General features: G+C 49.0%; 1 pseudogene; it reads left to right on the top strand.

Annotated features, from left to right (window-relative positions):
- The first annotated feature begins 6,950 nt into the window (after positions 1–6,950).
- Positions 6,951–59,793, top strand: LOC127033515 (bromo adjacent homology domain-containing 1 protein-like; annotated as a pseudogene).
- Positions 59,794–72,089: the final 12,296 nt, after the last annotated feature.

A 72,089-nucleotide genomic window follows, 5' to 3' on the forward strand; every position in this document is an offset into this window, starting at 1 on the left:
ACCAAGCCTGAAGACATCGAAGATGGAGTTTCACGAAGGATGTCACAGAAGTACAGGTATGTGAGGCTAAAGACAGGTTTGGACTGTCATCTGGAGGCTCCGACAAAGTTGAGTGATGAGATCCTCCTTAGCTGGAAATCTGTTCTGCAGTACGTATGCTTTGACATTGATAGAGTCCAGGGTCACCTCCATGAAGTTTACAGTCTGTGTGGGAACTAAATGGATTTGTCCATGTTTACTCAAAGCTCCAAGGAATGTACGAAATTGAGATTTCCTTGTGCATAAGCAATCATCTAGATAGGGAAAAACTGCAAATCATGGTGGCAGAGATGGGCTGCCACTACCAACAGCATCTTTGTGAACATTCTTGGGATTGTGGAGAGCCCAAAGGGAACACATGGTATTGGTAGTGGCCTTGACCCACAGGGAATCTCAGGAATCTCCTGTGTGTAGACTGGATGTCTATATAGAAATAAGTGTTCTTTAAGTAAAGAGTTATAAACCAACTGCCCTGGTCTAGTGAGGGAGTTATGGAGGCCAAGGTGATCATACTGAACTTCAAGCTGCAGATGCAGACATCCAACCATCTGAGATCCAAAATGGGTCTCCATTCTCCTTTCTTCTTGGAGACAAGGAAGTATTTCAAATAAAATTGTGCTGAGGAGCTACTGGTTCTATGGCTCCCAGGTGGAACAGGTGGTTTACTTCTTGCCTGAGCATTCTCTTGTGAGAGGAACCCCTGAAGGGCGACACAGAGGGGAGGTTTGGGGAGGGAAAGGAGAGGAACTCAGTGGTGTAATTAGTGGTGATTACTTCCAGGACCCATTTATGTCATTATCAGGAGACAGGGTAGGGAAAAGCAAGTTAAGCATCCCCCAAACTGAGTTAAAGAGTCCCAAACAAATAGATGTGGCAGGGGGACTGAACTCGATGATCTCTCCAGGTCCCTTCCAGCCCTAGAATCTATGACTCTATGAAATTATTGTACCAACTCTTCCCCAAATCCCAAATAGGCATTGATATATATAAGACGTTTGGTTGTACTAACTAGAAATACTGTGACTGAGCACTTTTAATCTTGAAGTTTTATGAATGTGATTATTATTAAAAAAAAATCTACGTCCAAAGTCTACCTCTGACTCACTTATTGATATAAACAGACCAGTGTATATGATTAATGAAGAAAAAACAAAATTCAGCTAGGAAACAGATTGGTCTGCCATGCATGAGACTTGAGCTGGATTCCTCTGCAGGTCTCCAGGCTGACAGGGAGACTGGAAATGCTGCTTTGAGAGCTGTACTCTACCACAGTGGAAAGGAATTTCTCCTATTACTCAGCAGCCACATTTCTTGCATTGTTCACAGTGGCTCCAGTCCAAGTAAGAGTTACGTCAAAGGCTTTATTCAGCTTAAGCTGCGGCTTGGACTGAAATTTAACAAGCCTGTTTCAACAAAGGCAATGAAGATTTATGGATCATAAGCCCCTTTGGGATTTATTATTAACTGACATAACTTCCCTCTTGGTATTTTCCTCCCTTGTCTGGGCATATGGATCAGAGAGCAACAAATACGGCTTTCAAAAGTCAGACTCGTACATTTATCAGTCCATAATCATAGTGGTTTAAACTTCTTATTAACCAAACAACACACTAATTTCAGTTCTACCAATCTTCATACTGTGGATAAAAAGACTATTTTCTATTAACTTGATAGTTAGTTTTTATCAGAGATCCTGAGGCAGCTCATAAAGCCATTCATGGGTTTGGAGGTACTGATATTCATAAACTGATCATAGACACACAAGTAGCAGAAAATACATTAAGGCCCTGATCCAACTCTCACTGAAGTCAATGAGTTTTCCAATGACAACAGTAGAAGCAGCACTCTCCTGTAACTACGTAAATCTAACTTTATATAATGCTTAAAGTTCAATATTTGTGAAATTAAATAACTTAAATGAATAGGATCATAATAGATTGTATCAAAGAGGAAGAGTTTGCAGAGGAACTTAGGAAAATGAAAATGGGGAAAGCACCTAGGCTGGATGAAGTATCGGAGGACATTTAAGTTATTGGGAAACTAAACTATGTTACAGGTCTGTTCAATGACATACCTAAAGAAGAGAAAATCTTGCATGAATGGCATAAAACCTTCGTGGTCCACATTCTTAAACATAAAGGAGATACTACAGTGTGGCATTTATTGCCCAATTAAGATGACATCAGCTCCTATGAAAGCACAGGAAAATGTAGAACTGATAAATGAAATTGTTTTTAATTGTTCACTTTATTAATGTAACTTCTGTTCACGATTCACACTACACTGGCCTACATTGTAACTTCTGTTCACTGTTTGCCATTTTGTAATTCAAACCCCATTTTAAAACACTCACTCCATTTTGTAAAAGCTTCCTCCAACCTTCATTTTTGCAAACCCTGCTGTGATCTTATTAGTTTAGTTTAGATGTGTGACTGAGGTATGTATGGATGATGGAATCAACCTCCAGCCCCAGCCTGTCCTGATGAAATAAGGTTCAGGTCCCACCGGCTGAAGAGGCAGACAAGAGCCCACTCTAAAAATAAAAAAGGTACAATAGAAGAAAGATCAAAGCCAGGTCCAAGGTTGAAAGTCACACTTGTAATTGATGGGTGATCAGTCACCAAACCAGAGGTAGCCTGACACAGCAAGACCTATAGATTCTGGATTCAAACTAAAGCCTACAAAAAGGATGGGTGACATGGGAGACTTTGAAGGGTAACATTCTGCTGCCAACATGGAAGGGCATCATGCCTGCCCAACAGAGACCCAGTTCGTTCTTGTGCCTGGCTTTCCTGGCCAGTTAGCCGCCACGAGCTACAAACCCAAGCTGCAAAATCAAGCCACAAACTCAAGCTATGTCTAGGACTGATAACTATGCAGGAGCTGCAGAATATCAGATGGATGTGAGTGTGCGTGTGTGTGTGAATGTGTATGTCTGTGTGTGTGCATGTAGAGGTATTAGGTATAATGTGTGTGTGTAAGGATTAACATATTAGTTATTGGTCATAAATCAGATTGTTATCATAATAAATGTGACATCATTGTCTTATGTGATGGAGTAGAAACTGTCTGTCTGGGCAGTGAGAGAGCCGGGGAGGACTTTAGGAGAGGGACAGGATCTAAGCTTGTAACCTGAGCCTGGCGTGGGGGAGGTGTGTCAGCACCTTTTGCCTGGGAAACCGGACAAAAGAAGGAAAAGGGAGGGACCGGAGAGAGGGGAGTTAGTTCAGTTTCGGGTTTGGGCTGGTATTTGGAATTCAGGGAATCCCTAGCTGAGGACTAAGGTTCCTGAACTCCCAAAAGAACCAGATTTAGGGCTAATGGTTGGGCCCACAAGTTCTGCTGTAACCTGAATTCCTGTTGTCCAATACACCTTCTATTTTATTGCCAGACTCAGAGTCACTGTGAGTCCCAGGAAGAGGGGTGCAGGGCGGACGCCCTACACTCTGTGACAGAGGCACCCCAGAGGAACGTGGCACTGTGTGACGGAGAGGCGCCGCAGAGGGATGGGGCAGCGTGTACAGGAGAGACACGCCAGAGGGACGCGGTAGTATGTGATGGAGAGGCGCCCGAGAGGGACAGGGCAGTGTGTGCAGGAAAGGTGCCTGAGATGGAAGGGGCAATTTCTGCAGGAGAGACGCCACAGAGGGCCAGGGCAGTGTATGAAGGAGAGGGGCCAAGAGGGACAGATCAGTTTGTGACGAAGAGATGCGCCAGAGAGATGGGGCAGTTTATGATGGAGAGGCGCCCCAGAGGGACAGGGCAGTTTGTGCAGGAGAGGCGCCCTAGAGGGACGGGGCAGTGTGGGACGGAGAGGCACCCCAGAGGGACGGGGCAGTGTGGGATGGACAGGCGCCCCAGAGGGATGGGGCAGTGTGGGACGGAGAGGCACCCCAAAGGGACGGGGCAGTGTGTGACAGAGAGGCACCTCAGAGGGATGGGGCAGTGTGTGACGGAGAGGCGCCCCAGAGGGACAGGGCAGTGTGTGACGGAGAGGCGCCCCAGAGGGACAGGGCAGTGTGTGAAGGAGAGGCACGCCGGACGGATGGGGCAGTGTGTGAAAGCGAGGCGCCTAGAGGGACGGGGCAGTTTGAGAGGTAGAGGTGTCTCAGAAGGACAGGGCAGTTTGTGACAGAGAGGTGCCCCAGAGGGACAGGGCAATTTGTGCAGGACAGACTGCACCGAAGGACGGGGCAGTGTATGAAGGAGAGACGGCAAGAGGGACGGAGCAGTTTGTGACATAGAGGCGCCCCAGAGGGACAGGGCAGTGTGTGACGGAGAGGTGCCCCAGAGGGATGGTGCAGTGTGTGACGGAGAGGTGCCCCAGAGGGTCGGGGCAGTATGTGACAGAGAGGTGCCCCAGAGGGATGGTGCAGTGTCTGCAGGAGAGGCGCCCCAGAGGGATGGGACAGTTTGTGACGGAGAGGCGCCCCAGAGGGATGGGACAGTTTGTGCAAGAGAGATGCGCCAAAGGGATGGGGCAGTTTGTGCAGGAGAGATGCACCAGAGGGACAGGATAGTTTGTGCAAAAGAGACGCGCCAGAGGGACGGGACAATGTATGAGGGAGAGGCGCCAAGACGGACAGAGCAGTTTGTGATGTAGAGGCAGGCCAGAGGGACGGGACAGTGTGTGACCGAGAGGCACGCCAGACGGACAGGGCAGTTTGTGAGAGGCAGGCACAGGAGAGGGATGGGGTGTTTTGTGCAGGAGAGGGACCTCAGAGGGACAGCGCAGTGTGTGACGGAGAGGCAAACCGGAGGGACAGGGCAGTGTGTGAAAGAGAGGCACCCCAGGAGGACGGGGCAGTTTGTGATGGAGATGCACCCCAGGAGGACGGGGTAGATTGTGACGGAGGGGCGTACCAGAGGGACGGGGTAGTGTGTGACGGACAGGCACCCCAGAGGGATGGGGCAGTTAGTGACGCAGAGGCGTCCCAGAGGGAAAGGGCAGTTTGTGCAGGAGAGGCGTCTCAGAGGGACGGGGCAATGTGTGCAAGAGAGGCGTCTCAGATGGACGGGGCAGTATGTGCCGGACAGGCGCCCCAGAGGGAAGGGGCAGTGTGTGCCGGACAGGCGCCCCAGAGGTACGGGGCAGTGTGTGATGGAGAGGAGCCCGAGAGGCACAGGGCAGCATGTGCCAGACAGGCGCCCCAGAGGGATAGGTCAGTGTGTGCAGGAAAGGCGCGCCAAAGGGACGAGGCAGTTTGTGATGGAGAGGCGCGCCAAAGGGACAAGGCAGTGTGTGACGGAGAGGTGCGCCAGAGGATGGGGCAGTTTGTGACGGACAGGCGCCCCAGAGGGATAGGTCAGTGTGTGCAGGAAAGGCGCGCCAAAGGGACGAGGCAGTTTGTGATGGAGAGGCGCGCCAAAGGGACAAGGCAGTGTGTGACGGAGAGGTGCGCCAGAGGATGGGGCAGTTTGCGACGGACAGGCGCCTCAGAGGGATGGGGCAGTGTGTGCCAGACAGGCGCCCCAGAGGGACGGGTCAGTGTGTGCAGGAGAGGCGCGCCAAAGGGACGAGGCAGTTTGTGATGGAGAGGCGCGCCAAAGGGACGAGGCAGTGTGTGACAGATAGGCGCCCCAGGAGGATGGGGCAGTTTGTGATGGAGAGGCATCCCAGGAGGACGGGGTAGATTGTGACGGAGGGGCGTACCAGAGGGACGGGGTAGTGTGTGATGGACAGGCGTACCAGAGGGATGGGGTAGTGTTTGACAGACAGGCACCCCAGAGGGATGGGGCAGTTAGTGACGCAGAGGCGTCCCAGAGGGAAAGGGCAGTTTGTGCAGGAGAGGCGCCCCAGAGGGATGGGGGACTGGTTGCAGGAGATGCGCCCCAGAGGGACAGGGCAGTTTGTGCAGGAGAGGAGCGCCAGAGTGACGGGGCAGTGTGTGCAGGAGAGATGCCCCAGAGGGACGGAGCAGTTTGTGACGAAGAGACGCCCCAGAGGGATGGGGCAGTTTGTGACGGAGAGGCGCCTCCGAGGGATGCGGCAGTTTCTGCAGGAGAGGCGCCTCTGAGGGACGGGCAGTTTGTGCAGGAGAGACGCACCAGAGGGAGAGGGCAGTGTGAGATGGAGAAGCGCCGAAGAAGGACTGAGCAGTGTATGAGGGAGAGGCGCCAAGAGAGACGAAGCAGTTTGTGACATAGAGGCACCCCAGAGGGACAGGGCAGTTTGTGATGGAGAGTCACCTGAGAGGGACGGGGCAGTGTGTGCATGAGATGCGTACCAGAGGTATGGGGCAGATTGTGATGGAGAGGTGCATCAGAGGGACGGGAAAGTATCTGATGGAGAGGTGCCCCAGGGGGACGGGGCAGTGTGTCAAGGACAAGTGCCTCAGAGGGATGGGGCAGTGTGTGCTGGAGACGCGCCCCAGAGGGACGGGGCAGTTTGTGCAGGAGAGGCACCCCAGAGTGATGGGGCAGTTTGTGACGCAGAGGCACCCCAGAGGGACGGGACAGATTGTGATGGAGAGACGCCCCAGAGGTACGGGGCAGTTTGTGACGCAGAGGCGAGCCGGAGGTCGGGGCAGTGTGTGACGGAGAGGCGCCGCAGAGGGACGGGGCAGATTGTGACGGAGAGGCGCGCCAAAGGGATGTGGTAGATTGTGTTGAAGAGGTGCACCAGAGGGATGGGGCAGTTTGTGCCGGAGAGGCGTGCCAGAGGGATGGGGCAGTTTGTGCAGCAGAAGCGCCCCAGAGGGATGGGGCAGTGTTTGCAGGAGAGACGTCCCAGAGGGAAGGGACAGGTTGTGACGGAGAGATGCCGCAAAAGGATGGGGCAGTGTGTGAAAGCGAGGCGCCAGGAGGGACAGGGCAGTGTGTGCCAGAGAGGCGCCCAAGAGGGACAGGGCAGTGTGTGCCGGAGAGGCACCCAGAGGGATGGGGCAGTGTGTGATGGAGAGGCGCCACAGATGGACAGGGCAGTGTGTGATGGACAGGTGCCCCAGAAGAACGGGGCAGTTTATGACGCAGAGGTGCGTCAGAGGGACGAGGCAGTTTGTGATTCAGAGGCTCCGCAGAGGGATGGGGCAGATTGTGATGGAGAGGCGCCCCAGAGGGACGGGGCACGATGTGACGCAGAGGCGCCCCAGAGGGACGCAGCAGTAAGCAACGGAGAGGCGCCCAAGAGGCACGCGGCAGTTTGTGACGGAGAGGTGCCACAGAGGGACCGGGCAGATTGTGACCGAGAGGCGCGCCAGAGGGACGGGACAGTGTGTGACTGATAGTCGCGCCAGAGGGAGGAGACAGTGTGAGCAGGAGAGACGCATCAGAGGGATGAGGCAGTTTGTGCAGGAGAGGAGCCCCAGAGGGACGGGACAGTTTGTGACCGAGAGGCACCAGAGGGACGAGGCAGATTTTGATGGAGAAGCGCGCCAGAGTGACGGGGCAGTTTGTGATGCAGAGGCGCCCCAGACGGATGGGGCAGTTTGTGACTATATGAAGGAAGCCACCTTGAAATGTGTGATTCGCTGAAGACTTTGGTTGTGTCTACACTGCAAAAAAAAATGTGTCTTAGCTATTCTCAGAGCCTGGGTCAACTGATTCTAGCTCGCTGAAATTGCACTATGAAGCTTAAAACTACAGTGGGCTGCAGCCCATGCTCTGAAACTCTGCAAGGCAGAAGGGTCTCAGAGCTCGTGTGGGGATATCTACCCTGTTATTTGTAGCCCCACAGCGTGAACCCTGGGAGCTCAAGTCAGCTGACTCAGGCTCTGAGCTGATGCTGCGTAGGGGTTTTTTTGCTGTGTGGTTGTACCCTTAAGAATATGTGCTGAAGATTTTGAGACTTTGTAAACCAACTCTGAAAAGTGGGCAAGAAAGTTTTGGGCAAGCGGGACTTACAGTGACCGTCAGTAAGAGTGTGGCTTTGAGAACTTGTGGGAGGAGTAAGAGAGCTTAGAAGAGTGAAATAATGTAAATACCACGGATCAACACTTGCCGATAACTGTGTCATTCTGAGTGATGCTCGGCTTCATACCAAATTGCTTGGTTCAAGTGGTGTGAGCTGACCCCAATATTGAACTGAAGTCAACCCATCCTACAGTACAGAAGAGAGACTTGGCCCGCTACAAGAAAAGAAAGCAGTATGCTCTCCACTACGGAAATGAAGATGCTGAGATGATGAAATGGTTCAACACTCTGTGACAGGACATGAAATGAGCTTGTGAGGTACCTAATGCAGACTGTCTCCATTGCAGACAAGTTGAGGGAGGCTGGGCCACAATGGTATGGACATGTTCAGGGGAGACCTGAGAGTTATATTGGAAGGATTGCTCTTGGAATGATCGGGAATGGGAAATGACCAAACGAGAGGCCAAAGGCTTGGTACATGGACCAGATATCAGTGGACATAAGCATGAGTCCTGGCAGAAGGTTATAACGCTCACCGACCTCGAACAGGGAAGTGGCACGAAAGAAGAGGAAGAAACAACGTTAACAGACAATGAAGCAAACTATAAAATTATTTAAAAATAGGACAGACAGAGGAAAAACATTATTTTTTCCCACTTTTTTGCCTTTATGTCATCTGCTTAGACATATAATAAATACTTGTTTCTGCTTGAAGTGTTTAGTAATCCTTTGATCACGATATAAATCCAAATACATGAGATCATAACTAACAACAACAACAAAAATTTTAAATGCTACATAAGGTAAGTTATGCCTGATGGGGAGGAAAATAGAGAATATACAATACACATGGTGGAAATTGTGTATGATATGAATTACAGGTATTTACAGCTTATATTTTATATACTTCTCTACCCCAATATAACACAATCTGATATAACATGAATTCGGACATGCCATGGTAAAGCAGTGCTCTGAGAGGAAGGGGGGTGCAGGGCTGCGCGCTCCAGTGGATCAAAGCAAGTTCAATATAACACAGTTTCATCTATAGTGTGGTAAGATTTTTTGGCTCCCGAAGACAGCGTTACATTGAGGTAGAGATGTATCTTAAAAATTTGACATTTCTGATTTACAGTCTTTTTTAAGGTATTTCCACTGCTATTCTACTGAAAAATACTTGCAAAGTACTTCATTTTTTTAAGATCCTATCTAAAGAATGAGCATTTCAATTAAATTTCTCTGAAGGTTTAAGCTGTTACCAGAAACCACAGATAAAAATAAAGCTTTATGTAGTACAGTTGGGCATAGTACATATATAACCAACAAAACAGACATCCAGATTTATGGTGATGATATTTATATAAACTAGAACTTACCTATACAGTAGCATAGCAGTACTGCCAGTAGCACTGAGACTTTTATAGCACAGAGTGCAGCATGTTTCCAGCTGCAGCACTCTGAACACTTCTTCAATTTAAAAGCACTTCTTGATCGTCTATTTCTAGGTACTGACTGAGTGGGCGGGGCAGAAACAGAGCCAGATTCCATTGTGTAACCCGGTGTTGCAGTACTGAACAGAATAAGAAATACCTGTGGGAGAAAAAGACTATATTAAAACACAATAATAAACAAACAAATGGAACAGGCAGAGACATTTTTGGTTCTCCTTAAACATGTTTGCCTTTTTTTTTAATATCTTACATTTTTTTCAACCTACAAAGATTCTTGAAACCAATACATTGCACAATACTTGCACAGAAAAAACAGCATATTTTTTAAAGTAGAAGTGAAAATATTTGTGATACACACTCTGTCCACAGTGGGACCACAACCACACAAACTACAGTAATGTAGGCAGTGTAGCTAGCAGATCTTTTGCCAAATTCTCAGATAAGTGTGGACAGGCCTTCTTTCATCTGAATCCAATGTTATAAAACTATGTCACATACTCCAGGGATCAATGTTTTCCAGATACCACACCTCTATCACAATTGTTTCTTAGTCTAAATACAGAGTGTGACAGATATTGAAACCCCGTGCAGTATCTTTGGATACTTCTATGTTAAAATTATGTAGAGTTTCATGTATGACTGGGTTCTGCTCCACTAGTGAGAATTACCAGAGTTCCTCCAGGAACTAAAAACAGTGGGGGGTGATTATCTTGGAGATTGTCAGTAACTCCAGAGAAGCACCACCTGGGGTCATGAAATATATTGGCTCAAGCTGGGATTTCCAGAGAGCGGGAGATAAAGAAAGGGCTTTCAGTATAAAAGGATTACCTTGAACAGACCCAGGGCCTTCTTGCTGATCTAGGAAATGAACAGTACCTTCTGTCCAATGGGGCTCCCATATCCTTTCAAAAGAGTGGGAATGCTTTGGCTTAAGAGGGCCCCATAAGACTGATGAGTGACCCCTGAAATATTTGTTGTTTTCTCTGCAATGCTTTTACCTTAAGAACAAATGTGCTTGCTTAGAAAGAGTTGTGTAGTAACTTGGAATTGCTGGCAATATACTGGTCATAGCCCTTGGAGAAAAAGCAATGACAGACACCAGTCTTTACCATAGCGTAAGGCATGTGGCTGTGCCCTTCCAAAAACCCTAGCTAGACGGGAGTGAGACAAGGGTCTTTGCCCAGAGACCAGTAACAGCTGGAGATCTAAGACTTGACTGGGCACTCCAGGAGCAGACCAGGGACAAGGGGGATAATGGTACAGTGACCCTGAAACTGTGATACAGGGAAAACAGCAGCATCTCAAATATAATTGCATGGCAACTTTTCGCAAATGTAGGCAGTTTGGTTTTTGATGTACCCTAATGAATCATTTCCTAATCCTCAGTTTATGTTTGTGGCCATCACCCTACTAAGGTGTGATCACGGACACAGGAGCTGGTTTAATTTGGGAGATTGGGTAGGTAAAAAATTGTTTTGCAAACCTGCCCAAAAAGGTTGTAAGCAGAATTAGAGGGAAAAAAATAAAGCAACGTTTGGGACTCTCTCAATGAATCAATCACCATGCTAACACTGAGTACATTTTTTCACTGAAATTTCTGGGCAGAATACCACTCTACATGAGCTCTGAGGTAACATGTTCAAATGAGGCTTCAACAAGCTCGTAAATCATCACCAACCGGGTTAAGAAGGAGCACTGTGCAGAATTTTGTTGTTGCCAGAAACACCAACAGCAAGACAGAACTATATAGGTGTGTGCATTCCAGAGGAGGAAACAGAGCGTGGTCAAATCATAAAATTATTTATCATAATTATGTTATAATATAATTATTATTCGATAAGATACACTGGAGTTATATCAGGAATGAATCTGTTTTACTTCCTGGGAGAAATAAGGACACTTGATAACCAGGAAAATTTGTGCTTTGAGAAGGATTTGCACTGTGGACCTTGGCATCAGCTGCCCTTCTTTGAAATATTTCCCCCAAGAACAGGGCCGGCTCTACCATTTTTGCCACTCCAAGCAAAAACAAAAACACTTGGACTGCCGCTGCCCGAACTGCCTAAGTGCCCCCCAAAACCCCCAAACAAACGTTCGGACTGCGGCCGCCCGAACTGCTGAAACAGGGAGAAAAACCCACACTCAGACTGCCACCGCCCAAATTGCCGAAACAGGGAAAAAAACCCACACAAATGCTCGGACTGCTGCCACCCGAATTGCCAAAGCAGAAAAAAAATAAAAAAGCCGTCCAGACTCTGCCGCCCCAAGAATGGATGGAATGCCGCCCCTTAGCATGTGCTGCTCCAGGCACGTGCTTCCTCTGCTTGTGCCTGGAGCTAGCCTGGCCTGAGAAGATTCCTGCTAATATACAGCATAAGGAACTTCACTTGTAAACAATATTAAAGCTATTGGTAATGATGACAGATCTGGGAACACCAAAGAAGCCCACCTCATAGCATTTAACTTCAGAAAGGGGAACTACACAAAAATGAGGAAGCTAGTTAAACAGAAATTAAAAGGCCCAATCCCAAAAGTGAAATGCCTGCAAGCTGCATGGAACTTTTTTAAAAACACTATAATAAAGCCTCAAATTAACTGTATATTCCAAATAAAAAAAAACATAGTAAGAGGGCCAAAAAAGTGCTATCATGATTAAACAACAAAGTAAAAGAAACGGTCACAGGCGAAAAAGGTATCATTTGAAAACTGGAAGTTAAAACCTACTGAGGGAAATAGAAAGGAGCATAAATTCTGGCAAGTCAAGTATAAAAGTATAATTAGGCAAGACAAAAGAGAATTTGAAGAGCAACTAGCCAAAGACTCAAAAACTAACGGCAAATTTTTTTTTGTACGTCAGAAGCAGGAAGCCTGCTAAACATTCAGTGGAGCCATTAGTCCATTGAGGGGCTAAAGGAGCACTCAAGGAAGATAAACCTATTGCGGAGAAACTAAACAAATTCTTTGCATCATTCTTCATACTTGAGCCATTCTTTTTAGATAACAAGTCTAAGGAACTGTCTTAGATTGAGGTGTCATTACAGGAGGTTTTGGAACAAACTGATAAATTAAACAGTAAGAGAGTCACCAGGACTAGATGGGATTCACCCAAGAGTTCTGAAGGAATTCAAACGTGAAATAGCAGAACTACTAACTATGGTATGTAACCCGTCATTTAAATCAGCTTCTGTACCAGATGACTGGAGGATATCTAACGTGATGCCAAATTTTTAAAAATTCTCCAGAGAAGACTCTGGCAATGACAGGCTGGTAAGCCTAACTTCGGTATCAAGCAAACTGGTTGAAACTCTAGTAAAGAACAGAATTATCAGACATATAGATGAACACAATTTGTTGGAGAAGAATCGACACTTTTTTTTTTGTAAAAGGATATCATGACACACCAATCTATTAAAATTCTTTAAAGGGGTCAACAAATGTGGACAAGAGTGATCCAGTGGATACAATGTACCTGGACTTTCAGAAAGTCTTTGACAAGGTCCCTGATCAAAGGCTCTTAAACAAACTAAGCAGTCATCAATCCGTAACTAGTTAAAAGGTAGGAAACAAAGGGTAGGAATAAATTGCCAGTTTTCAGAATAGAGAGAGGTAAATAGTGGGGTCCCCCAGCGGTCTGTACTGCGACCAGCGCTGTTCAACATATTCATAATTGACCTGGAAAAAGGGGTAAACAGTGAGGTGGGAAAATTTGCATATGATACAAAACTATTCAAGATAGTTAAGTCTAAAGCAGACTGCAAAGAGTTACAAAGGGATCTCACAAAACTGAGTGACTGGCAACAAAATTCCATTTGTCAACACTGAATTTCATCTGCCAAGTAATGCACGTTGGAAACATAATCTCAGCAGTACATACAAAATGACCACTCAGGAAAGAGACCTTGACGTAACTGGGGATCGTTCTCTGAAAACATCCGCTCGATGTGCAATGGCAGTGAAAAATCTAATGTTAGGAATCATTAGGAAAGGGATAGATAGTAAGACAGAAAATCATAATGACTCTATATAAATTTAGCTATACCCACATCTTGAGTATTGTGTGCAGATCTGGTCACCCAATCTTACTTAGAATTGGGAAAGTTATAGAGAAGGACAACAAAAATGATTAGGGGTATGGAACAACATCCATATGAGGAGAGATTAAAAAGACTGGAACTTTTCAGCTTGGAAAAGAGACAGCTAAGGGGAGATATGATCGAGGTCTATAAAACCATGACTGGCATGGAGAAAGTAAATAAGGAAGTGTTATTTACTCCTTCATGTAACATAAGAACTAGGGGTCACCCAATGAAATGAATAGGCAGCAGGTTTAAAACAAACTAAAGAAAATATTTCTTCACACAACACACAGTCAACCTGTGCAACCCATTGACAGGTGATGTTGTGAAGCCCAAAACTAAAACAGGGCTCAGAAAAAAAAACTAGATAAGTTCACGGAGGATAGGTCCATAATGGGCTATTCACCAGGATGGTCAGGGATGTAACACCATGCTGTGAATGTCCTTAGCGTCTGTTTGCCAGAAGCTGGGAGTGCACGACAGGAGATGGATCACTTGACGATTGCCCTGTGCTGTTGTTTCCCTCTGGGGTACCTGGGCTTTGGCCACTGCCAGAAGACAGGATACTGGGCTGGATGGACCATCAGTCTGACCCAGTCTGGCTGTTTTTTGTGCTGAATGACAAAAGTGGCAACAAAAATTTTATGTTAATGTATGCCACTTTGGGTGGCGAAAGCACGCTCAAGAGCATTATACTAAAAATGCTGTTTTTAAAACAAACTTCCATGCAAAACATGAAGTTGGTTTGGCTGGACTGATCTGCCATTTTAAGCATTCTTCTGATGTGGTTTCTAGGCTCCAAAAGCTGCAAATGGAAATGGGTCTTAACAAGCTTTCAAACTGGGACTCCATATATTCTATCCAAAAAAAAGCCTGGAAGAGAACAATCAGGCTCTGATCACTTTCTTCTCAGAAAAAGTGAAAGCTGAGGTGCTGGTGTTGGTACAGCAGAGCCTAGCAGAGACTCTGATCCAAATACTTAAACCCTTCGAGGAGTTGCTCTCACAGATCAACTGGAGAGATGCATGGGTATCGGTGGTGGTGCCAGCTGTCAAGGCTCTGACAATCTACCTCAGGCATCAAGGCAACAAAGGAAAATTCTGTCTTTTCTATTTGAAAGTTCAGCACTGTGGAGTCTGAGGTAGCACACATTGTGGCTTCTCACTTTAAGCTCTTCCCCTTTCTTCTCTAAATCACATCAATACAATGCCAGAGTTGCCACATACACAGGCTGGCTGAAGAATGCCAGGCAAAAAATACCAAAAGAGGTGAAATAAAGACAAAAGGAACAACCGTTGGTGAAGGAAATTTGTTTGGATCTCTCTATTTCCAATGAGTGGAGTTACTACGTAAATGTCATTGCAGTCTCTTCGGGGGTGTTATCACAAAATGTTAATTATTGAAAGTCTAACACTATCAGACTTCCACATCTTGTGCACCTGTTTCTTGGGTCTCAACCCTTGCTAACTAGTGTTTCCCATGAGATGCTCAGAAGGATGCTATGGGTGACAACAAATCCATGCTGTTTCCAGATAGTGTGGAAAGCCTTGTGCCCGCAGAATATAATTTGCCCACAATTGATTTTATCCACCTGCCTACACTTTTATAGCATGTTCATCAGAAAGGTATCTGAGCAATTAATTTCTAAAGACTAAACTGCATATGCGGTACTTGACCAGGCATTGACAAAAAAGCACATTACAGTCTGTCTCATCTCACAGAATGCTTATATCATCTATAATTGCAGATCTTCATTTAAAAAAATGATCATCTTACAAGCACTTACTTGATTTGCATGCAAGTGACAATTTTAATTTTTATTAAAACTTTTAGACTGCAGAATTCTAATAAAAAAATTGGCATTTCTCAGAGAAATGCTATCCAGTGTTTAATTCAATGAATCAATTAGCTTTTTTGAAGTAAAAACTCCTCTATTTTTATTATGATGTAAAATACATTTCTATTAAAAAAATTAGCTGATATTTGATCATTTTAGGGGCTCAAATTTTTAGTATCCTGCAATTCCAAAACACAGATTTGTCACAGCTCTACTGTACTTAAAACAGTTTATTTTATAAAAACAAACTCTTGCGGGCAAAGACTGAGTTGGCAGCTGAGAAGTAGGAGGGTGTTCCTGCTTATTTCATCAATAGCAGCCACTTTTTTTTACTTTCTTTCACTGAATGACTGAAAGAAAAAATAAATGTCATCAAAATCCTCAGAGATGCTGAATCTGCAGATATGAACATATGAATAAAAATAAAATAAAAAAATTGAACCTATGGCATCTCGCAGCACCACGTGATTGGCTGCACCTGCTGACATTTCTAGACAGTTTTTTGTCCAAAGAATACTGGAGTGGTTACACTCCCAACAATATCCCAAGATATTCTTTGTGCTGCCATTTACTCTGTGGAAAACAAAACTGAGGGAACCTCAGCTAAACTTATTAATTTGGAAGCCAGGATGGAAAAAAATGTGATGAAAAAGTGCAGGAGTTGGACAGCAAGATCAAATTAATTGAAAATTGCATCTTCTGAACTACGGGAACAGATTACAAAACCATTCAAGGACGTTATGGTGCAGACCATCAACAGGAATACTTAACAAGCCAAGTAAGATCCAGAAAAGTAAGTGGTAGGTGTTCATCAAAGGGAAGGTGATTCAGAACTGCTTTCTTTTTATGAAAATCTTGTCCCGAAAACTCTTACGCTAGATACTGAAGAAAATCCTATCCACTTTATAAAACCCTACTTCATTCACAGAAGTACAATATTACTCATGTATGCATTACAATATTAGGACGAAACATTTTAATTAGGGCTGTTAATTAATCACAGTTAACTCATGTGATTAACTCAACAAAATTAATCATGATTAAAAAAATTAAACATGATAAATCACATTGTTAAACAATAGAATATGAATTGAAATTTATTAAATATTTAAGATGTTTTTCTACATTTTCAAATATATTGATTTCTACTGCAACACTGAATACGAAGTGTATGGTGCTCACTTTATATTATTTTGTATGCACTGTAAAAGAAATAGTATTTTTCAATTCACCTAAAACAAGTATTGTAGTGCAATCTCTTTATCATGAAAGTTGAACATACAAATGTAGAATTATGTACAAAAAAAAACTGCATTCAAACATTACAGCCTACAAGTCTATTAAGTCCTAGTCCTTCTTCAGCCAATCGCTAAGAGAAACAAGTTTGTTTACATGTACGGGAGATACTACTGCCTGCTTCTTATTTACAATGTCACCTAAAAGTGAGAACAAGCATTCGTGCGGCACTTTTGTAACTGGTGTTGTGAGGTATTTACGTGCCAGATATGCTAAACATTTGTATGCTCCCTCATGTTCTGGCCACCATTCCAGACGATATGCTTCAATACTGATGGTTCTCGTTAAAAAAAATAATGCATTAATTAAATTTCTGACTGAACTCCTTGAGGAGAATTAGATGTCTCCTCTTCTGTTTTACCCGCATTCTGCCATATATTTCATGTTATAGCAGACTTGGATGATGATCGAGCATATATTTGTTTTAAGAATAAGCAAAGAAACAGATTGACAGAACCAGAAAAGTACCCAGAAGTCACCTAGTCCAGGACAGACCCAACAAAGAAAGTAATAGAACGCCACTAGCCGTCACCTTCAGCCCCCAACTAAAACCTCTTCAGCACACCTTCAAGGATCTACAACCTATCCTGAAAGACGATCCCTCACTCTCACAGATCTTGTGAGACAGGCCAGTCCTCGCTTACAGACAGCCCCCAAACCTGAAGCAAATACTCACCAGCAACCACACAACAAAAACACTAATCAAGGAACCTATCCTTGCAACAAAGCCCATTGCCCACTCTGTCCACATATCTATTCAAGGGACACCATCATAGGACCTAATCACATCAGACATAGCATCAGGGTCCCATTCACCTGAACATCTACCAGTGTGATATATGCCATCATGTGCCAGGAATTTCTCTCTGTCATGTACGTTGGCCAAACCGAACAGTCTCTATGCAAAAGAATAAATGGACACAAATCAGATATCAAGAATTATAACATTAAAAAACCAGTCGGAGAACACTTCAACCTCCCTGGTCACTCACTCAATTACAGACCTAAAAGTTGCAATTCTTCAAAAAACAGACTCCAACAAGTAACTGCAGAATTGGAATTAATTTGCAAACTGGACACCATTAAATTAGGTTTGAATAAAGACTGGGAGTGGATGGGTCATTACACGAACTAAAAACTATTTCCCCAAGCTAATTTTTCCCCTACTGTTACTCACACCTTCTTGTCAACTGTTTGAAATGAGCCATCCTGATTATCAAGACAAAAGTATTTTTTCCTCCTGCTGATAATAGCCCACCTTAATTGATTAATCTCGTTAGAGGTGGTATGGCAACCCTCATTTTTAACGTTCTCTGTGTATATATCTATCTTCCTACTGTATTTTCCACTTCATGCATCTGATGAAGTGGATTTTAGCCAATGAAAGCTTATGCCCAAATAAATGTTAGTCTCTAAGGTGCCATAAGCACGCCTTGTTCTTTTCACAGCAGATTTGACAAAATGCATAGAAGGTATCAATGTGAGATTTGGCATCTGACTCAGATGATGAAAATGAACAAGTGCCAGTCCACTCTGCTTTGGATTGTTATCGAGCAGAATCCATTATGAGCCTGGACGCATGCCCTCTGGAATGGTGGTTGAAGCACGAAGGGACAAATATCAGAGGGGTAGCCTTGTTAGTCTGGATCTGTAAAAGCAGCAAAGAATCCTGTGGCACCTTATAGACTAACAGACGTTCTGGAGCATGAGCTTTCGTGGGTGAATACCCACTTCCTCAGATGCATGTAGTGGAAATTTCCAGGGGCAGGTATATATATGCTAGCAAGCAAGCTAGAGATAACGAGGTCAGTTCAATCAGGGAGGATGAGGCCCTGTTCTAGCAGTTGAGGTGTGAAAACCAAGAGAGGAGAAACTGGTTCTGTAGTTGGCAAGCCATTCACAGTCTTTGTTCAATCCTAAGCTGCTGGTGTCAAATTTGCAGATGAACTGAAGCTCAGTAGTTTCTCTTTGAAGTCTGGTCCTGAAGTTTTTTTGCTGCAGGATGGCCACCTTAAGGTCTGCTATACTGTGGCCAGGGAGGTTGAAGTGCTCTCCTACAGGTTTTTGTATATTGCCATTCCTAATGTCTGATTTGTGTACATTTATCCTTTTCCGTAGAAGGGACAAATGAATCTTTAGCACATCTGGCAGGTAAATGTCTTGTGATGCCGGCTACAACAGTGCCACGTGAAAGCCTGTTCTCACTTTCAGGTGACACTGTAAACAATAAGTGGGCAGTATTATCTCCTGCAAATTGTAACCATACTTGTTTGTCTGAGCAGTTGGCTGAACAAGAAGTAGGACTGAATGGACCTGTAGGCTCTAAAGTTTTACATTGTTTTATTTCTGAATGCTGCTATTTTTTGTATATAATTCTACATTTGTAAGTTCATCTTTCATGATAAAGAGATTGCACTACAGTACTTGTATTATGTGAATTGAAAAATACTATTTTTACTTTTACAGTGCAAATAGTTGTAATAAAAATATGCAGTGAGCACTGTACACTTTGTATTCTGTGCTGCAATTGAAATCAATATACTTGATAATGTGAAAAATGTAAAAAGATGTAAAAATCCAAAAATATTTAAAGAAATGGTATTCTATTATTCTTTAACAGCCCAATTAATTGCTTTACAGCCCTAATTTTAATGCTATCTAATTTGAAGGACTGCAGCAGAATTCTGCTTGCTGTATGTACTATGAAGAAAACAGAATTTAAAAGGCCAAACTGCTATTTTCCCAAGATCTTGGGCCAGCGACATGGGCTAAGAGAAGGCCCTAGTCTAATAAAATAAAACAAAATAAAATAAGAAAGAAAGAATGTTGTGAGCAAAGAAACTAAAGCCTCTGCTTCCTATCAGGCAAAACTCAAAACCACTTTTGATGGGAAATAGTAGATATTCTGGGATCAGATAACAGCAGCAAGATTATTTAACACTATCCAAGACTCTGCTCACAGCAAAGACTATGACAAAGAAGAAAATAATAAAGACAGTAAAGGATTTCACTGTGTATGATATCAACCCACCCTTTGTTGTCAGAAATAATTTCTTCCTTCCCTATTCTTTCATACAATGCATACCTGTAACACTGTAGGTCTATATGCTGTGGCTCTTTCTACTCTAGCAATAAAACCCTTGGTAAATTAAAATGCTATAACATTATCAGCTGCAGAAGCATAGTTTTGATAATTTGCAGGGCCGGCTCCAGGCACCAGCTCAGCAAGCAGGTGCTTGGGGCGGCATGTCAGGGTTTTCTGCGGCGGGTCCCTCGGGCCCTCTCGGAGGGAAGGACCTGCCGCCGAATTGCCGCTGAAGAAGAAAGTGGTGCTGCGGAGCTTCTGCCAATTGCAGCCCCCGCCCCCCCTCGGGGCGGCAAAAACTCTGGAGCCGGCCCTGATAATTCATCAGTTATTCCCTTCAAACCAACCAACCAAAACAAACGGAGCAAATCCTGACATTAATTTGTTTTGGATAATGCTATTTATTTACTAGAAGCGCTCATGAGCTTTTATGTCATACTTCAAGTTTTACAAAATGAATTTTTCTTCTTTTATTGGGTTGTGCTGATTTTGTTTCCCACCTTGCTATAAAAAGAAAGACTGAAAAGGCAGTGGATACTACCACTCTCTATAATTTCTATATTCGAGGGATCATTATCTAATCCTTACTAAATATCTGAATGCCTACTACTGCTATACAATGGAATTTTGTGTCTTCTTAATTATTCTCTTACTCGTTATATTTTTTAAATGGCCACCATTCATTTTATTATTAATATATTGCCACATATTAGCATGAGATTCTATACTGCATTATATGTCTGTGTTTATCAGAAATCCAAGACACTCAGAAACTGAGTTACTCTGTATGTGCTTCATCATTCCCAGTCTCCCCCAGCTATGCTCTTTGTCCAATCTCAGTGTCTCTCTCTCTCTCTCTCACACACACACACACACCCTCCCACCCGCCCACACTCCATAGTTCTTTTCTCGGTTTCTTTGCCAGGCCAGTCCTAGTTTTCACTCCTCACCCTGATTCCCTGTCTGATGTCCCTCACCTCCTTCCTCTGCCCATAACGTCCCACTCTCCTTGCCCAAACAATCTCTCCTTCAGGTTTTTCATTCGATCTTTGTTTCCACCCATCCACAGTGTCCCAGTTGCAGGTTCATTTCCCAACCCTTTCCAATCTGCTGGCTACCAGTCTCCTTCCCAAGATAGTCCCAGTCTCCTCTTGCAACTTTCAGTCCCAGTTTCCTTCTTTCTCTGCTAAAAGCCTTGGCTCCTTGTTTGGGTCCAGTTCTTTTCTTCTACACATTCTATTTATCAGACTTCCTTTTCCATGCTGCCTGAGTAGCAGCAGTGAGTGGCATTGGGAACACAGCAGAGACAGGTACCTAGTTCTGGTGCCCAGATCTGGACTCAGCACAGCATCGAACAGTTGGGAACTGCAGGGAACAAAAGGACTTGTAGGTAAAGTCCTGCTCAGCCCCAGTGTAGACCACGCTCAGTGCAAGTTGAAACTTCAGGGAATTAAGCTGAAAAGCTCAAGCGAGACCCAACTGAGCATGTAAAAACTGAGATTTTTCAGTTTATAACTTGGCCATATTTGTGTGGATTTTGACAGGGATGACAAGACTATGCTCCTCCCCCCATGAAATTTTAAGTCCTACTCCAAATATGGCACCGTTAAGGTGTCTCAAAGAAAAGGTTGCTAGCATTTTTTAATATGGACAAAACAAAATATTTTCCCTACTCTCATTCTTGGAAATGGCTGAATCACTTTGGTTGAAATTACTGCCCCCCACAAAAAAAATCTGCCTGAGGTATACACCCAGCATGTTAGAGTTCATAAAATCATAGAGAGATGAAAGGAGGTACTGGTGTAATGGAAGGTTTGGTTTTAAAGAGAATCCTTTATATAAAAAGGCCAGGAATCCCTGCTGCACGTTATTGACCGGTCACCTTACAGTTTCAACATTTAGTAACTGCCATGTTTTACACTACCAATATTGACAGAAGACAGAAATAGCAAAACAACAAATATTCTATTAAATATAAAACTGCATCCAACTTTAGACAACATATCTCTAGAAATCCACCTCCAAAATCAAAATGAGAACTTCTCCAAAATGATGGAGGCTAAAACCCCTTTCCACATACATTGCTTTGTCACATCCATATACACAAAAGCAGCCTACACACTACTGAGCTCTTCACAGGAGTGAGTTCTATGTCATTCACTGATCAGTTATCATCAACCTGTGCCCATAGAGACAGAAGAATGGTTATCTAGCTACAATTGACTTGCTCATTTTTGGTCTTTAAAGGACAGTTATGGAAACATTACAGGACATCTAAGTTAGGTAAAAAAAGCTGAGTGTGCGCATAAGCTAAAATAATTGCTGGAGATGAAACAAATCACTATATAGAAAAAGAGATAAAGGCAGAGACCTAATCCAGATAAAGTTGTTAATATAGTTGAAATTGAGCCTGAGAATTATACTCTACAGCAGATCTTAACTAAAAAAAGGAAAAATCAATGACAAATAAGACTCGTTCATCACCTCAAGAGTTCCAACCAAGTGAGACTATTAGAGAAACTACAGTAGGGTTGTGTTGGTTACAATGTGGGATTTTCACATTTCAGCTCCTATTTAAGGGTTCAGTAACTGAATGTTCAAACACTGACAGATGTTAAGATTAGCAACATTTAAAAGATGTGACAAGAGTACTTTGCAAAAATATTCCACCCAGTCTGGGAAGGGCATCCTAGTTTAAAACATATATCCTCCCTTTTACACACATGGTGAAAAACAGATGTCTGTTCTTCTCCGGTGCCAACCCCGGGCAACAAAAGCATGCATCAAGAACAACACAAATATACCGCAGATTCATAGCCTGTCCCGAAAAGGCTGAATATCGTAGCAGTGAGCTCTTCCCCAACAAGAAAAATCACCAATCAGGCAGCATACAATTAATCAGTTTAGTCTTTACCAACAACAATAGGTATCATTACATGTGATCAAATTCACTATGGAAGGCTACAGGATAATTTAACAGGCTAAAGCTGGGAAAGATTTTGTTTTCTAGTCTATTTAAAATTGTATCTGATTTAGATTAGGAGCTAATGATCAACTGTCACAGAATTAACTATGGTGCAGATAGATATATAGATAGATAGACAGACAGACAGATAGATGATTATATTACTAACTCAACAGGGAGCCATACCACAAGTATATGAAAATAAATTCTATTCTTTACTGGATAATCTAAAGTAATGTTTGTCTCCTAAGCCACATTTTTCTTTCTTTCTTTCTTTCTCTACTCCATTCAATTGCTCTACTTGTCTAGCATTATCCCCCTTCTCTTGTACAAACTTCCAATGATTGATGCAAGAGCCTTTTCCTCTGCAGTTCCTATCAACTGAAACATTTTTCTGGAACTTCTCCACCTCTTCAATTTGTCTTCTCATTTAAAATTTCAATTGAAAGCCATTTTCTCTTTGTCTGGCATTTTATTTTCATACCACAGAGAGCAGATCCAGCTCTCTCCTTCACGATTACAGAGAGCCCATTTGTAATACAAGTGTTGTAGATCTGCTGTACAAGAGAGGGTTGGGTGGAAGGAAGATACAAAACCTGCAAGATGGGCTAGGATCTAAGACCTGCCCATAGCACAGATCCTCCCAACAGGCATTCTGAAGCTAGCAACACAGATATACACAGATGCTGAAACTAGGAGTGTCACCACACCCACTGGGTTGAAGTAGTAATAAAAATTCAAACGCATTGTTTCTGTCTTCAGTACCCTATTATAAAAATTGTATCAACACTACTGCAGATATACAGCACCTCTGGGGAGTAGAGGCTTGGGGCTATTTCTGCATATCTGCCCAGCTCACAGTCTAGCTATTTCCATCCAGTGTCTGTGGTCTAGATTTGCACAGACATATTACTTAGAGTAATTCTCTAGAGCCTTCAAGAAACCACATGTAGACACTCATCAAAATAATTCCATACGGTAGTATAACAATTAGATGATATTTCCCCCTTAAAGACGATAATTAAAATGTACGGCATGAAAAAGAACTAGAATGTCAAAGATCAGACCATGTCGTAAGATTGATAGGGTCACATTCTGCACTCCATTTTTTAATCTCTGAATCAGGATGCTAAAGCTGTTACTCTCCACTGTGACCAATTATGGCTTAAACCTAGTGGAGAATCAGGGCCTCACAGTCTTAAAGCCTTTTAGAATCACATAGAATAAAAATTCATGAAAAATTGAAGAGGAGTCAAAAAATTCTTACAAATTCCATAAGTATAATAGGTAAATATAAATGTCCCCATGACAAGTGAGTGGGTTCCATAGAGTTTTGCACTATTAGAACTACTGAAAATTAGTTATACCAGCACATTGCTTGTCTTAAGATTCATAGGATCATAGAAAGATCAGGGTCTGAAGAGACCTCAGGAGTCATCTAGTCCAATCCCCTGCTCAAAGCAGGACCAACCCCAACTAAATCATCCCAGCCAGGACTTTGTCAAGCCAGGCCTTAAAAGCCTCTAAGGAAGGAGATTCCACCACCTCCCTAGGTAATCCATTCCAGTGCTTCACCACCCTCCTAGTGAACAGTTTTTCCTAATATCCAATCTTGACCTCCCCCACTGCAACTTGAGACCATTACTCCTTGTTCTGTCATCTGCCACCACTGAGAACAGCTGAGCTCCATCCTCTTTGGAGCTCCCCTTCAGGTAGCTGAAAGCAGCTATCAAATCCCCCTTCACTCTTCTCTTCTGCAGACTAAATAAACCCAGTTCCCTCAGCCTCTCCTCGTAAGTCATGTGCTCCAGCCTCCTAATCATTTTCCTTGCTTTCTACTGGACTCTCTCCAGTTTGACCACATCCTTTCTGTAGTGGGAGGCCCAAAACTAGACACAGTACTCCATATGTGCCTCACCAGTGCCAAATAGAGGGGAACAATCACTTCCCTCGATCTGCTGGCAGTGCTCCTACTAATGCAGCCCAATATGCCATTAGCCTTCTTGGCAGCAAGGGCCCACTGCTGACTCATATCCAGCTTCTCGTCCGCTGTAATCCCCAGGTCTTTTTCTGCAGAACTGCCGCTTACCCAGTCACATCGCAGCCTGTAGTGGTGCATGGGATTCTTCTGTGCTAAGTGCAGGACTTTGCACTTGTCCTTGTTGAACCTCCTCAGATTTCTTTTGGTCCAATCTTCCAATTTATCTAGGTTACTCTGTATCCTGTATCTACCCTCCAGCGTATCTATCTCTCTCCCTACATTAGTGTCATCTGCAAACTTGCGGAGGATGCAATCCACGCCATCCTCCAGATCATTAATGAAGATGTTGAACAAAACTTGCCCCAGGACCGACCCCTGGGGCACTACAGTGACCAGGTGTCCGGTTTTCAACTGGAACACCCGGTCAAAAAGGTACCCTGGTGGCTCCAGTCAGCACCACCGAACCGGCCATTAAAAGTCCAGTCAGCGGTGCTGGGGCACTAAGACAGGCTAGTCCCAGCCTGTCCTGGCATCACACTGTGCCCCAGAAGCAGCCAGCAGGTGTGGCTCCTAGGCGGGGGGCCAAGGGGCTCTGCATGCTGCCCCCACCCTGAGCACCAGTGAGAGCTGGGGGGGGCAGTGCCTGTGGGTGGGAGCAGCACGGGGAGCTTCCTGGCCTCCCGGGCTATGACTCGGACCTGCTGGCTGCTTCTGGGGTGCATGTAGTGTGGTGCCACAACAGGCTGGCAGCCTGCCTTAGTCTCGCTGTGCCACTGACCGGGAGCCACCCAAGGTAAGCTCGTGCCCCAACCACAAGCCCCTGCCCCAGCCCTGAGCCCCACCTCAAAACCAAAGAACTCTCCTGCATCCCAAACTCCTCATCCCCGTCACCACCCCAGAGCTCTCACCCACCCTGCACCTCAGCCCAGAGCCCCATCCCACAACCTGAATCCCTCATCCCCAGCCCTACCCCAGAGCCCTCACCCCTCCTGTACTTCAACCCCCTGCCTCAAACCATTGCCCCTTCTGCATTCCAAATCTCTCAGCCGCACCCTCCAGCCTAGAGCCCCCTCCTGCACCTCAAGCCCCTCATTCCCTGCCTCACCTCAGAGTCTGCATCTCCAGCCAGAGCCCTCACCCTCTCGCACTCCAACTCCAAGCCTCTTCCTGCACCCATAACCCCTCATTTCTGGCCCTATGCCAGAGCCCATACCCCCAGTTAGAGCCTTCACCCCTATACACACCCCAACCCCCTACCCCAGACCAGTGAAAGTGAGCAAGGGTAGGGCAGGGTGAGCCACCAAGGGAGGAGGAATGTAGTGAGCGGGGGATGAGGCCTTGGGGAAGGGATGGGGCTGGGGTGTTTGGGTTTTGTGCAACTAGAAAGTTGGCAACCCTATTGTACACTCTGCTCGATACCAGCTGCCAACTAGCCATCGAGCCATTGATCACTACCCACCGAGCCCGATGATCTAGCCAGCTTTCTGTCCACCTTATAGTCCATTCATCTAGCCCATACTACTTTAACTTGCTGGCAAGAATATGGTGGGAGACCGTATCAGAAGCTTTGCTAAAGGTTCATTCATTCCCACCCGCCAAAGTGACATTATGTTTCAAATGCTCAGCTGTTTACAACTACATGTATTATAGTGTGCACTCCACACTTAAGCAACTGTGGTCTGTATGTGCAGATGGGAGGTGGGGGAGAGAGGACAGAGGGATGTGTTTTTTCCACCCTCTATGATCAAAATGCATTCCAGGGGGTATTTGAGGAAGAGGTAGAAGGGGGGTGGGAGGCATTGGGGGCCAGGGGGGGTTGGGGAGGAGGTAGAAGGGGGGTGGGAGGCATTGGGGGGCAGGAGTATTTGGGGGTGGGGGCACTTGGGGGGCCGGGGGGAATTTGGGGGCAGGGTAGAAGGGGAGTGGGAAGCATTAGGGGGCCGGGGAGTATTTGGATGGGCAGAAGGTAGAAGGGGGTGGAAGGCATTAGGGGCCTGGGGGGTATTTGAGGGCAGGCTACAAGGGCGTGGGGGCACTTGGGGGGCCGGAGGATATTGGGGGGAAGAAGGGGGTGGGGGCACTTGGGAGGCCAGGGTGTACTTGGGGGCAGAGTAGAAGGGGGTGGAAGGCATTGGGGGGCTGGAGGGGATGTGGAGGTGGGGTAGAAGGAGGGTGGGGTCACTTGGGGAGCCGGGGGGTATATGGGAGCGGGCTAGAAGGGGGGTGAGAGGCATTGGGGGGTCGGGGGTTATTTGGGGGCAGGGTAGAAGGGAGTGGGGCCACTTGGAGGCCAGGGGGTATTTGGGGGCATGGGTAAAAGGGCTGTGGGAGGGATTGGGGAGCTGGGGGGTTTTTAGAGGTGGAGGGTAGAAGGTGGGTGGGAGGCACTGGGGAGCCAGAGGGTATTTGGGGGCAGGGTAGAAGGAGGGTGGGAGGTATTTGGGGGGTGGCAGTAGAAGGGGGAGGAAGATATTTGAGGGCAGGGGGTAGAATGGGAAGGGAGGTATTTGCAGGGGGTGGGCCGGGGTTGTTTGCAGGTGAGGTGTAGATGGGGGGGTGGGAGGTATTTGGGGAGTGGAGGTAGAAGGGGGAGGGAGATATTTGAGGGCAGGGGGTAGAATGGGAAGGGAGGTATTTGCAGGGGGGTGGGCCGGGGTTGTTTGCAGGTGAGGTGTAGAAGGGGGGGTGGGAGGTATTTGGGGAGTGGGGGTAGAAGGGGGAGGGAGATATTTGAGGGTAGGGGGTAGAATGGGAAGGGAGGTATTTGCGGGGGGGGTGGGCCGGGGGTGTTTGCGGGTGAGGTGTAGAAGGGGGGGGTGGGAGGCATTTGGGGAGTAGGGGTAGAAGGGGGAGGGAGGTATTTGCGGGGGGGCGGAGGTGTTTGGGGGTGTGGTGTAGAAGGGGGGGTGGGAGGTATTTGGTGAGTGGGCATAGAAGGGGGAGGGAGATATTTGAGAACAAGGGGTAGAAGGGGGAGGGAGGTATTTGCGGGGGGGGCGGGGGTGTTTGGTGGTGGGGTGTAGAAGAGGGGGGTTGGGCGGCATTTGGGTGGTGGGGATAGAAGGAGGAGGTGGGAGGCATTTGGGGAGGGGGCAGGGACTATTGAGGGGGCGGCCTGTAGAAGAAGGAGGCATTGGGGGGCAGGGCCAAACGAGATAGTGGGAGATATTTGGGGAGGGAGCGGGGCTAGAAGGGGGGAGTTCGGAGGAGGGGATTGGGGCAGCTCTGGGCCCCCGTCGCGCCGCCTTTACCCGCTGAGGGCCGCGCCACGTGCTGCTCAGGAGCCGCCTCGCGAACGCCTCAGAACCACGTGACACTCCCCCGGAAGCACCGCCCCTCCCGACACAGCCAATAGGAAGGGAGGTATTTGCGGGGGCGGGGGATGGGCCGGGGGTGTTTGCGGGTGAGGTGTAGCGGGGGGGGTGGGAGGCATTTGGGGAGTAGGGGTAGAAGGGGGAGGGCGGTATTTGCAGGGGGGCGGGGGTGTTTGGGAGTGGGGTGTAGAAGAGGGGGGTTGAGCGGCATTTGGGTGGTGCGGATAGAAGAGGGAGGTGGGAGGCATTTGGGGAGGGGGCGGGGACTATTGAGGGGGCGGCCTGTAGAAGAAGGAGGCATTGGGGGGTGGGGCCAGACGAGGTAGTGGGAGATATTTGGGGAGGGGGCGGGGCTAGAAGGGGGGAGTTCGGGGGAGGGGGTTGGGGCAGCTCGGGGCCCCCGTCCCGCCGTCTTTACCCGCTTACGCTCCGGGCCGCGCCACGTGCTGCTCAGCAGCCGCCTCGCAAACGCCTCAGAACCACGTGACACTCCCCCGGAAGCACCGCCCCTCCCGACATAGCCAATAGGAAGCGGAGACTGTTCCCTGCCCAATCGGAGTGCAAGAAGAAAGCTCCGCCCCCGCCTTAGAGTGGAGTGGGGGTGGGGGCTCTCTGCAATGAGCAGACACCGCCCTGGGGTGCAGCAGGGAAAGGGTGACCAGACCCCTCTTCAGGTGCTGTGGGCAGGGGCCGCAGTGACCAGAGGCCCTCCTTTGAGGGTGCAGCGGGGGGCTGCAGTGACCAGACACCCCCCCAGGGATGCAGCGGGGAGTGGGGCTACAGTGACTAGACCGCCCACCCCCCAGGGTGCAGCAGGGGGGTTGCAGTGTCCAGGACCCCCCCCCCACCAGGAGCAGTGGGGGTGCTGCAATGACCTGAACCCGCCCCCCAGGGTGCAGCGGGGGGGTGGGGGGGAGGCAGGATGGAGCGGGGGAGGGGGTGTAGACACACAAGAGCTGGTGGCCCTTTGCACAGCCACTGCTGTGATGAGTTGGCGAGTCTCAGCATTGAGGGCCAGGTGCTCCTGCTGTCACCCACCTCCCAGCCCCCCAGCTTGTCTAGGGGGTGCCTCCCTCTACCCTCCCCCACCTCTCTTAAGAACCACATTGTGCCCTGGAGGCCTGGGGGCCGCAGAGCTGGTGGCAGTGGTTGTGTAAGGGGCCATGCTAACAAACTAACCCCTCGCACCGGACTCACTCGATCCTTGCTGAGGACTTTATTCTGGTGAGGGGGACCCTGATTTCCAGCCTTCCCTGGGGGGAACCTCCCCAAATGGGCTCTCTGCTGCGGAGCCCCAAGACCCTCCCACTCCCCACCAGCAGGGGTACGGGTCCCGGGGGCTCTCCTGCTTTGGAGGGAAGTAGAAGATGCGTCCCTGGTTTTCGCAGAGCCGATGGAGGGAGAAATCCCTGGTTCCCTCTCCAGGCAGCCAGCAGAGAAGTTGCTGAAGAGAGAGACCTTGAGCTGCACCAGGACCTGGCGGGCCTGCAGCCCCCCGAGGGAGAAGAAGGGTGGTGAGGCCAAGAACCGCGGAGCAGAAATAAAAGCTTTGCCACACATCAACCTGTGGAACGCCCTGCTGCAGGAGGGCCAGATCCCCTCCTAGCTTCTGTAGCAGGCCTGGCAGTGGAGCAGGAGCTCAGCTCAGCCAAAACATACAGCCCTACCCAGCCCCATGTCCCCAGTCTCTGTGACCCCAACCCCGTTTAGCCTCAGCACCCACAGTCCCCCATTGCTCCTGCACAATTCCCATGTCCCATTCTTTGTTACCCAGAATCCCTTTTAAACATTGTTATAGTCCCAGCCTTCACAACCTCCTCAGGTAAGGAGTTCCACAAGTTAACTGTGCGCTGCGTGAAAAAGAACTTCCTTTTATTTGTTTTAAACCAGCTGCCCATTAATTTCATTTGGTGACCCCTATTTCTTGTATTATGGGAATAAGTAAATAACTTTTCCTTATCCACTTTCTCCACATCACTCATGATTTTATATACCTCTATCATATCCCCTCTTAGTCTCCTCTTTTCCAAGCTGAAGAGGCCTAGCCTCTTTAATCTTTCCTCGTATGGGACCCTCTCCAAACCCCTAATCATTTTAGTTGCCCTTCTCTGAACCTTTTCTAGTGCTAGAATATCTTTTTTGAGGTGAGGAGACCACATCTGTACACAGTATTCAAGATGTGGGTGTACCATGGATTTATACAAGGGCAATAATATATTCTCCGTCTCATTCTCTATCCCCTTTCTAATGATTCCTAACATCTTGTTTGCTTTATTGACAGCCTATGCACACTGCGTGGACATCTTCAGAGAACTATCCACGATGACTCCAAGATCTTTTTCCTGACTCGCTGTAGCTAAATTTGCCCCCATCATATTGTATGTATAGTTGGGGTTATTTTTTCCAATGTGCATTACTTTACATTTCTCCACAATACATTTCATTTGCCATTTTGTTGCCCAATCACATAGTTTTGTGAGATCTTTTTGAAGTTCTTCACAGTCTGCTTTGGTCTTAACTATCTTGAGCAGTTTAGTATAATCTGCAAACTTTGCCACCTCACTCTTTACCCCTTTCTCCAGATCATTTATGAATAAATTGAATAGGATTGGTCCCAGGACTGACCCTTGGGGAACACCACTAGTTACCCCTGTCATAAACAGATAGCTAAGGGTTAATGTCTCTTTCACCTGAAGCACCTGACCAGAGGACCAATCAGGAAACCGGATTTTTTCAACTTTGGGTGGAGGGAATTGTGTGTCTAAGGTCTTTGTTTTCTGTCTGCCTGCTTTCTCTGAGCTTTGGAGAAGTAGTTTCTGCTTTCTAATCTTCTGTTTCTAAGTGTAAGGACAAAGAGATCAGATAGTAAGTTATATGGTTTCTTTTCTTTGGTATTTACATGAATATAAGTGCTGGAGTGCTTTGATTTGTATTCTTTTTGAATAAGGCTGTTTATTCATATTTCTTTTAAGCAATTAACCCTGTATTTTGTCACCTTAATACAGAGAGACCATTTGTATGTATTTTTCTTTCTTTTTTATATAAAGCTTTCTTTTAAGACCTGTTGGAGTTTTTCTTTACTTTAGGGAAATTGAGTCTGTACTCACCAGGGAATTGGTGGGAGGAAGAAATCAGGGGAGATCTGTGTGTGTTGGATTTGCTAGCCTGATTTTGCATTCCCTCTGGGTGAAGAGGAAAGTGCTTTTGTTTCCAGGACTGGGAACGGAGAGGGGGAGTCACTCTGTTTGGATTCACAGAGCTTGTGTCTGTGTATCTCTCCAGGAGCACCTGGAGGGGGGAAGAGAAAAAGGATTATTTCCCTTTGTTGTGAGACTCAAGGGATTTGGGTCTTGGGGTCCCCAGGGAAGGTTTTTCAGGGGGACCAGAGTGCCCCAAAACACTCTAATTTTTTGGGTGGTGGCAGCAAGTACCAGGTCCAAGCTGGTAACCAAGCTTGGAGGTTTTCATGCCAACCCCCATGTTTTGGATGCTAAGGTCCAAATCTGGGACTAAAGGTATGATAAAATAATCCTTTTTCCCTTCCCCCCTCCAGGATTATTTTATCATACCTTTAGTCCCAGATTTGGACCTTAGCGTCCAAAACATGGGGGTTGGCATGAAAACCTCCAAGCTTGGTTACCAGCTTGGACCTGGTACTTGCTGCCACCACCCAAAAAATTAGAGTGTTTTGGGGCACTCTGGTCCCCCTGAAAAACCTTCCCTGGGGACCCCAAGACCCAAATCCCTTGAGTCTCACAACAAAGGGAAATAATCCTTTTTCCCTTCCCCCCTCCAGGTGCTCCTGGAGAGATACACAGACACAAGCTCTGTGAATCCAAACAGAGTGACTCCCCCTCTCCGTTCCCAGTCCTGGAAACAAAAGCACTTTCCTCTTCACCCAGAGGGAATGCAAAATCAGGCTAGCAAATCCAACACACACAGATCTCCCCCTGATTTCTTCCTCCCACCAATTCCCTGGTGAGTACAGACTCAATTTCCCTAAAGTAAAGAAAAACTCCAACAGGTCTTAAAAGAAAGCTTTATATAAAAAAGAAAGAAAAATACATACAAATGGTCTCTCTGTATTAAGGTGACAAAATACAGGGTTAATTGCTTAAAAGAAATATGAATAAACAGCCTTATTCAAAAAGAATACAAATCAAAGCACTCCAGCACTTATATTCATGTAAATACCAAAGAAAAGAAACCATATAACTTACTATCTGATCTCTTTGTCCTTACACTTAGAAACAGAAGATTAGAAAGCAGAAACTACTTCTCCAAAGCTCAGAGAAAGCAGGCAGACAGAAAACAAAGACCTTAGACACACAATTCCCTCCACCCAAAGTTGAAAAAATCCGGTTTCCTGATTGGTCCTCTGGTCAGGTGCTTCAGGTGAAAGAGACATTAACCCTTAGCTATCTGTTTATGACAACCCCTCTCCATTCTGAGAATTTACCATTAATTCCTACCCCTTGTTCCCTGTCTTTTAACCAGTTCTCAATCCACTAAAGGACCTTCCCTTTTATCCTATGACAGCTTAATTTACGTAACAGCCTTTGGTGAGGGACCTTGTCAAAGGCTTTCTGGAAATCCCAGCACCCCAGTCTGTTTTCCAGAATTCCCTGTAGCCCCTGCTCACCCTCAGTGCCCCAGTGTTCGTTACCCAGAATCCCCAGTGTCCCCTACTCTGCCCCACAGCTGTCGCCCACAGGCCCCTGAGGAGCATGAGAAACCCCATGGGTCACACACTGCGGCTCATGCTCCTTTCCCATGATGGGAACCAAAGCCTCCTGAAAGGAGTGGAGCTGCGGTGGCAGGATGGGATGAACCACAGAGCAGGACACTGGGGTGATAACAGAGGGAAGGAGAAATTTCCCCTCCACAAACCATCAGCAGTCAAGGGCAAACCCAGTCAGAAACGGCCAGGGATCCCAAGGGGCAGGGATTAGCCGAGCCCCTCACACCAGGGACGGGGCCCTAGGGAGCCTATGTGGCAGGAGCACAAGGGGTACCTGGTAGCTGCGATTGCAGGGCAGGAGGAACGCTCTGGAATACTTGGTGCAAAAGGGAAATGAATTGGGGTCAGCTGGAGTCGGGGGAGGTAAAATCACCCCATGATGCCAGCACTGCAGTGCCATCAGCCTCCTCATGAGCCCCTACCCCACCCCATAAAGCACTGCCAGGAGAGGGAGCCCCACCTGCCCCATAGGCAGAACCACCCCTGACAGAGTCCCCATAATCATCCCCGAGAGAGTGCTGACCTGCAGATCACCCCATTACAGATCCCCTGATCGAGAGACCCCAGTACTGTACATCAATCCACAAAGGAGAACCATCCCCATTACGGATTGTCTCAGCCCCTCTCTATACATCCTCACCACTGAGAGAGCCCCTCACTATGGATCCCCTCACTAGAGACTCCCACTAATGAGCGATCCCCTCACTAGAGAGCCCCTCACTAGAGACCCCCAACGTTGAGAGCCCCTCACTAGAGATTGCCACCAGAGAGATCCCCTCACTAGAGATCCCCACCAGAGAGATCCCCTAACTATGGATCTCCAACACTGAGATCCCCTCACTGTGGGTCTCCTCACTAGAGATCTCCTCATTACAGAGCTCACAGATGAAGATCCCCTAATAATAGATCCAGGCATGAGAGGTCCATTCATGAGAGCTCCCCCCATAGAGTTCCACCTGCTCTAGGAGGTGTCCCAATCCCTTGGCCCGTAACCAAGAGAGTCCAAGCCCCTGCCCCAGTGAGAACTTTGCTGTCACCGAGGAGTGTGGAGTGGGGTTTGGAAGTGTCCTCCCCCAGGGGGCTATTCTCTCTTGCTCGCCCACCTGGCTGCCAGGCTCACCTGTTGATGTTGTATGTGGTGCGCAGAGCGATGGCTGCCCCGAAGCACCTGCTAGGGGAGCTCAAGGCCTCCACGCACCCAGTGCAGGTCCTGTGCTTCTGCCACACTTCCCTCCTGGGCTGGGAGTGGGGTAAATGCCCCTGAGGCAGTCACATCCCCCCCGCCGCCTACATGCTGGGAATCCAGTCTGGGAGGCAGGGGGCTCTGCTGGCCATGGGGTTCCCTGCAGACTGGTGGCATTCACAAGGAGAACCGCGATGGCCTGACACCCCAACCCCTGTACAAGCTCCCGCCTGTGCCTACCCCCCATGCCTACTGCCTCTTGAGCAGCTCTCCCTACGGTCTCCCCAATCCCTCCCCCAAGCTGTCTCCCCTCCCCCACAGTTCCCACCCCTGTGATATCCCCCCTCTCTACACTTTCTCCCTGCAGCTTGCCCCATTCCCTCCCTGAGTCCCAGCTTCACCCCCTGACATCTCTTCAACCCCACTTCCCCCCATCACAGCCCTTGCTCCCTTCCAGTGCCCCGGCCCCTGCTCCTCGGGGTGGGCTTGAGAGGCCCCCACTCCCCAGTCACTCCACTCACCAGAATTTGAAGCTGCTGGCATTGAAGGTGGGCCTAGGCTGGGCCAGCTGCTTGGGCAGATCGTGGTGAAAGAGAGAGAGCGGGCAAGCCTGAGACCCCTCCCTTGTCCCGGAGGGGGGACAGGGGGTCCCACAATTTGGCCAGTGTCACCCTCCCACATATGGAGGAGACATCAGCACCCAGCTGGCAGTGCTCCATCTCCAGCCCCGCAGGGATGAGACCAAAATCCACCAGTGCCCCCCACCCTGCCACTGCCATCAGCAGTCAAGGTGGGGAATCACCCCCTTCTCCCCCATGAGGGCTGTAGGACTCCCTGCCTCCTGCAACACCAGCCTCCCAGCCATGTACCCTGGGGTGGGCTAAGGGTGTGTATTCACCCTTGCAGAGCCTCCTGCTGGTCATCAGAGGGAATTAGCTCATCCCAGCTCCAGAGCCCCCTCTGCAGGCCGGTGATTCATCTTAACTCACTTTGGCCCCCCATGTCCCTCCCAGGACCCGGTGCCCTGTTATCTGGGGTGCTTCCTCCCAGAGGAATCTCCACCTACTAGCCCCACTTTGCCTCAGTCATGGCTACTGCCCAGTCATCACTTAGCCCCTGTTCCCTGGGGCAGACTGCAGTGTCAGCCACTCATCACAGGCAAAGGGGTTCAGACCTGCTGCCTCTGCCTACCCATGGGCTGTCTCTATGCAACCCCAGTACCCAGTTGGCCTTACCCTAGGCCTGAAGCCTGAGGTGTTTCCAGGTCAGAGCTCCCCAGCTCCTCTTGCCTTCCCCCAGCCCTGCTCCACCTTAGGTACCCAGGTCCGCTCCCTAGCAGCCAGGCCCTTCTCCTTTAAAGGAGAGAGAGAGTATTTGCTCCTGGCTTCTCTGGCCTTGGAAGGGCCAGCTGGGTCTGTTTGGGGCATGGCCAGAGCTGAGGCTGTTTCCCCCCAACCAGTCCAGCATTTCCCCTGCCCCGGCCTTCTAGAAGGGCTGTTTTAAGTCCTTCCAGGTGGGAGCAGGGAGATTACACCGTTCCAGGGAGTGCTTAGTGTCCTTGGGCTACTGCTGTTGCCTTGAGCTCGTTCTTCCTCCCTTCTTGGGCTGCTGCTGTTGACTAGACTTCCCTCCTTAGACTGCTGCTACCACTGCTGAGTGAGGGGCCTTGCCGGCCTGACCCACCTCTGGAGGGAGAAACCAGAACACCACCACCACCACCACTTCCCTCTCCACCACCTGGGATGGGTCCTCCCTGCCTGGCCACCAGAGTTGCTGGAGCTGCTGTTGTTCTGGCTGCCCGGGAGCTACTGGAGCCTAGAGGAGGGGAAGACGCCAAGGACCTTCTGCTGTTGGGGATGCGCCCAGAGAGCCTGCAGACCACTGTGGAGGGGGCCACCAAGGACTGAGTAACGTTCAAACTGTGCTCTTGTGGTGGGGGTCTAGCCTGTGTTTGTGGGGACACAGAGGGTGTGGTGTGGAGCCTGGTCCATCTGTGTCCTGCCCTCCACTGCTGCCCCCTCCCCTACCCCCACTGGCTAATTACCATCTGCCTCAGCTCCTGCTCTCCTGGCCTGTCATGCCCTAGTGACACCTTTTTGGGCCTGCAGCAGCAGCCAGCCCAAACATTGACTTTGTGCCAGTGCTCATGGGTGCATGTACACCTCCCCGGGACTGACCCCCTCACTTCTGCAACAGGTTCCCCAGCTTTGCCCCTTGCTGCCCTTTGCCCCTCCCCAGCTTCAGTGTGTTTGCCTGCCTCGCCCATCTCCCTCTGCAGCTTGGTTTGTTTGTCCCAGCCCAGCCCTGCAGCCGGCCCCTTGGTTCCTCGGCCCCGCTCCAAGCCTGGTTGCTCCCTTTCCCTTGCGGCCCCCCATGCCCTGATTGGCCCTTCCCTTCATGTGCCCATGGCCCCTCTCTCATTTTGGTTAATCACTGCACCCCCCTGATGTTATTGTGACCACCCCTCCTCTAGTGTAGCTAGAGGAGCAGGAGTTCCATCTTACATCGGTGACTGATCCCCCACCCTCCAATCCTTGAGAGCCCCTTTATCTGCCTCCCCCACCCTCTTCCCCTGCCTGCAACCTAGCGGGGAGGAGTGGTTGACCTGCTTCCCTTTCCCCCTCTTCTCCAGTGTTTTTCCCCTCCCTTCCGGCTCATCATGGTGGGAGACATGGTGGGTGGGATCCCTGGAGCAGACCCTTCCCCCTCCCTCGACAAGCCCCCAAGCCTCTACTTTAACCACCGCTGCCGAGCCGCCTGCTATCGCCCCCTCTGGCGCGCCGGTAGCGTCAGGCGATGGGGTGACCTGACCTCCGCTGCTGCCACATCCCTGCCCCCTCTGATTGTGGGGGAGCCCCCCCAGCCAGCAGAAAAGGCCAGGGCAAGAAGTAGGGAAACATTCCTGTCAAGAAGATTAGACCCTCCGTGGCAGAGGCTTCCCCCACTGCCACGGCCCCGCCATCAGCCGCGGCGTCCATCCACGCTGTTCCCTCCACCAGCAAAGTGAGAACCCCCCCACTCTGGCCCCCAGAGCATATGCCCAGGTGGCAGTGGCCTCTCCCGCCAACTACTGCATCATCTCTCCCAGCCACGGCCTCTGTTACCATCTACAGCGGCTGGGGCCCCTTCCCCGCCTTGACCAGGAAGCCCAACGTCCGTTGCTTCTTGGTGCGCGCCTCGTCCCACATGGAGACCTACGTGTGGGTGTTGGCGAGGGTGGTGGGGCCTACGGCCATCATGGCAGCCTCCAAAATGTATGGCAAGGTCGTCTTCTTCCTTGCCTCGGAGGCCGCTGCCCAGGAGGTGGTGGAGAAGGGCCCGGTGGTGGGAGGCGTGTTCGTCACCCTGGAGCCGCTGGAGGAGCTGGGTGTCTGTGTAGTCCTGACTTCTATTCCTCCTTTGCTCCCCAGTGCTGCCCTGCTGCCCACCCTCTCTACCTTGGGGAAACCAATTTCCATCAGCAGCCCTCTCCCGCTGGGCTGCAAAGACCCCGCCCTCCGTCACTCCTCTCGTTCCGCCAGCAGGTGCAGCTTCAACTGCCGCTGGCGGCACGTGGCAGAGAGGCATTGAGAGGTCTTTCCTGGTCCCCTACCAGGGGGCCCATTACTGGGTGCATTTTTCCATAGGGGAGGCCCCGGTGCTGCCTCTGCCAGGTGAGGGGGCACATCCAGAGGGACTGCCCCTTGGCCCAACAAGGAGGAGCACCTGCGAACCCTGAGCCCTGGCAGGGCGCTGGCCCTGGCATCACTGGCGCCCCTGACTGCCTGGCACCCAGAGCCGCCTCTCCTTTTTCTCAGTCCACCACTGCTCCCTCTCGGGCCCAAGGCAGACCTCCCCCAGCATGCTCAGATGAGCAGGAGAGCCCTGCCTCTGCTGCATGCACTGTGGCGGGGCCTGTAGAGAAGAGTGCAGTGGTAGTATTGCTGGGCGTGGGAGAGGGCTCACCTCAGGGGGAATCCACACACCCCCCCGCTGCCCTACGGTTACCTCCCTGAGTCATCATCCCTCCCCCGCGACCCAACCCCTCTTAACCAGCCCACAGACAATGCCATGGAGGGCTGGACCCTAGTACAAGGAAAGCAGGGCAAGCGGAAGGCTCGAGCTCTGCTCCTGCCATCTGATGCGGAGGCCCCCTGGAAAACCAGGAAGGGACGCACCACTGCAGAGCCTTCCGCCTTGCCCACAGTGCCAAGCCATCCGGTGGATCATGGGTCCACTGCTTTATCTCAGCGTCTACCTTTCTCCCACGCATCTGTCTCTGCTGGAAAACTGGTATGGTTTAACGGGCAGGGTGATGGAGCAGCTCCGGAAATGGACAGGACTACTCCGGTGCCTCTCCTTCTGAGGGAGGGCACTGGTACTCAATCAACTAGTCCTGTCCATGCTCTGGTACCGTCTCATCACCCTGGGCCCGGCCCCGGATTTCCTGGCCAACCTCCGGAAGTCAGTTCTGGAGTTCTTTTGGCCAGGATTGCACTGGGTCTCTGCAGGGGTCCTCCACCTGCCCCTGGAGGAAAGATGGCAGGGCCTGAAGTGTCTACACACTCAGGTCCATGTCTTCTGCCTTCAGAGGCTCCTTTATGGTGCAGGTAGTCCAGTGTGGACAGTACTGGTGAATGCCTTCCTGTGCCGCTTCCGAGGTCTCTGATACGACCGGCAACTCCTTTATCTCCATCTGAGAGGTCTTCCGCGAGACCTCTCTGGGTTGCCCATCTTCTACCAAGACCTCCTCTGGACGTAGCAGCTGTTTTCAATGACCAGGTTCATGGTGGGGGCTGATCTCCTCACGGAGTCCCTGCTACACAACCTCCAGCTCCGTGTGCAGGTGGCGGAGTCCCCCGTGGTGCGCCAGAGATTGATCCTGGCAGAAGTCATCAGAGTTGGAGTCCTCCTGGACTATGACTGGGGAGATTAGCTGGATCCCCTGATTCTCGCTCAGTGCATGGGGCTCTACAGGCCTTGTACTCCCTGGCATGTACTTCAGGAGGTGAGGGCTGCTTTGCTGCCTGCATCTCGGTCTTACCTCGACTGAGTCCTGCTAGAGGGCATGCCCTGCCCATGCTCCACCCCGGGCCCTCCAGATGTTTTCATCGTACCCCTGCCCCGTGGACCCAACCGGTCGCCCCGCCCTTTCACCGTGAGCCGCCTGCACAATTTGCAGCTGGTTCGGCTCCAGACTGTGCCAAGGAAACATCTGTACATGCTCGTGCTCCACATCCTTCACTTCCTCACCCTCGCGTTCCGCTCCAACACAAAGTGGCAGGATCTTCTGCCACCTCTCGAGGGTGAGGAGCCCTGCTGGGCCAGCCTATACTCCACCCTGGTTCCAAGGCCTGCCAGGGATATCAGTTGGCGGCTCCTTCACAGGGCCATCAGCACGGGCGTGTACTTGGCGCGGTTCACCTTCCCCTTCTGCGACGTGAGGGAAACCCTGCCACATATTTATCTGGAGTATGCCAGGTTGCAGCTCCTATTCTGGTTCCTCTTAGATATATTATTACCTTTTTGGTTGCACTTTTCCCTTCACCTCATAGACTTGAAGGTCAGAAGGGACCATTATGATCATCTAGTCTGACCTCCTGCACAAGGCAGGCCCAAGAATCTCACCCAGACACTCCTGTAATAACCCCCTAACCTCTGTCTGAGTTATTGAGGTCCTCAAATCGTGGTTTAAAGACCTCAAGATGCAGAGAATCCTTCAGCAACTGATGCAATGCAATGCTGCAGAGGAAGGTGAAAAACCTCCAGGGCCTCTGCCAATCTGCCCTGGAGGAAAACTCCTTCCCAACCCCAAATATGGTGATCAGTTAAACCCTGAGCATGTGGGCAAGACTCACCAGCCAGCACCCAGGAAAGAATTCTCCCTAGTAACTCAGATCCCACCTCATCTAACATCCCATCACAGACCACTGGGCATACTTACCTGCTGATAATCAAAGATCAATTGCCAAATTAATTTGCCAAAATTAGGCTATCCCATCATACCATCCCCTCCATAAACTTATCAAGCTTAGTCTTAAAACCAGATATGTCTTGTTCCCCGACTACTCCCCTTGGAAGGCTGTTCCAGAACTTCACTCCTCTAATGGTTAGAAACCTTCGTCTAATTTCAAGTCTAAATTTCCTAGCATCCAACAGATCAAAGGAGACTATGCCAGATTTGGGAAGATGCTTAAGGAAATCGAGGCTCAGGTAATCTTCAGTGGGATTCTGCCTGTTCCCAGACAAGAGCAACAAAGGTGTGATAAGATTATGGTGATCAACAGATGGCTCAGGCAGTGGTGCTATAAGGAGGGCTTCCCAGTGGCTGTACATCCCAAAGCCCTCCTTATAACACCACTGCCTGAGCCATCTTCCCAAATCTGGCATAGTCTCCCTTGATCCGTTCCAGCGACAATCTAGCTGTATCATTCGTTCCCACATGAAGGACAATCAGCGGATTCTTTCTCGCTCCCGTTAGGATCCTTTTCAGCCTCAGCTCCACATCCCGTATCTCAGCACCCGGCAGAAGGCACCTCCTTCTGTTCTCCAGATCAGCTCTGGTTACAGGCCTGTCTATTCTTCTCAGTAAAGAGTCCCCAATCATGTAGACCTTCCTTTTCCTGGTGACGGTGTGATTCTCTGGTTTATCCCCTGCTCTCACTGGCTGCAAGTCCTCTAAATTCCTATTGTCCCTTGCAATGCTCTGCAACCCATCCAGTATCCTCCTGGGGCTCATGTTTGGTATTGTCTCCCTTGACTCTTTCCCTCTTCCTGTAGGACTAGCTGCTCTTCTCTTCTTCCTTGTCCTCTCACCTTCAGCGACCATCTGCTGTGCCCCTTCTTCATTTTCCAACTCTGCAAACCTGTTCCTGAGCTCTTTTTCGCCTTCACTGGCCTGTCTTTTCCTCTGCCTGGTTCTCTTAGTCACATGCTTCCACCGTCCACTTTCCTCACCCAGCAGTCTCCACTCACAGCTCTTTGGTCCTGCTTCCATCTGCAAGTCTGAGCTTTTCCCTTCTGCCTCCTCATGTATTTTCTCCACCATCCACTCGAACCCTCTTCTAAACTCAGCCAGAGTTTCCACCTGCATCTCTAGTCCTCAGATCTTTTCTTCCATCAGCTCTATCAGGAGGCACTTTATGCAGATGAAACTCTTTTCAGGTACTCCCTGCAGGATCATGTACATGCCGGAGCTTCCACGTTCAGTCATCCTCATTGTGTCTTTCACTGCTGCCTCTCTATTGGTCATAGCTTTCCCACCTAAAACCTGTTAGTCCAGGAAACACAAACCAAAACAAACCACCACCACCTACAGCAAAACAAACCCCCAACAGGCTCCAGAACACCGACAGACCACCACCCACTCCCGTCTATTCCTCTGCCTAGGTCTCTTAGTCTCCCCCGCAAACTTCCATTTACAGCTATGTTTGCTGGCTCCTGTGATGCTGCAGGTATTTATCTCACAACTCCAAACCCGGAGCCCCCTGGGCTCCCCCCAGCTCTGCCGGTGCCCCTCACTCCCGACCCGCAGCCCCCTGGGCTCCCCACTGAGCTCCCCAGTCACTGCGATGCCAGCGCCCCTCACTCCCGACCTGCAGCCCCTGCTATCCCAGTCCTGGTGTCCAGACTCACAGCTCTGCTGGTGCCCCTCACTCCCGACCCGCAGCCCCCTGGGCTTGCCCCAACTCTAGAGGTGCCCCTCACTCTTGACCTGCAGCCCCCTGGTCTTCCCCTTGAGCTCCCCAGTCACTGTGATGCCCGTGCCCCTCCCTCCCGACACGCAGCCCCTGCTATCCCAGTCCTGATCTCCAGACTCACAGCTCTGCTGGTGCCCCTCACTCCAGACCCGCAGCCCCCTGGGCTTCCCCGAGCTCCCCAGTCACTGCACTTCCAGTGCCCCTCACTCCTGACCTGCAGCCCCCGGGCCCCCCAGCTCTTCTGGTGCCCCTCACTCCTGAGCCGCAGCCCCCTGAGCTCATCCCAGCTTTGCTGGTGCCCCTCACTCCCGACCTGCAGCCCCCTGGGCTTCCCCCAGCTCTACCCGTGCCCCTCACTCTGGACCTGCAGCCCCCTCGGCTCCCCTCAGCTCTGCCGGTGCCTCTCACTCCCGACCCGCAGCCCCTGCTATCCCAGGCCAGGGCTCCCCAGTCATCGCCCTGCTGGCATCCCTCATTCCCAACCCGCAGCTCCTGCTGTGCCAGCCCCTCACTCCCCACTCTGCTGGTGCCCCTCACTCCTGACCCACAGCCCCTGCTATCCCAGCCCTGAGCTCCCCTGTTGCTGCTTTGCCGGTTCCTATTAGGGGGCTTATTCCTTCACCCTCTCTCTTCCCAGGTCTTTCTCACATGAACAGAGAGCAACAATACCCTAAGCCTGAAGTGCAGACATTTCAATGTTTATTGGGGTGAACTTCCAGCAAGCATGATTCCAGTTTCCTTCCTCCGTGTCCCCCTTCCCAGCTCTGACACCACAGAGCCTTATCTGTGTCCCTGTCCCTGTTCCCATTCCCCCCCTTAGCTAAACATGATCCAATTCCCCCACCCCCAGTCCCTGTTCCCAACCCCCCCTTATTTCCTGATTGACTGCAGACTATATAGTAAAACTTGAGTTCTGCTTAGCTATACCTTAACCAATCATTTTACTAAAATTTAACTAAGTGATCCTAACATACTGTAACATGGTTATTTAACCAATTATATCCCACCTCCTTAATTGTGTTACACACAACAAAATTAATTATACAGCAGACAGAAACAGACAGAGATTATACAGCTAAACAATAGGGAAGTGGAGACTAAAGTGATAGAACAACACAGAAATGAGGATTTCACATGCCAGCTATTGAGAAGTGAGGTCTTGCCAGACAGGATGCTATCAAACCAAGTTTTCTTTTACATCTTCTAGATAGACCTAACATGGCAAATTAGCATCGTGCAATATTCCATAACAGTATCATCGTTCAGTTACAAATCTAAGTGGTGAGGAAATGGGGGAGGGGATTCTGGCATTCTCCTAGGTCTGGCCATAGAGATCTCATGTGGAGCTAGGTGATGTTTGTGCATGGGTGTGCTCCCATTTGCATGGGGGCCAGGGGTAGGGCATCAGACCACTTTAGGTGGGTTTCATCACACATCTTAGTGATTTTGTTCTTTAGTTCCCCATTTTTTCACTCAACCGCCCCTGCACTCTGGGGGTGATGGACACAATGAAGTGTTGGGTGATATTAAGGGCCTTGCAAATTTGTTGCATGATTTGGCCTGTAAAGTGCATGCCTCGATTGCTGTTAATAGAGACAGGTAGACCAAATCAAGGAACAAAGTCTTTTAACAATCTTTTTGCTATGGTGAGGGAATCGGCCTTTGCAACAGAGCAGGCCTTGACCCATCCGGAATACATACAGACACAGAGAAGGACATATTCATAAGAACAACATTTTGGCATATTGATATAGTCTATCTGGATATTTACAAAGAGTCCCTATGGGGTGGATCAGGGTGGACCCCATTGTGAATTTAATGTTGTCCAGATCCTTCTTGAGGATCTGCGAGAACAAGGTGGGTGACTCGGTATAACCCTGGAGTAACCTGGTCCAAGTACACCTCCACCCTGTCTTCAGGAGCAAAAAAAAAAAATCTTACCATGTTATAGGTGAAACTGTGTTATAGTGAACTCGCTTTGATCTGCCAGAGTGTGCAGCCCCCCACCCCCCAGAGCGCTGCTTTACCATGTTATATCTGAATCTGTGTTATATCGGGTTGTGTTATATCAGGGTAGAGGTGTATATTGCTCTGGTACGTGAAGGCAAACAGATATTGACTCTCTTTAGGAATAGGGATAGAAAAGAAAGGGGGAACCTTAACCAGCAGTTCCTGCTGCAACGAGGAAGGGCTGGGATCCGTCTCCTTTTTCTTTTCTAACTGGCGATGGTTGTGCTGGGCAGCTGCTAGAATTTCATCCAGATTCTTCCCTTTCCAATCTACAACGCCGATTTTTAATTGAGCTCCCAGTTTTTGATTGAGCCCTTGAACAAAAGCAGCTACCACAGCCTGTCTGGTGCAATGATCTGCATTATTTATGCCAGAATGTCTTTCGAAAACTTGTTTAAGGTGTTGCATATAATCAGCAGGATTTTCTCCTTTATTTTGTTTACAGGTGCTAATTTTAATCCAGTCTGCTTTCTGTGGGCAGACTGTGAGGACTGCATTCAACAGATTGTCTCGAATCTCATTTAAACTGGCTGGACCATGGCCTGGGTCTTGGGCGGGCCACTGGGCTTCCCTACAAAGGCAGTTCAATGTTTTCCTGGGCAGGACTCCCCTCAAAAGTTGGTTCCAGTCTGCCCAGGTAGGGTTATAACAGTTTAATACAACTCTTAATTCTTCTTGAAATTTGACAGTCTTCTTGTATTTTTGGAAATTTGTGAATTAAATTAAACAAATCCGTGGGAGACCAAGGTGCGTGCACAGACACCAAGGCTCCCCGTCCTTCAGTGTCAAGGCCCGGGAGTTGGCGCAAGGGGGACATTGCTTCATGAGAGACCCCTGTTGGAGGGGGAGAGGGAAGCATACAGGCCTCTAACAGTTTCTCACAGGCCTCTTGCACTTCTTTTTTTATGGGCCTCCTGTAGTCTAGTAGGTGATGCTGGCCCAGGGGAATGCAGGATTACTGCCAGGCTTTCTGCCCAGGTGAACAGGTGCCAGAGTGAATTGTCTACTGTGTCTACTTGGCTTCCTGGGGAATCCATCAGTGATAGAGTAGGTGAAGTATGTGCTGTCCCTTGGAGAAGTTCCTGGGTCATAAGTCCCTGCCCAGCTCCATCTGGGTGGGGTGCTTCAGTAGCTGCTTACCTAGGCTGTGCTGGAGCAGCAGACTGCCTGCATTCTAGGACCAGCTCGAGAAGATCGTCAGGAGGTGCAGAAGGGATACACTGAAGGGCTTTACCTCCTGAAGAGTCCTGGAAGGGTAAAGGGATATCTGCTGGCCAGCAGGGTTTTGGGGGAAAAGGTTGTTGTACTTAAAGTACTGCACAGGATCTTTTCAGGGGGGATAAGGCAAAGCGCCACATTTATTGGTAATACATGTATCAATCAACACTGTATCATATGCATATGATATATATTACACTCATGCACTCACACACACACACATGCACACTCCGTCTTGTAGTTGTTACCAGCTAGTTGCTTCCCTTTACTTCACTGGCCAGGTGAGTTGGATGGGGGAGGGGTGGAGCCAGTCTTCTGCCGATCCAGATCGATGCTCCGATGTTCACAAGACGAGACCCAGGGTCCTCTGCAAGACACCTCACATTTATAGCAGCTTCCTTCTCATGCTAACCTGTACCAGATTCAAAATCTGTATCTGCATCCGTTGGTCTTTTGTGCTGCTTCCTTCTGGATGTTGTCCCAATGCTGTTCAAAGCGGTTGTTTTCAAAAGAAGGTGCTTCTAACCCCCAAGGCCGTCAATATGTCTGCTCTTCTTTAGCAAGCCCATTTGACATGTTTTATTGTTCTTGGGTCTGGCTTCCATCCCCTCTCCAACCCTTGCAGCTGTCTGGAGGTGCTGCCTTCCATGCCTCACTCAATCACACCTCATTCATTCAACAGGGCAACAGATTAAGAGTGAGGGGGGACATCTTATTCTACTCCGAGCAAAAAGACATTTTTTCTTCTACTTTAAGTATCCTCAGGGGCCATAACATTATATGAAGGCTTAACACAAAGTTTTCTACATAGGGATCTGATACAAAGTTCCTATATCAATGGACTTGATACAAAGTTGTATGAAAATAGCTTCATACAAGGTTATATAGAGAGGCATAATACCAAGTCATATGAAAGTTAGAGGTTATATATGGATAGGCTTAATACAAAGTTATATAGAGAGGCATAATACAAAGTTATGTGAAGTTGCTTAATACAGAGAATTATCTACATTGTCCCCCTGTTGACCTCTCAAGAACAATTCTTGAGTGGTCACCAGTTAAATCTTCTGTATCTGTTTTAAAGCTATGTATTGGGTCATGATTTCAGCCTGTGGCTTCAATTGAGAATACATCTGTTTTCTCCGGCAGCACATACAGAGCATTAGAACCGACAGAACAGTCAGGATTACTACTCGAACAATGAAGGGATGAAAAGTTATATTTAGAACTGCTGCCCAGGTGGGCTGCTCCTACAACACTCTGCCCCTTGATTTATGATCATTACAGTAGTTGTCATCGTTGTAGGGCACAGGTGATCTGCTGCAAACAAACCAAACAATCATAACCAGGTGAATATAAGTAAAACTATTACAATTGACTGAACACCGGATATAACAAACACAAACACAAACAAACAATCATAATAATTGGGAATACAATAAACCTGTGACAGGTTGGATCACAGAAACCCCCCTGGGAGCTGCCAACTGATGTGCCAAGACTACCTCTGCTCCTGCTTTCCCTGACAGCTCAGGACTCCAGCGCCTTGTCTTGCTCAGCCAGATACTCCTGTCTGCTCCAACACAGACCCAGGGTCTGAATTATCTGCCTCAAAGCTGCAGGTTTACCTGAAAGCAGCTCTCAGAAGTGTGCTTGTCTTTAACACTCAGATGCCCAACTCCCAATGGAGTCTAAACCCAAATAAATCCGTTTCACTCTGTATAAAGCTTATGCAGGGTAAACTCATCAATTGTTCGCCCTCTATAAGGGTGATAGAGAGATATGCACAGCTGTTTGCTCCCCCAGGTATTAATACATATGCTGTGTCAACTAATAAGTAAAAAGTGATTTTAGTAAATACAGAAAGTAGGTTTTAAGTGGTTTCAAGTAGTAACAGACAAAACAAAGTAAGTCACCAAGCAAAATAACACACACAAATCTATGTCTAATCAAACTGAATACAGATAATCTCACCCTCAGAGATGTTTCCATACATTTCTTTCACAGACTGGACCCCTTCCAGGCCTGGGCACAATTCTTTCCCCTGGTACAGCTCTTGTTCCAGCTCAGGCGGTAGCTAGGGGATTCTTCATGATGGCTCCTCTCCTCCCTTTGCTCTGTTCCACCCCTTTATATCTTTTGCATAAGGCGGGAACCCTTTTGTCCCTCTCTGGGTTCCCACCCCCTCCTTCTCAATGGAAAGAAGCCAGGTTAAAGATGGATTCCAGTTCAGGTGACATGATCACATGGCACTGCAAGACTTCATTGCCCATTTGCCAGCACACACATCTACAGGAAGACTTACAGGTAAAACACACCCATATGCAGACAATTGTCCTGGTTAATGGGAGTCATCAAGATTTCAGAGCACCATTAATGGCCCATACTTTGCATAATTACAATAGGCCCTCAGAGTTACAGTTCAGATTTCTACTTTCAGATACAAGAGGGGTACATTTATACAAATAGGATGATCACACTCAGATTATAAGCTTTGTAATGATACCCTACAAGAGACCTTTTGCATGAAGCATATTCCAGTTACATTACACGTCTGTTGCATCTTAGGCGCATTTAACATGCACGATTTCAGCTTTATGCGATCGGCAAAACCAAGAAAAAAAAAGAGAAAAATAACAATTTAAATACTGTTTCTGCAGTGCAGGCGATTCGTCCTGCCATTACACTCAATGTCATTTTGACTATACGCAATTTTCGCTTTACGCGCTGACTGTGGAACGTAACCCCAGCGTAAGATGAGACAGACCTGTATATTCACTTATTACATTTTTATCAAACCAGATAGACTGCACAGCATCACAACTATCGCCATTACAATCACTGGGTGCACTGACAAACAAAATGAGGCCCAAAGTTTCATGCTGCAATAGCCATCAAACAATAAAAGTCACCCCTAACCCTTATGTACATGCAAAAAGTCAGATTTGTAGGAGTACCACAGTTGTAAAGTGGAATGAACAATTCAAGAAAATGTAGCTAATGATACAAATGTATCAATAACAAAACTTAACAAAATGACTATTAGAGAACCGAACAAAAAATAAACCTGATGTATTGGGCACCAAAGTCTTTTGGCCAGAGGTGGATGTGATTGACACTTTGGTTGGAAAGGGGGGAAGCAGAGAGAGGAAAAGGCATTTACCATGTGTAGCGTAGTATCCCCCCTTCTCTGGACCCAATGTAGCACAGGACACCCACCAGAGACAGAAACAGGACATACATCACAGAACACTGAACACAGACTTTGTCACGACACTACAACCATGGTATTTCTGTAACTCTTCAGCTGGTACCAGCTCTCCTGAGGTACTGGTTCAGAGGCTGAAAGATAAAAGCTTAGAAACAAATTAGCACAGTGCTCTCACCACGGCAGACCCTGCTCAGTCTCTGCCACAGTGTGTTCGGTGCTTGGGGCTGCACAAATGCTCATTAAGCGGTACATTTCTTGTGAGTTTAAATCCTCCCTTTCTCCCAGTAAAAGGGCATTAACACGCCATCTAGAAACAAATTCTCGTTTTAAAATCTCCAGCCACTTTGCCATGGCCTGGAGATCTGAGGCAGAAGCAGGCTCTGTTGTTACTGTTTCACTTCCACCATCCTCTCCAGTGGTTGTAACTGTTCTCTTTGTTACTGTTGCAATGACATTTTGGCCCTGGGAGGATGAATCTACCCAAATATCCCCTTACCAATCTCCAGAGGGATCCCAAAAGTTTGCCCCTTCTGGGGTCTCAAATGTCTCTTTTCCTGATGTTACGGCTGCAATTTGTCTAGTTGCAAATCCCAAATTTTGTTCCAGTTGTTTAATGAGTGATTTACAGCAGTTATGGCCAGAGCGGGCTCTTCCCTGTTCTAAAGTTAACTTTTGGACCATTCCCTGTAATACCTGAGTTTCTTTTTAAAGTTTCTCCTTTTTTGTCGTATGCACCTGTAAGATTTGAGAGTGCTGCTTTAACTCTCTGTACCCATCCTTAAGGGTGCCTAACTGGATTTGGGTACTAATGGACATACATTTCCATTTCTCTGCTTCTGCAGCACAGGCTTGTAAATTGGGGGGCAGTTTCTCGTTTTCATTTTTACATTTGTAGTAAGAGGAGGCCCTGAGATATAAACCTTGATGTCAGAGGCCTGGTATGAGGCCTAAGGCCTGAACTAAAGTCATGGTCAAAGACGTTGCTAACATAAAGCAAAGTTAAGCTGTGAGCCAGAGGCAGGCCCTGCTCACAGAAGCTGGCAAGGAAAGGGCTGATGCTGCAGAAAGAGACACACCCAAAAGGTACTAGACATCGGATAGCAGAACATTCGCATACTTGTACACTCCACACAACGAACAGGGGCAAAAGGGGAACATGATGGATAGAGTGGTTTTGTTCGAATCAACATGTACAAGATGAGAGGCAGCACCTTATTACTTAGAGGGGTTGCACCTCAATCCGTCAGGAATGATGTGTAACTTGTTTGCACCTGTGTATAAGAATGCACCTCTGGGGTGGTGTCTTTGTCCGGCCTAGGGGCCAGTGGAAAGTCCCTCCACTGACTCAGCTGAGTCCATTGCCAGGGGGCACAAATTTGTAGTACGTTCTGTAGAGTCTATAGGAAACTATTACTGTGCTTCGTTTGACAATAAACCTGGCCAATGTGCCTTTGTACCTTACTGGAGCCTGTGGTCATTGGGGGTTCTCTCGGGGTCTGCTGTGTCAGCGATCTACAGAGCCAGGACAGCACACAGAGGGAACCATGAACGCAGCTGACTGCTATCAACATTGAACAGAGCAGAGCACCACACCGGGAGCATCTGACGACAACATTCAGCCAGTTGAAGGAATACCTCATTACAGGGTTTCCATAGAACCCAAACTGCAGCTGCTTCCTTTTCCATTTGAGTTGACGGTTTATATATCAATAAGTATCTAGTCAATTTGTCTTCTAAGTCTGAAATTGTCTGGACATCAGCTAAGACTTGATCAGACCAATGGCTGGGTCCGAATTTTTGCAAAATTTGTTCAAAAGGGGTAACATCTTTTACAAATGCCAATTTCTCACTTTCCTCTCTGGGAGCCTTCTTAAAAGACTGCTTACGTTTAAACATGTTCTATGACATCCAACCTCCTACTGTGACTACAATAGCAATGCTTATCCTCTTTACTCTTATTTACCAATCCCTCTTTTCCTGAAGCAAGGAAGCTACCTCTCCTCCTCTCTTTACCCAGGCTTAATGATCGATCACTTCTTAATACTTGTCAAAGGTGGCGATCCCTTTTCCATACTTCTCAATACTTTCCCATTACTCAGTATCAAAGTTTGTTTCATTACTCAATAAATGCTCATGGTACCTTTCCCCCTTTTGCAGTTCACCACCAAAATGATGTACTTAAAGTGCTGCACAGGATCTTTTCAGGGAGCACACAGCAAAGCACCACATTTATTAGTAATACAGGTATCAATCAACATTGTATCATATACATATGATATATATTACACTCATGCACTCACAGATACACAAACACAGACACACACACACAGACACACACACACACTCCGTCTTCTTGTTGTTACCAATTAGTTGCTCCCCTTAACTTCACTGGCCAGGTGAGTTAGATGCGGAAGGGGTGGAGCTGGGCTACTGGGGGGAAGTTGTTCTAGATCTGATTTTAACAAATAGGGAGGAACTTGTTGAGAATTCAAAAGTGGAAAGCAGCTTGGGTGAAAGTGATCATGAAATCAGAGTTCACAATTCTAAGGAAGGGAGTACAGCAAAACAGAGACAATGGATTTCAGGAAGGCAGATTTTGGTAAGCTCAGAGAGCTGATAGGTAAGATCTCATGGGAATCAAAACTGAGAGGAAAAACAACCAAGGACAGTTGGCAGTTTTTCAAAGGGACACTACTAAGGGCCCAAAAGTAAGCTATTCCGCTGGGTAGGAAAGATAGAAAATGTGGGAAAAGACAAGTTTGGCTTAACCATGAGATCTTGCATGAGCTAAAAAATAAAAAAGGAGTCATATAAAAAATGGAAACTAGGACAGATTACAAAGGATGAATACAGGCAAACAACACAGGAATGCAGGGGCAAGATTGGAAAGGCAAAGGCACAAAATGAGCTCAAACTAGCTACAGGAATAAAGGGAAACAAGAAGACGTTTTATCAATATATTAGAAGCAAGAGGAAGACCAAGGACAGGGTAGGCCCATTGCTCAGTGAGGAGGGAATAACAGGAAACTTAGAAATGGCAGAAATGCTTAATGACTTCTTTGTTTCGGTCTTCACCGAGAAGTCTGAAGGAATGCCTAACATAGTGAATGCTAATGGGAAGGGGGTAGGTTTAGAAGATAGAAAAAAAGAACAAGTTACAAATCACTTAGAAAAGTTAGATCCTGCAAGTCACCAGGGCCTGATGAAATGCATCCTAGACTACTCAAGGAGCTAACAGAGGAGCTATCTGAGCCTCTAGCTATTATCTTTGGAAAATCATGGGAGACAGGAGAGATTCCAGAAGACTGGAAAGGGGTAATATAGTGCCTACTTATAAAAAGAGAAATACAAACAACCCAGGCAACTACAGACCAGTTAGTTTAACTTCTGTGCCAGGGAAGATAATGGAGCAAGTAATTAAAGAAATCATCTGTAAACACTTGGAAGGTGGTAAGGTGATAGGGAATAGCTGGCATGGATTTGTAAAGAACAAATCGTGTCAAACCAATCTAATAGCTTTCTTTAATAGGATAATGAGTCTTGTGGATAAGGGAGAAGTGGTTGATGTGGTACACTTAGACTTTGGTAAGGCATTTGATATGGTCTCGCATAATATTCTTATCGATAAAGTAGGCAAATACAACTTAGATGGGGCTACTATAAGGTGGGTGCATAACTGGCTGGATAACCGTACCCAGAGAGTAGTTACTAATGGTTCCCAATCCTGCTGGAAAGGTATAACAAGTGGGGTTCCGCAGGGGTCTGTTTTGGGACCGGCTCTGTTCAATATCTTCATCAACGACTTAGATATTGGCAGAGAAAGTATGCTTATTAAGTTTGCAGATGATAACAAACTGGGAGGGATTGCAACTGCATTGGAGGACAGGGTCATAATTCAAAATGATCTGGACAAATTGGAGAAATGGTCTGAGGTAAATGGGATGGGATGAAGGAGAAATAGGATGAAGTTTAACAAAGACAAATGCAAAGTGCTCCACTCAGGAAGGAAAAATCAGTTTCACACATACAGAATGGGAAGAGACTGTCTAGGAAGGAGTACGGCAGCAAAGGATCTAGGGGTTAGAGTGGACCACAAGCTAAATATGAGTCAACAGTCTGATACTGCTGCAAAAAAAGCAAACATCATTCGGGGATGCATGAACAGGTGTGTTGTGAGCAAGACATGAGAAGTCATTCCTCTGCTCTACTCTGCGCTGGTCAGGCCTCAACCGGAGTATTGTGTCCAGTTCTGGGCACCGCATTTCAAGAAAGATGTGGAGAAAATGGAAAGGGTCCAGAGAAGAGCAACAAGAATGATTAAAGGTCTTGAGAACATGACCTATGAAGGAAGGCTGAAAGAATTGGGTTTGTTTAGTTTGGAAGACAGAGGGGACATGACAGCAGTCTTCAGGTATTTAAAAGGGTGTCATAAGGAGGAGAGAGAAAAAGCTTGTCCATCTTAGCCTTTAAGGACTGTGCCAGGGAATCCAACCCCTCGTGTACACACCCAGGGGCAGTAACCAAGTCCCAGCCTGTAGTTTCAGGTTCCTTGCATTGCGCAGCCTGTCTGGGAGTGGGGTGCATGATGCTTCCCCCTATGGTGAATGACCTGCTCCCAAGATGTAGGGTGACCCAGCTCAACAGAATGCCACATCTCTTTCCTGAAGGAGGAGCTGCAGGAGCCTGGTTGGTGCGGGACACAGGAAGGGGGCTGAGGTTTAACCTCTTGCAGCTGGTAGAGGTCCCCCCCACACACGCTGGGAGGCTGGTGCTGGGGCGGAAGCTAGAGCTCAGTCCATGCACACCTAGACCCTCGTTTGGCTCTGACACATGAGCCGGTGACTTTTGGGGTTGTTTGTTTTCCTACAAATGTGACTTACATGCATTGGTTTGTAGGAACTGTTCTTGCTCCAGAATTCAGGGCGAGGCTGGCTGCCTTGCAGGGGTCCTGCAACACCTGCCCCAGAGACAGCTGGAAACAGAGTTCTGGACTGTGGCGGGGGGGGGGCTTCATCTTGTACCCTCCCCTGATCTTCCACCGCCATTGGGATGTTCCCACTGGTCCCAGACTCGTACCCACATGCTTGGCTGTTTGGAAATCTTGGGGAGGGATAGTTCCGTGGTTTGAGCATTGGCTGGCTAAACCCTGGGTTGTGAGTTCAGTCCTTGAAGGGGCCATTTATGGATTGGAGCAAAAATCTGTCTGGGGATTGGTCCTGCTTTGAGCAGGGGGTTGGACTAGGTGACCTCCCGAAGTCCCTTCAAACCCTGAGATTCTATGATAGAACAAGAAGCAATGGGCTTAAACTGCAGCAAGGGAGGTTTAGGTTGGACATTAGGGAAAAGCTCCAAACTATCAAGGTGGTTAAACACTGGAATAAATTGCCTAAGGAGGTTGTGAAATCTCCATCTCTGGAGAGATTTAAGAGTAGGTTAGATAAATGTCTACCCGGGATGGTCTAGACAGTATTTGCTCCTGTCATGAGGGCAGGGGATTGGACACGATGACCTCTTGAGGGTCCCTTCCAGTCCTAGAATCTATGAATAAGAACAAGGTTGAAACTTTAAGATCCTAAATTGATAACACAATACAGTAGAAACTTAAAAATCACAAGTTAACATCCCTTGTACGAGTTATTCCCCTGATAGTGTACTGGAAGCATGTGATTGTTTCCTATTTCCACTTTTTTGTTCCCTCGACAGAAAGTGTATGGCCTGCTGCAAAATGAGTAGTGTTCCAAGAATATGTTGAGCACCTGTGCCTCTGCCTCTCTTCCTTTACATCCCCAGAAACTCTATGACAGTAAAGCTATTGTGATGGAATTGATGTTAGTTAATACTAATGGGATCCATCTTAATTTGTCCGCATTAAGGACGGTGAGATTGTCAGGGAATGTGGCTGTTCCGTATGGTGCCATGTCCCAACAGAGGGGATCTCCAGGATCAAAAAGGACTTTACAACACACCAGGTGCTTTCTATAGGCCTTCATCCTCTGCCTTTTGCTGTCCTCCATTTGTGGAAACAGTGATGTATCCTTTTTTCTAAGTGAAGTAAAATTAATTTATGTGCTCAATGTCCCTAAGAGTGAAACCATAGCTCTCAACCCTACTCAGTGTGACTGCAGTGACTGAGTGGCCTCCCTCCAAGCGGGAGATGGAGGGACACTTACACGCCCCTTGGAGGGCAGAGCCTAGATTGCCCTGTTCCCCTCACCGGAAGTACTGGGGTATGGCTGGAAGTAGAAAAGTTCGGTCAGACAGCACAGTTGGGGCAGAGCCTGTGAAGGAGGATGATGCTCAGCTTGGTCTCTCAAGGCCCCAAGAGGAACCTGCGCCAGGCTGTTCCCAATTCCCAGACGCAGATGAGGACTGGCCCGATCCCTACCCATGCAGTGGCCCTGATTCTGCCCCTGCCAGGGCCCTGGGCTGGGACACAGTGGAGTAGGGTGGGCCCATGTCCCCCTGCCACCCCACCCCAGGGTGGCTGACTCCCTACGTTGTGCAGGGAGGCTCTAGCTCTGGCGAGGAGCTTCCTGGACCAGTAACCTGAAAGACTGTTTGTTTGCAGGCTGGCCAAGCCCACTCAGTGCCCAGGCAGCACTGATAGACTGTGGTTAAAGGCTGACTACTTGAGCTATCCCAGACCAGGTCAAAGCCTGGTAGTGACTATTAATCACCCAGCTCTACCGTGGGCTCTGGACTGTCTCAAAGACACTGGTCCTTGCCAGACAGGGTCAGCCCGAGTAGCCTCCCTCCGAGAGGGAGAGCGAGGGACACTTACAGTGACATTCTCAGAACACATCGGTTTGTGAAGTCACAGCTACTGCTTCTCACTGGACTAAGGAGATGGTCTATAGGAAGATGGATGTGGGTTTTTTAATTACTATACAGGATTCCTATGAATAAAATGTAAAACCCTTTAGCATTATTTTTAAAAGAGAATATAAAATGCAATGCCATTTTCTGACCTGCTCTGAAAGCTGCTTTTATTTTCTGTCTGTGCAGCTTTTTGTCAAAATGGTGGATGCTGAGGCAATCCAAAAGATGGCTGGTGTGGTTTTTCATAGGGTCTGAGAAGTGAGTTTTACATTAATTCTCCTCTCCGTTCCGGACATATGAGGAGATTTGGCTTTTTTTAAATGTGCAGGTCTCCACTAACTTGTGAAGACTTGAGTCCAGGATTCTGCAAGAGCTGACCTCAACTGAAAAAGAGAGCAGGGAACACCACACTCTGGCATATTAGACTAATATGATGTAGGAGCTAGCTTTCAAATGTGTCTTTAAATGTAAATTCATTTGAAGTTAAGGCTACACAAAAATTGTTCATGATCCTGCTTCGGTTGAAGTCAATAGTTTTGCCAGATACTGACTTCAGTTGGGTTTACTGTTTTACTGACCGAAAGTCTTACACAATTTAACTTTTTGTGTATACAGGCTTTGCAGCTCATGTTGAACATTAGGTACCAAGAAACTCCAGATGTTTTCCCTTTCTTATCAGTCTAGTGCTGTGGTTCTTAACCTTCTAAAAAAATCTTGCATGTCTCGCACCCTCAGAAAGGGGATCTCGCACCCCCAGGTGGTGCATGCACTCGAGGTTAAGAACCAGTGCACTAGACTGATAGATCTGCATTTTAATTTAATTTTAAATAAAGCTTCTGAAACATTTTAAAAATCTTGTTTACTTTACATAAAACAATAGTTTAGTTGTGTACTATAGACTTAGAGACAGAGAGACCCTCTAAAACATTAAAATGTATTACCGACATGCGAAGCCCTCAATTAGAGTGAATAAATGAAGACTCAGCACAGCACTTCTGAAAGGCTGCCGACCCCTGGATTCGAGCCACCTGAATAGGAGAGCAGCCACCAACGATAGCCTCCTGGCCTTGATGGTAACCTTTGGGGAATGAATAGGCAGGCGCAACTTCATAGCACAAGCTGTAGCCTCCACCCAGGTGCCTAACGATGACCCAGAGAATTACTTAACCCAATCGGCTCTGATGCAACTAATGGCTGGCCTGGTGGCAGTCAACGGTATAACCCCGATATATGAGTTAGCATTCAGTGTCCAGTCCTTAAGGGATTGTGCAGTATCTTTGGCCCCATATTACTCTGGCAAACTTGCAGTTTGGCAGGATAATCACCCAGCTAATCTGGGGGAAGTAAGGGGGGTGATCCAAAAAATAACCACTCATGCTGGGTGACAATACACAGATATAGGAGCATGAATCTATCTATCTGTCTGTGGCAGCAATAGAACCGGCAGTCCCATATACAAATAAGAGCGGTACAAAAGGGATATGCTGGAGGTTGTTCCCCGAGAACGAGGGAATAGGGGTCGGCAGGAGGATCAGGTATACACAGATCTCTGGCAATATCACGCCGACACCCCTAAACAGAAGGAAGGGGGAGAAGAGGTAGAGCTAACTGAGAATGAGATTTGCTGACTAGCCTGGCAAACCCTGATGCAGTACAGAGCCAACCGTGCACAGTGGCATGGGGCACTCACACCTGACTTGGTTAGAGAAGCTACAAAGTTACAATATACTCATAAAGGAATAGCATGTGTATCACCCAGTGCACCTCTACCATTGGCACCACTACAGCATCTCCCTGATGCAGGCCCCCATCCTGCAGACAAATAATAATTTGAGACATACCTATTGCATAGAGCTGGAAAGAACCCTGAAAGGTCATTGAGTTCAGCCCCATGCCTTCACTAGCAAGGCTAAGTACTGATTTTGCCCCAGATCCCTAAGCAGTCCCCTCAAGGGCTGAACTCACAACCCTGGGTTTAACAGGCCAATGCTCAAACCACTGAGCTATACCTCCCCCTTTAACAGAGGGGCCCACTGCACAAGGAACTTCTATGATCTGTAGTGGCATAAGAAGGGAAGTTCATAGGAAAGGTCCATTGAGACCCTGGAGGAAGACCATGCATGTATGTTCAGCAGGGCAAGCATCCCCCTACATTGGCTTTAATAGACACAGGAGCCGCGGTGTCTTTAATCAAAAACACTCCAAAAGGGTGTCTGGCTCAGAGGGGCTGGGCTCAGAGCTGGGGGTCAGGGCTGTGGGGAGGATGGGGTTGGGGGGTTTCCAGCTCATAGGGGCTGGGCTTGGAGCTGCCGGTTAGGGCTGTGGGGAGGATGGGGTTGGGGGTTTCTGGCTCAGAGGATGTGGGCTTGGAGTCAGGGGGTTTCTGGCTCAGAGGGGCTGGGCTCAGAGCTGGGGGTCAGGGCTGTGTGGGAAATGAGGTCAGGGGGGTGCCTGGCCCCAGCACCTTACCATGCTGCTTAATCCCTCTCCCAGGAGCCTCTGATATACTCATAGGGCAGGGGAAGCCTCCAGCATATTTGTGGAGGCCCCTGCGAGGCCCAGGGCCTGGGGTAAACTGCCACACTTGCCCTCCCCCGGGCGGCCCAGAACTCAGATATCAGGCATGACGGAGGCTGGAGCAGGGAGAGAGGGGCACTGGGGCAGCTCAGCTCTGCAGGCTGCCGTCCTCTCCAGCTGCCCATGCACAAGGAGAGTGGGAGCAAGGACCAGCCAAGGACCAAGGGGGCAGGAGCACAGGCGCCTGAGGCTGAGCTGTGGGGAAGCGCTTACCTTGCCCAATGCACGCTCGTCAGGGTCCTCTTTCTTCCTCCGCTCCACCAGACCGCCGCCTGAGCCTCTTTTCTTCTCCATGCCCCACGCTGGGGCTGACCCTGGCGCCCTTTTCCTCCAGAAGCCCACTGTCGCGTCCGTCGCTGGGCTCCTGCCACGTGCACTAAGCAGAGCTGTGCATTTCTGCCTAGCCGCCGGCGCCCCCGCCGGCAATGAGCAAAATCGCATGAGATGGAGTGGCCGCTGTGCTGGGAGGGAAAGGGAGTCTGAGCCACCAGCAGGCAGCCCAGGGGTTCCCCTGGGTCAGCGCACCGCTGGCAGCCCGAACCTCTGGGCTGCCTGCCATCAGCGGAGTGCTGACCCAGAGAACCCCTGGGCTGCCTGCCGGCAGCAGCGCGCTGACCCGGGGAACCCCTGGGCTGCCTGCCAGCGGCGGCGCGCTGACCCGGGGAACCCCTGGGCTGCCTGCCGGCGGCGGCGCACTGACCCGGGGAACCCCTGGGCTGCCTGCCGGCGGCGGCGCGCTGACCCAGGGAACCCCTGGGCTGCCTGCTGGCGACGGCGTGCTGACCCGGAGAACCCCTGGGCTGCCTGCCGGCAGCGGCACACTGACCCGGAGAACCCCTGGGCTGCCTGCCGGCGGCGGCGCGCTGACCCGGGGAACCCCTGGGCTGCCTGCCGGTGGCGGCGCACTGACCCGGGGAACCCCTGGGCTGCCTGCCGGCGGCGGCACTCTGATCCGGGGAACCCCTGGGCTTCCTGCCAGTGGCAGCACGCTGACCCGGGAACCCCTGGGCTGCCTGCCGGTGGCGAAGCGCTGACCCTAGTCTCCATGGAAAAACTGAATCTCTGAATTATGAACCATTATCTAATTCCTACGATAGCACAGAGGGTTTTTATCACAGACTGCCTTTGCTTATGGGTGGACAAACTTCCATGAAGCCTGAGTATGGGAGACCCAGCGAGAAATCTCCTACTCCCAAACAGGAATTTCATCAGCCTTCCTTACCCGTGCAGCAGTTCCATCCCTTGCCTGTGCCAGGAAATCACACGGGTTGTGGATGTGTGTGTGAATCTTCAGATTTGATTCCATTGAACGGGTTTTATGTTTATTATGGCCAAAGTGGATACAGTGGCTACTCTCACTGCTCGGTTTACCCTAAGGACGAGCTTTCGCAGTCTACGTGTGAGGGGCTCTTGGTATCTCCAACTTCCTTACCATCAGGTACTCCTTTCCAGCCACTTCACTGGTGTAACTCTCCATACTGTTGTGGAGAAGGAACAGCTGTTAACAGTTACAGCCTTTGTGGAGTTACGCATGTGCCGGAGAGCAGGATTAGCAGTGTGCATACAGGATGGAACAGCTACCCCTACAAAATGCCTTTTGCAGCAGAAAGTTGCAAATCTCTGTGGCAGGACACGCCGCATCACCTGCCCACCCACTCTCAGGATGCCCTGTGTCTAATGTGAAACCAGCTGCAGAACCAGTTTCTCACTTGCAGACTCCCAACTCGGAACCCCAGACCATGGCCCAAGAGTGTCCACAGAACTCCAAGTACCCCAGTGGCTCCAAATCTGGTCTTTGAAATACTATGGGTTGTTTACATGTCTGTGATAGCAAAGCAGCAGGAGGTCACTCTCATCCAAAGCAGCTCAGTGCATCAGCAGGAGGAGAGCAACCAATTGCTGGATATCCGTGGGTGCAGCCTGCGAAAAGGCTGTGTATGTTGTGAATGAGCCAGAGCCAGCTGTTCGTAAGAGCTACAAGGCCGTGGAGATGGGGAAATTATCCGGGTACGAGATACGGTCCTTTTGAAATCAGGACCACGAAAGAAATCTATGCCTTATGTGGCAAAGATATCGACGCTGTGGGAAGACCTGAAAACAGGAAAGCTAATGATGAGTCTCCTGTGGTATTACAGACCAGAGCACACTCAGGGAGGTTGCAATCCCAGCATGCATCAGAATGAGATCTTTGCATCCCGACATCAGGATGAAAACAGTATTGCCTGCATTGAGGAAAAGTGCTATGTTCTGACCTTTGCAGAGTACTGCAGATTCTGTGCCTTGGCAAAGCATCCTGTCGAGGGGATCCCAGGCAAGAAAACAATGATGGTTCCTCCGTCAGAAGACTATTCCACACCTCTACATCACAAAGTCCCAGAGGAAACTGATCCTGATCTGGTTTTTCTCTGCTGCCATGTCAATGATTTTCAACATGGGCGCATCTTGAAGAATCCGCAGTAACAAAACTCTTCAGTCTAGCTATGGTGATGACAAGTGGCACCAAAGAGGTAGTGGCAGGTTGACCGTCTGGGACATCCATGAATCCTCAGAAACTTTTTTAGTACTGCTTGCAGGTCAGAAGGGGCAACTCCTGCAATGGCTGGTGAGTCCTATGGCAGGGGAGGGCACTCAGCCGCCGAGCTGGGGATTATGTAAGATGAGCCCGGCGAATGACCCAGACGCCTTCCTGGGGACTTCTGAGCAGGTAGCCACAGATGCCAGGTGGGAGAGGGCAACCTGGACCCTCCGACTCGCTCCTTATTTGACTGGGAGGCTCAAACAGCGTATATGGCATTGGGGGAGGAGCAAGACAGACATTATGAGGCCGTAAGAGCAGCAGTTCTGAATCGAGTCGGCCTGTTGGCAGAGCGGTACCGGCAGAAGTTCCGGTCGGCCTGGTGGACATCAGTAATACAGCCCCGGGCCTTACCAAGAGGCTATGGGACTGGGCCACGTGCTGGCTGAGGCCAGAAGCCAGAGCCGTCCTCAGCCATAGGCAGAACAGGTAGTCGCTTAGGGCACCACGAGGTCTGAGGGCACCCTCTGCCGGGAGCCTGGACAGACGGAAGCAGTGGAGCATGTAAGAGCAGGGCTGCTGGGTGCTAGAGAGACTTGAATGCAGCACAGTCTGAGGAGGGGATTGGCTGCTGGGGTCTCAGGGAAGGGGTGGGGGAAAGCGTGAGGTGAGGCAGGCTCGGTAGCTCTGGCACCAGTATCTTTTGTTGTCCCTCATAATGTCCATTCTTCTTCTCCCTACCCCATGGAGCACCCCCTCCTTTCTCCCTCCCCCCCCAAGGAGCACCCCCGTCTCTTTCCCCCCTCCCCTCCATCAGGGCTCAGTTGGGTGAGGTGCTGCGCGGAGGGGTGGGGGAAGGCGACTGGCTGGCTGCCTGCTGAGGAGTGAAAGTAACTCACTTCCTCGGCAGGCAGCCAGGACTGGAATGGTCACACAGGGCTGGGCTGGGGATAGCCAGATAGTATGTGCGAAAAATCAGGATGGGAGTTGGGGCAGGGTGAGCAGATGTCCCACTTTTATAGGGACAGTCCCAATTTTGGGTCTCTCTTAATATAGGCTTCTATTACCCATGTAAACGTCTGCTGTTGTGGTTCGCCCTCTCTGGGGCGGCTCGGAGCCAGGCCACTTCACTACCCGAGTCCAGTGTGCTGTTGAGTTAGCCTGGTGGTCAAGAAATGGACAGGAGCTCAGGCCCTCAGGCAGGGGCTGAGCCGATAGTCTCGTCTTGGAGGCCCAGGCCCTAGGTCAGGGTGGGGCAACAAACAATCATTCAGGGCTCAGACCCTCAGGCAGGGGCTGAGCGAACAGTTCAGTATAAGCCCAGGCTCCTGGGCCTGAGCGTCAGGGCAAGGGGGAGACAGCCACCTGTGAGTGGGGTGGCAGGGGGAACGCAGGCCCACCCACTCCTCTGCATCTCAGCCCAGGGTCCTAGCAGCGACAGGCAGCCTGCTGCTGTGTCAGTGGGGATTCTGGCTGCAAAACACTGACATTGGCTCTGAGTGTGTGCAGCCAGACTAGGGTCGGCTGCCCCTGGGCTACTTCCGACCTCCCCCTCTACCAGTACCTCTGTCTTGGTGCCATTCTCCGGCAGCCAGGCAGCTTCTGAGCCCTGAGGCTGGGCTTTTATACTTCCTGTCCCGCTCCTTGACCTCTGGGGGGCGGGCACCGGCTCCAGTGACTCCGCCCACTTTGGCATCCGTAAGGTCTTATCCCTCTCTGGGGTGGCAGGGAGACAGGCCACCTCATTACAAACTCACACGTCTGTCCTGATTTTTCACACTTGCTGTCTGGTCACCCTAGATGGGGGTAACTGGTGCCTATATAAGACAAAGCCTAAATATCAGGACTGGCTTATAAAATCAGGACATCTGGATCTGGTCACCCTAGCTGGGCAGCGCGTCTCTACCCCGGGTTGGCAGCGATCCATATCAACCGGGGGGAGCTGCACAGGGCAGGGAGAGCTGCTTCGGCTCCATTGGTGCCCAGTCCCTGAGATCAGATGCTGTGCTAACTTCACCATGATCCGTTGGCCTGGTGGTGGTGCCCATTGGCATGTGATCGGACCTGGGAGTTTGCTGCTGCTGTTGCCACTCTGCACCCCAAGAGCTGGATTTTGGGGTCCTGCAGTTTTCCACCTATCTCCTCCTCTGCTGCCGCTGTTGGACCAGCTGGCTGGGGGGTGAGCCAAGCATGAAAGCAGTACTGAGTTGCCATTTAGATTGTCATTTAACAACTTTGTTTGCTAAAAAACTTGCTAACAATCCTGAATTCAATTTCAATTTTTTTTAAAACAAAATCAGTATCTTAGCCAAAAACAGAAAATTAAGTTGTTGACAATTATGTGTCATAAGTTTGATATGGGGAAGGGAGTGAGCCAGTTTTCATCAGAGAAACAAAAAATGTTGACTAACTTTCCTATAGCCCTGTTACTGCTAAATAGAGCCCTCCAACAACTGTAATATGCTCATCTCCTTACTAGTGTATAAAGCAGGGGTCAGCAACCTACGGCACATGTGCCAAAGGTGGCATGCGAGCTGATTTTTGATGGCACACAGCGGTGGGCTGAGTGGCTCAGCCTGCCGCCGCTCTGGGGTTCCGGCTGCCGCCCCATTGCCAGCTGGGGTCCTGGCCGCCGGCCCCACTCAGTGCCTGCTGCAGGCCTGGAAACCCCAAAGGAACCCCAGGCTGGCAGCGGGCTGAGCAGGCTGGCAGCTGAGACCCCAGCTGAGCCACTCAACCCGCTGTCGGCCTGGGGTTCCATTCACTCAACTGGCAGCAGGCTGAGTGACACAGGCGTCCAGGATCTGAGACTGGCAGTGGGCTGAGCGGCTCAGCCTGCTGCTGGTTTGGGGTTCCATCCGCCAGCTCCTGCCAGCCAGCATCCCGGCCGCTGGTGCCCCTCAGCCCGCTAACCGCCCGGGGTTCTGCTCACCCAGGGCAGCAGGAGGCTGAATGGGGCCGGTGACTGGGACCCCAACTGGGAAGGGGCTGGCAGAAGGATCCTCAGAGTGGCAGCAGGCTGAGTGCTGCTGGCACTCCAGACTGGCAGCAGACTGAGGCACTCAGCTCCACGCCGGCCCTGTTCAGCCCGCCACTGGCCCGCTCAGCCCGCTTCCGGCTGAGTGAATGAAAGCCCGGACCAGAACCGGGCTGAGCAGGGTCAGCGGCTGGACGGCAGACTGGCAGTGGGCTGAGCGGGGCTGGTGGCTGACACCCCAGACAAGGCTCCCAGGCAGGGATCACACTACATTGATAAGATCTGCATTTTAATTTTATTTTAAATGAAGCTTAAATATTTTAAAAACCTTATTTACTTTAAACACAACAATAGTTTATTTATATAATATAGACAGAGAGAGACCTTCTACAAACATTAACATGTATTTGTAGCAGGGTGCTGGTGCAAAAGCACCTAATTAGCTCCTGCTCAGACAGCCCCAATCAGGGGAAATAGATTAGGGCTGGGGAGAAGTCTGGTGCCTGGCTGTTAGAACTGGCTGCACCTGCGGGCCTGAGAGTTGAAGGCTAAATAGGCTGGCTGGCAGCCAGAAGAAGGGGGGTGATGGCCAGGGGAAGGTCAGTCTCTAGGCTGAGGGCAGACTCTGGGTGGAAGAGGAGACTGTAAGGCCTGATCTGTATATAGCATATCACTGGTGGTGGGAGAACACGTGTAAATAAAGCCACAGGTGCTGCAGAAGAAGCAGCCTCTCTGTGCTTTATTGGGGCAGACAGTGGGCCCCAGAAAGAGGGGTGGGCGGAGGACCTGTTACAAGTGGGGGCGTGTCCGGGGTCTTGTGCCAAAGACACAGTTTGGCGACCTGGCAATGGAGACCAACCTGCAGTAGCTCAGCGAGCAACAGACAGAAATGCAGAAGGCACTTCAGTCCTTCCAGCAGTCCCACCACGTGGAGAGGCAGGCTCTACTCGCTTGGCAGGCAAGCAGCAGAAGGCCCTACAGGACCTCATCAAGGAGAAGTCAGCCGTGCGGCAGCAGCTCCTGCACAAGCTGGTGAGTCCTGCTGGGGGAGAAGGTATCCAGGTCCCAGGCCTCAGCCTCTGTAAGATGGCCCCAGCTGATGACCCCGATGCCTTTTTGGGTACCTTTCAGCGGGTGGCCCTGGGCGTGGGATGGGACTGGACAATCTGGGTCCTATGGCTGCCCCCTATCTCACTGGGGAGGCACAAGACACGTATATGGCCCTGACAGATGCCCAAGCCAGGGACTATGATGCAGAGAAGGCAGCGATTTTGAACCGCCTCGGGCTTTCGGCCGAGATGTATTGGCAAAAGTTTCGGGCAGCCCTATGGGCAGCGGGCATGTGACCACGGCCTTTGCTCAAAAATTAACAGACTGGGCAACATGGTGGTTGAGGCTCGATGCCCACACCGTGGGACAGATAATGGATCAAGTGATCTTGAACAGTTTATACAATGCCTCCCTGACAGTGTGCGGGTTTGGGTATGGCGACATCAGCCGGCTACCCTAGAAGCCGCCGTGCAGAGAAAGGAGGAATATGCAGAGGCTGACTTCCCACCGAGGGAGCATCGAGCCCTGCGGGACACAAAGGGGTGAAGGAAACCCTGTGAGCACGCCTGGGTGAAGCCGGTACACAGGCGAAGAGAGGAGCCCAAGGGGCCCCTAGCTGCCCGAGGCAGCTAATATGCTGGCAGAGTGGACAGCTAGGACATAACTCCAAGCTCCTCTCCACAGTGCCAAGAGCGTTCAAAAGGAATTGGCTGATATCACCTTAGATCCATCTCCCAATTGCCGCGCTGGCCCCAAAGGCGATAACATCTATGAATGGAGATCAACTATACTAGGATCTCCAGGCTCCACTTTTCTTCTTTGATATCACATCGACACCAGAACATCCCTTCAAGCCTCCAAAGGTTACAGTTCAGACAAGAATCTATCACTGTCATATTAACAGCCAGGGAGTGACCTGCCTTGATATTTTAAAAGACAACTGGACTCCAGCACGAACTATTTCTAAAGTTCTCCGTCCACCTGCTGCCTTCTTACAGGCAGCAACCCTGCTGATCCCCTGGTTGGAACTATTGCCACTCAGTATATGATTAGCAGAGCAGAGCAGAGCAAGACAGAACAGCCAGACGGGACCAAACGATATGCTCCATAAAATGGATTTTTGTCCAACTCTTGCATTATTTGTCTGTGATGGAAAGAGCTGCTTATTGGGTTTTGAAGCGGAGGGAGGGAGGGTGCTGGTAAAGAGGAAGGTATTTCTAGAAAAGATTTTATTCAGTCTTTTATTTCCTAAGATGTGGTTGTTGTAACTTAAGGTATCTTGCTACAGCAGACAGCTAGAATTGCAAAGAGCATATTGTAAGACTGTCATTAGTTCAGCAATATTAGCTCACATGAAGTACCAGGAAGAATGGAAACCTAGCCTTTTTTTTGGTTCAGTTGCTTGCGATATGCAAAAGATAAAACAGCTTAATTTTGTACAGGTACGTATGTTGACGTTGATGTAAAAGTCCTTTCAAGACTCTACACACTATGAGTTTGGTTTTTGTAAAAGATGTTGGGATACTGTCCCCCCCTTGGGAGGGTGTGCTGGTATTTAACAATTCCTTTTCAAAGACTCATCTCATATAAAGAATAAGAGTAGAATATAGTAAGTGAGAGAAATTTTCGTTTTAGAGGCCTACTTGGTGTTTCTCTGTTCTTTGCTGAAAATTGTCGAATGAATCTCTGTAACAGGCCCAAGGCCAAAATCCCAATCCTCTAAGGCCTGGAGAAGGATTGAATATGCAAGGAACCAGTAAGAATATTAAGGGACAGAAACTCTGTACCAAGGGATGATAGGAACTTTGGGAAAACAATGATGTTTTCTTAAGTCATAGCCACTGATCCTCTCCTCCCTTGAAATCTTGACTGTGCCTATGCAAATCCTGCAGGAATATCTTTTAGCAATGAAAAGCACAGTCTATAAAGGTCAGGCTAGGCAGTCATTGTCTTTCTAGGTGGTGGGTAACTTTGAGGGATAAGAGAAGAGACCTAGAGATTTGGCCAAGAAAAGGTCACTCCTAAAGGAAGCATAAACCGAGTGGAGGAGGAGGAGGAGGAAACCAGACATGCCAGACTTGCTTTAGGGAACAGAACCAGATCCTCGTCCCCTCTTCTGCTACAACTACTGCTTCATTGCTATTCCTTTCATCAGCTGGGGGGCTGGGGAAACATTCATCTACTCTTCACAGGACTTCACAGACCCCAAATGGAGAGAACAAGCATAGCAGTGAGAGAGTGTAGCTCTCAGCTATGTCTCCCTGTGCGTCACTCATCGGAAGTTTTGGAGGTGGAGTCTCCCCAGCTTCCCTCTTTTTTCTCTAAGCTGCAGGAGTCCTGGACCAAGATCTTTCTATCCTCCAGAAGCATAGAGAGGTGGTGCCGGGCCTCGTTAGTACTAACCAGAACCTCCAATTCATTTTCAAGCCAACTCTGGAGAAAGACAGGAGATGATAAACCAGGAGTGGCCAAACTGCAGCCCACATCTGGCCCACCAGCTGTTTAAATCTGGCCCTTGAGCTACCACTGGCGAGCGGGGTCACGGACCACTCCATGCAGCTCGCGGAAGCAGCAGCATGTGCCGCCTCTGTCTCTTATGCATAGGGGCAGCCGGGAGCTCTGCTCCACATGCTGCGCCCGCCCCAAGCGCTGCCACCACAGCTCTCATTGGCCGGGAACCACAGCCATGGGGAGCAGCAGGGGCCGCACCTGCGGACAGGGCAATGCACAGCAGATCTGCCTGGACACACCTCCATGAAAGAGCTGGAGGGGGACATGCCACTGCTTCCAAGAGCTGCTTGAGGTAAGTGCTGCCTGGGGCCTGCACCCCTGGGCCACCCCCCCATGCCTCAGCCCCCTGCCCCAGCCCTAATCCCTCTCCCTCTCAACCCCTTGGTCCCAGCCCAGAGCACCCTCCTACACCCCAAACCCCTCATTGCTAGCCCCACCCCAAAGCTTGCATCCCCAGTCGGAGCCTTCATCCCACCCTGCACTCCCTCCGCCCCAGCCCAGAGCCCCCTCCCACACGCTTAACTCCTCCTTTCTGGCCCCACCCTGGAGCCCACACCTCCAACCAGAGCCTTGGCCCCTTCTCACACTCCAACCCCAATTTTGTTAGAAATTGTATGGCTGGCCATGAATGCTATACCCAAAAAGTTTGCCTACCTCTGTAATAAATTATACTGGACATCACAACAGTGGGACTTCGGCCACCCACTTCCTCCTCTGAACTCTCCTCCATGTCTAGGGGCAAATAAACTATGTTGCCTCTATTTACTTCTATACAGGACAGGAAATTCCATAGACCTCCCCTGTTTTCCACCCATCTAACCCAGCCTCCATCAGTGGGCTAGTCAGGCAACCTTTGTGCTAGCTCATTATTCAAAGGAGTGCATCAGGCAGCGCACCACCATGCTGACACCCACTTTTACTCAACCAGCAGCTCCTTCCATTCCTTGGGGTGGGCTCTCTTTCCATTTATCCACTACTTCACGCTCTTAGCAGCTTGTTAGCAGCTGCAGCCTGCAAAAAACCCACCCCACATACAATCCTTTCCCCTCCCTGCATCCCTAGCACAGTGGAAACCGTTCGGCTGCTTAGCTTAATGTGATTCACAACTCTGGATGCAGGACTCCAGGCTGCTGAAAGCCAGTCAGGAAGCATCTGCACAGTGACATGCTAACGGAAAACATGGCTACTCTTCGCTTTAGCTGTGGAGTAGTACATCTACATTTATAAGAATCCAGTCTTCCTTCACTGACCACTTGGAGAGCAGATCCAGATGGCATGGCCCTGCACGCAAGGCAGTATTAAGCAGGAAGGAAACGGCTGCCTGATCTGCTTTTGGAATTACTGATGCCAATAGCCTCTGGAGGAGCAAACCCCTTAACTAGGGTCATAGCCATATTACAAACCTCTTGGTTCACCTTTCAAATGCAGCCAAACTGTCTCCAGAATACACCCACTGCAGGGGTGTACCAGAACCACAGCTCTCAGTTTAAAAGCATTTTTGTGTCAAAGCATTTCTGCTTCTAGACCTTATGGTTGAAGAAAACCTTCAAGAAATGGACCCAGAGCAAACTCTCTTCTCATGTCTGCAAACAGCCAGAGACAAGTTCTGCACAGTGTTAACTCCACCCACTCATGCCAATGAGAAGTCTGAAGCCTAATGTCAACCTCTTAAACATTAGCCATCTCACTGGTGATCAGTTTAGCAGATCCAGCTTGTGTGCTTAGCCATCATTGTTGGAACAGGTGGTAGACTGTAGGGCAGGCAGTGCAATCAAGAATTACTGGGTTAAAGATGTAGGGAACCATCTTGATTTACAGACGTGGAAACTAAGTTATAACAAAGTCAAAAAAGCCCAAGGCTTGGATTGAATGAGTAGCATGGCCAGGTTTGACTCCCAGGTCTATGCTTATACTATAAGAGCCTCCTATGCATGCCATCATTAGCGGCGCTAGTCACAGAACTACAATTACAGGAGTCTTGTAACCAGTGATGAGTTGCCAAAATCTTAATAACCAGTTCCCTATAAAAAGTTCTGATTTAAGGAGGAGGCGGGAGGAGACATACTCGTGGGGCTGGGGGCCCCTGCAGGGCCTGGGCCAACTGCCCCACTTGCCCCCTCCTCTCCCTTCTGGCCAGCCCTGGAGCTTGCAGTACCCCCACCCACACACGCACACACACCTTGCCGGGACACTCAAAAAGCGGCAGCAGGACAACTCCAGAGCTCGGCTGGCCATGCTGCAGCTGGGGGGAATCCTGGGAGCCATGGTGGTCCAGCCCATGGACTGGAGTTCTTTGCTCACCTCCTGGCCCTTTAACAACTGCTTCTCCACGCATGTCTAATTTTAGCAACCGGTTCATGGGAACTGGTGGGAACTGGCTCCAGCTCACCACTGCTTGTAACACAGGGCGATGCCAACCCAATCAAATGGAAGCTTTCACTATCTTCTAGCTGGAAGTTGCTCCATTAGATGGAGCTCAGAGGCTGCATATGGCAGTGTTAGTTACCCGAATCTCCTGCTTCGGGTTTGGACACTGTGCGCTCTGTAGATTCTTTCAGCTTCAAGAGTTTTGACTGTTCATTCAATTTCTTCTTTAGCTCATTCATTTGCCCTTCCAACTCCTGGAGCCTTTTCCTGCGTCGTTCACTCAGCCTGCAAGAATCGCCCTAGAAATATATGCCTAGTAGTGCTGTTCTCGAGGAACTGACTCCCCTTCTCCTTACCGTGAAACCAGACCCAGAATCGCCATCCCTCACTCAACCCAGGGCCTGCCCATTGTATAAAGCAGGGTTTAGAAACTCAGGCTGTGCTTCTCAGCAACTCATTCAATCCAAAGGGAAGGGTGGAAGGGAGATGCACACTAGGAATCTATTTCCTAGGGTGTAAGTAGAATGGTTGACCCTCAGCAAGCTAAGAACAGCTCAGCCATGAGGCCAGTTCCCTTCAGGTGAACAAGAGCCAATTGCAGTACAACCACAACTTGAAACTCCCAAAGAGACAGACAGCAGCTAGCCCAGACCCCGGGTTAAATGACTCAAGCTTGCAGGGTTAACACGATGGAGCTAAAACCAACAGTGAAGACATTCAGGCTCGGACTGGAGCCTAGGCTCTGAGAGCCTCCTTCTTCACCCGTTTTCAGAGCCCGGGCTCCAGTCCAAGCCCAAATGTCTTCACTGCTATTTTAGCTCCATAGTGCAAGCCTGACTCACTGGATCCAGGCTCTCAGTCTCATCGCTGCAGGTTTTGGGGTTTTTTTTGGCAGTGCAGACATACCAGTAGAGTCTGGAACTAGAATGCAGGACACTCCCAGTTAATCAAAATTTCCCTTGATCTGAAACTTCTAGTTATCTGAATCCACAGCGCATCCCCCCGGTAGCCCACTAATAACGTCTCAATTAACCTCTTAAGTCTAAGTAATATTCAGCAATGAGCATAATTCATACTACACCAATGCAACAATATATCCACTCACAATCCGGTCCCATGGCTGCAGCACTGTATCCAGTTCGAAAGTGCAGCCCGTAACTAGTTATATCCACAGCAGCATCTCGTGTCAGCCCTCTGTCTGTTACAGCTATCCCCTATTCCATTTTGTTTCTTACAGCTGTCCCCAGACTCCATTTTGTTTTCTGTTCTCCTGTGGCCGCCCTTCCCTGGCTGTTAAGTTGTTTACCAGGGCCACTGCCCTTCTCAAAGGGAGGGCCCCTTAAGTTGTTTAACAAGAGCCATTGCCCTTCTCAAAGGGATGGACACTTGTGCTGCGTGCTAAGTGGGACCACTGCCCTGTTCAAAGGGTTAGTCCTGTTATCACCTCGTTGAGCCTGGGCTTGGTGTAGGGTAGGCAATGTCCAGAGCTGCAAGACGTAATGTGTTTTTAAGATCCTGGGCATGAGTCATAGGCCTCATGTGCTCTTGAGTCACCTATTGCACAGGACTATGTCCAGGCATGTCTCTGGGCTTACCTTCAGTTTTTTCCCTGTGCCCCCTCCCCTGTGACAGAGGGAGCCTATCAGGATTACTGGCAGGAAACTGCCCAAGTTTGCTTTTAAAACCAGACATTTTTGAAACACACCTCAGAAAGGTTCCTGCATTACTGCCTGGTCTGATCAGACAGGGGTTCTGGGGGTCCTTTCTCCGCTCTCGTTTTATTTTTGAGCGTACCCCTGTTTTTTGAACGCCCCCCCCCCCCCCGAAGAACAAATTGCTACCTGAGAGATCTCCTGATTATTGAGACTGTACCGAGCCCTCCTTGCCTCTTCTGATGTTGCTGCTGCTTCTGCCTTTGCTGCTGCCTTGGGGACTGGTAAGAATCCCTCTGAAAAACTTTCTATACTTTTATTTTATTATTTTAGCTGCTGGCTCTGTTTCCCCAGCACACAGACTCAAGCTAAACCTTGGTCTGTGTCTTAAAACCTCTTTTAAACTCCAGGGCTCTTTGCCGCTAAAAATAAGTTTGTGCCGCTGCTAAGCTCTGCTCCTGTGGGCTTTGCCTTGGGGCTCTCTGCTTTCAGCTGTATCCACCGCTGTAGCCACCATCCCTTGGCTTCCTTGGGAGCTGGGTCCTGGACACATACCACTCTGCCCTCTGTAACCTCCCCATAGCATAAGGTGCACCATAGGTCTTGTTTTTTTTTAGTTTAATAAGTCATAGTTTGTTTAGAGCTTGTAAGTTTCAACTGCCTTGTTATAATTTACTGTTTTGTTGCTCCGTATAGTTGCTTGTTATAGCTTTGCTTAGAATTGTGATATTTTGTTGTTTTGCCTAGTCGTTGGTTAAGATAGATAAGGTTTTTGCTGCTTGAATTCATCTCCCCGCTGTCCCGATCTCTTCCTGAACTTTCCTGTGTCTGTTTTTCCCCCGCTCCAATCTCCCCCTCTTTGTGCTCCTCCGTGTCTCCCTGTTATAACCCTTTGCTGCTTTTCCCCCGCATCTGCACTCCTTCCGAACTTCCCAACTCCTTGCTCCTTCCCCCCTTGCGTCTGCATCACCCTCCGAACTTCCTAAACCCCTTGCTGCTTCTCCTCCATATAACTTCCCTAAACCTTTGCTGCTTTTTTCCCCCGCATCTGCACTCTCTCCGAACTTCCCAACCCGTTGCTGCTTCTCCCCCTGTGAAACTTCCCAAACCCTTTGCTGTTTTTTTTACCTTTGTTTTTGGTGTCCGCTTGTTGCTTAAACCTCTCTCTAGCCCTTCTTTACACTTCTCCGCTGCCCCTCCCCTACCGAAGATCACCATCACACTGCTCCGTTGTCCTTGCCCTGCAGGGCTTCAGTTTCTCTCGCTGCTTCCAGCCGCTCGTCTGCGTACCACTAATCACTCACTCCCCCCCCTCCTGTTTCTTGACCCAGCCTTTATATTGATATTGTATTGTTGTACTGTAACTCACATTTTACTTGTAATTATAACACCCCATTGGTTGCCTCCACTTTTCTGATATACTTTGTATTTACATTGATGCCACTGTGTTACATTGTGTATCTAGCTATTAACTCATATAGAAGCTACCATTTTATTTTGCATTTCTTTTGGGTACACTTTGCATTTCCACACTGTATCTAGAGTTGCTTATTGACCGTACTGTATCCCGTTGTGCTGACTCCACTTGCTGTAGCCCACTATTAGAACTCCCTACACTCTTCAATAAGAAGAACCCCCCCCCATCATTGTCTATTGTAAACACCCTATACCCCCCATCCCATCG

The sequence above is a fragment of the Gopherus flavomarginatus genome, chromosome 13 (genome assembly GCF_025201925.1).
Source record: "Gopherus flavomarginatus isolate rGopFla2 chromosome 13, rGopFla2.mat.asm, whole genome shotgun sequence".
Taxonomy (NCBI): Eukaryota; Metazoa; Chordata; order Testudines; family Testudinidae; genus Gopherus; species Gopherus flavomarginatus.